A 67,990-nucleotide genomic window follows, 5' to 3' on the forward strand; every position below is an offset into this window, starting at 1 on the left:
AGAAATGGATGCATTCCTAGAAAACTGTAAAATCCCAAAATCAAACCAGCAAGAAATGTACAACCTGAATAGACCGTTATTTAGTAACAAGATTAAAGCAGTAATTTTAAAAACCTCCCAAAAGACAAGACTCCAGGACCTGAAGGATGCCCTATCGAATTCTACCAAACTTTAAGAAAAGAACTAACACCTCTTCTCCTGAAGCTCTTTCCAAAATATGAAGCAGAAAATCATGGTACAGAAATCAGTGGCTTTCTTCTACATTATCAATGAAAAATCCTGAAAGGGAAATTAGATAATCAATTCCATTTACTACGGCACCCAAACCATAAGATACCTGGGAATAAACCAAACCAAAGAGTTCAAGGATTTGTACTCGAGGAACTAGAGAACACTCATGAAAGAAAAGCAAGAAAACCAAAAAGACGGAAAGCCATTGCATTCTCATGGATCAGAAGAATAAACATTGTGGAAATGTCTATACTGCTTAGAGCAATTGATCCATTTAATGCCATTCCAATCGAAATTCCACCGGTATCTTTCAAAAAGCTGGAACAAACACACGCCTAAAATTTGTGTGGAATCAGAAGCGACCCCGTATTGCAAAGAATTGCTGAAAAGAGAAACAAAATTGGGAGCACCACGTTGCCTATCAAGGGTTACTATGAAGCTTTGATCACCAAGACAGCATGTTCGGGCATAAAAACAGACCTATAGACCAGTGGAACACAGTAGAGAGCTCAGATATGGATGATCCACTCTATGGTCAAATAATCTTCAAGAAAGCAAGAAAAAATATACAGTGGGAAAAAGGCAGTCTCTTCAATAACTGGTGCAAGGAAAACTGGGCAGCTCTATGTAGAGGAATGAAACTCAAGCATCCTCTTACACCATACACAAAGATAAACTCATAATGGATAAAAGACTCAAAGGACTCCGATCACCCATGAAATCAGCCTGAGATCAGAATTATACATGTCTGGATCTCTACAGGGGCAGAAGAGGCCAGTGGGCAGGTAAAGAGGAGTGGGAAGGTGGACTGATATCAGAAGATAAACAAAAGTCTAGGGAGCCACCAGAGGCGACCAGTTGGAAAGTAATACCCCAATACGAGCGACAATGCCCTGTGTCTGGGGACCAGCATTAACTTAGAGACTGGTTGAAAGAACTCCAAAAGAGCAAATGATTGCGGGGGGCGGGGGGGATAGTGGGATTCTGGGTGGCTAGGGACAGGGGCTTAAGTCCCGGGTCCCAGGACAGCCTCCCCAGCGCTGAGGCAGAGAGAGTGCGACGGAGAAACCAGTTCTTGGTCCCTAAGCCGCTAGTGCGGCCGGGAATGCATGGGTTCTAGTTCCTGTAAGGTGATGGGAGCCAGCCGGTCAGCAGAACGCATGAACCCTAACACAAAGCTTGAGATACCCGCGCATGTCCCTCATACTCTCCTGAGTAAAAAGGCCTGGCCAGAGCTCTTTGACCCGCGCCCATTGTTTCAAAGCCTAAGCTGCGTGCCCCAAACTCTCCTCTAACCCCTAACCCCTAACCCTAACCCTAATCCCTAACCCTAACCCTAACCCCTAACCCCTAACCCTAACCCTAAACCCTAACCCTAACCCTAACCCCTAATCCCTAACCCTAACCCTAACTGAAAGAGGTCCTCTAAGCAAAGAGAGAGCCTAAAAGTAGTAGACCAGAAAGGAACAGAGACAATATACAGTAACAGTGATCCTACAGGCAATACAATGGCACTAAATTCATATCTTTCAATAGTTACCCTGAATGTAAATGGCTAAATGCCGCAATCAAAAGACACAGGGTATCAGAATGGATTAAAAAACAAACAAACAAACACCAAGACCCATCGATATGCTTTCTACAAGAAACTCATTTTAGACCCAAAGACACCTCCAGATTTAAAGTGAGGGGGTGGAAAACAATTTACCATGCTAATGAACATCAAAAGAACGTTGGGGTAGCAATCCTTATATCAACCAAATTATATTTTAAACCAAAGATTATAATAGGAGATGAGGAAGGACACTATATCATACTTAAAGGTATAGTTGACTCTATGGTCAACTAAACTTTGACAAAGCAGGAAAAAATGTCCAAAGGAAAAAAGACAATTTCTTCAACAAATGTTGTTGGGAAAATTGGACAGTCACATGTGGAAGAATGAAACTGGACCATTTCCTTACACCACACACAAAAATTGACTCAAAATGGACTGAAGACCTAAATGCAAAACAGGAATCCATCAAAACCCTTGAGGAGAACACAGGCCCCAAACTCTTCTGTCGGGGACCGCCTCCGGCCGGGAACGTCCCCGCCATTACGAGATGGCGCTTGGCTCACTGCCAGCAAAATCCGCTGCAAGTAAACAACCTCGTTCTGGTGAAGCCCGCCTAAAGGAGGACATAGTCATTGGCTGTTTCGAATTTAATCAGCATAGTAACAGGACTCTCATCGGCTCTCCCCATTGCTTGGTCCCTTATTGGTCACCCTGCTGCATATAAGCTAAGGAAGTTGACGAAATAAACGGAATGAAGCATTAACACCGAACCAGGCTGACTGTCTCCTTGCGGGCCGAGGGCGACACTCTTCAACGTCAGCCACAGCAACTTCTTAGAAACATGGTGAAAGGCAAGGGAAGCAAGGGCAAAAATGAACTATTGGGACTTCCTCAAGAAAGCAAGCTTTGAACAGCAAAGGAAATAGTCAACAAAACCGAAAGGTGATGAATAGAACTGGAGAAGATATTTGCAAATGACATATCAGATAAAGGGCTAGTATCCAACACCCAAAGAACAAATAATCCGGTCAAAAAATGGGCAGAAGACATGAACAGACATTTCTGCAGAGAAGACATCCAAATGGCCAACAGACACGTGAAAAAATGCCCCACATCACTTGCCATCAGGGAGATACAAATCAAAACCACAATGACATAACTCCTTACACCAGTTAAAATGGCTAAAATTAACAAGAAAAGGAACAACAAATGTTGGCAAGGATGTGGAGAAGGGGAACCCTCTTACACTGTTGGTGGGAATGCCTGCTGTACAGTCACTTTGGACAACAGTATGGAGGTTCCTCAATAAGTTAAAAATAGGGCTACCCTAGACCCACCAATTGCACTGTTGGATATTTACACCAAAGATACAGATGTAGTGAAAAAGAGGGGCACATGCACCCCAATGTCATAGCAGCAATGTCCACAATAGTTGAACTATGAAAGAGCCGAGATGTCCTTCAACAGAGGAATGGATAAAGATGTGGTTCATATAGTGGGTGCCTGGGTGGCTCAGTGGGTTAAAGCCTCTGCCTTCAGCTCAGGTCATGATCCCAGGGTCCTGGGATGGAGCCCCGCATCGGGCTCTCTGCTCGGCGGGGAGCCTGCTTCCCCCTCTGTCTCCGCCTGCCTCTGCCTGCTTGTGATCTCTGTCGAATAAATAAAATCCTTAAAAAAAAAAAAAGAGCAATGTGGATCATATATATGATGGACTATTTATTACTCAACCATCAGAAAGGATGAATATCCAACCTCTGCATCAACGTGGATGGAACTCTAGGGGACTGCGCTAAGTGAAGTCAGTCAGAGAGAGAAAACTATCATGATTTCACTCATACGTGGGACATAAGCAGCGTAGCCCAGAGGACCCCAGAGGGAGGGAGGGAAATCCGAAGGCAGAGAAATCAGAGAGGGAGACAAACCATGAAAGACTCTGGACTCCCGGAAGCAAATGGAGGGTCACAGAAGGGAAGGATGGGGCATGGGGTAACCCCATGATGGGCACGTGCGGTGCTGAGCACTGAGTGTTACACACAACTGATGAGTCGTTGAACGCTACGTGGACAACTGATGAAGTATGTATGTGGCTAATTGAATTTAAATAAAAAGAATAAACTCAGACATTTATCAACGTCCTTCTTAGGACGGCTTTTGCCGCATCTCATATCTTTTGCTATGTTGTGTTGTCACGTTTGTTGGTCTCGGGATGTTTCTTAATTTCACTTTTTTAAAAAGGTTTATTCATTTATTTATTTATTTCAGAGAGACAGAGAGAGTGGGGAGCGGGGTCAGAGGGAGGCAAAAGAATCTCAAGCAGATTCTGCACAGCGCAGAGCCTGACATGGGGCTTGATCCCCTGACCCTAGCTGAAATGAAGAATCGGAGCCCTCACCCACTGAGCCCCCAGGTACCCCTCACTCTCACTCTCGATTTCCACTTTGACCAGCTGGCGTTTCGACAGTGTGTCAGATCCATCTCTGCAAAATTTCCAGTGTTCCTTCTGTGTTGATCTCTAGCTCTAGTCCACTGTGGTCAGGAAAGGTCTTCGGTAGGACTTCAATCTCCTTCAAGTGGTCGAACCATGTCACCCCCTCCCCTGAGGGACTCAGCGGGAGAAGGCTGTGCGCTCTGGCTGAGGGCAGAGACCTCTGTGTGCACGGCCCATCTGGCACCTCCCCCACAGCACCGTGGCCCAGTTCTCCCTTCAGTTTACTCTTCTTTATGCAGGAAAATTTCAAGTAATTGATGGAGACATTGTGGACCTGAGTCCTCATTCCCGTAGAATGACCTTGACCCTGGCCCATCCTGGCCTCAGCACTAACCTTAATCCTAACTGAACAGCCTTACTGTTGATCGAAGTTCTCAGTAGACTCCCTGCAACAACAGAACTTCCCTTCATCTAACCCTCCATTTATTTTACGCTTCAAATAGGACCCCCGTGGCTGATAAACCAGATCTTTAATTCATAAATTAACTTAAAGGGACATGTCACTAGTGCCCTCTGTACTTGGACAAAGCACCAAACGGTGCCTTACAAGTGGCCCAGGAGAGAATCACCACATGCACAGATCAGTTTGCCCCCGAGTACTCCCCCTGCAGCACAGACACGACGTGCATGTCCCAGCCTTGGAGTTGCACAAAGGAGACCAAGAGAAACATCCATCTGCCCAATGTGTCCCTAGGGAGTCAGGTCTACGTGGCCTATAGCAGTGACTGGAAAGGCCTGGAGAGCTCCCTGATGGGGCTGTCAGGCCCCGGCCAGACCAACCCCAGCCTCAAGCCCCAGGTGTCCCTGCAGGGACCTCTCCACCCGCTTCTTCCTAGATGGGGACCCTGACAAACTGCAAACCCCACAAGTGGAGATGAGGTGAGACGGGGCAGAGCTGGAAGTCTGTCCTCTCCAGAGGTGGGGGAGTGTGTCTTTAGACCTCTGTCACCAAGGAAACCCAGAAGGCATGGGACTCCGGGAGTGGAGAGCTCCTCGTGCCACAGGCTGCAGGAAGCCTCGGCAGCTCCTATCAATAGCTCCTCAGCGGTCTTGTCCAGGTAGACCTCACCGTGGTGTTGTGCACGGAACACACCGTGAACAAATTCCTCGTGGCCTGGCTTCGTCCAGAGAATAGAACTGTCTAATACACAGAGCACCTTTCACGGAGGGAAAGGAAGGTGTATTTTTCAAGTGGGTGTCCCAGAAATACCCTCACCGGCTCAAAGAGGAAACGGAACGTGCTTTTTTGTTGTGGTTTCTTCCTGTTTAGGTCACCCAAGCTCCCTCTGGTCTCCTGCCGTGTGCCCAGGGTCCGTTTCTAGGCCTGAGCCAGGTGGCAGGGAGGCCGCTCTGGCCTCAGACACACTGCCGCCGCCGCGACATTGCGGCTACTTGTCCCTGACACCGAAGAGGTGAGCAGCTCCTCTGGGAGAAGAGGAGATTCTGCACAGCGCAGAGCAGCTCCCCACAGTGGGCAGCTCCAGCCTTTCACCAACTGGAGAGTCTCATCCAAAGTCCCGGATTCACCCAAAACTGGGCTATCAAATGTATGAAGTGGGCTGCTTCTCCCCACGAATCACAACTGCTAAAAACAAAGCTGGTGGAAATACTGCCATGTTTGTGTCCGATGTGGCTGGGGTCCAGACTGGTAGAGGAGCCCAGGAGCTGTCCGGCTGCTGAAACTGTGTCGAGAGGATTAAGAAAAAGCAGAGGTTTTTAAATTCTACAGCACGATGTCTCTCTCTCTCTCCATTTACAGCTCACGGTACCGAGGGCGCGAGGCCGTCACCACCACGGCCCATGGCTAATGAATGGCGAAAAATCCCTTCTTACATCAGCCGGTAACCAACGTTAATTTTCCATTACGCTTAATTTTATTTAATTTATATTAAAGATTAATATAATCTTGTTTTTCTTTCAGGATTTTATGTTGTAACTTAAATAAGAGATCATTTGGAAAATAAGAAATGCATGGATACTGTTTAGCTTAAGAAAATTCACTTGGGTAGAATTTTCCTTTTTTGGACGTAAAAGTACTCAAGATACAGCACAGAGTGACTCACTCATCGCCCCCTTCACGGACAGACACCCCCCCCTCCCCCCGCCTGAGCCTGGGCACACCCTCCCCACATGCAGCCAGGGCGAGGTCACTGCCTTCTCCTGAGTCCTGGGATGCCCAGGCTCCCCAGCCAGGGGCGGCCTCCTGGCACGGAGGCCGAGTTGCTGGTGCGCAGCCTGCTGGCCGCGTCCCGGCTCCCTCCTTCCCAGCAAGAGCAAGCTCACAGCGGCCCCCGGGCCGTCTCCCTCCAGTGCCCAGCACGGGGCTGCGGGGCTGCGTCCTTGCCTCCAGGCTACGCCACCTCTCCGAGGCCTGGCCGGAACACCATGCAAGGGATATGGAATTAAACAGCTTTGGGGGACAAATGAAACATTAACACTTAAAAATAAGTAACCTGTTTGACACATATTTAGTCCAAAAATCAAACCCCCCACTTACACTGTCCTTGCAAAGGGGAGCTCTGTCCGTTCTGACATCGTCTCAAGGTGCCAGCCCAACCACGACCACTCCAGAGGCCAACACCTCACACGCATCCTGCCTGCACAAGGGACCCACCACTCACAGCGCCTTCTGTTTCTTGAGTTGCTGCTCTGGCCCGGACCGCAGATTTTCCTCAAGTCCACGTTCTCTGTTTTCCCCGATTACAAGAGGCTTCCCTATACTAAGGTGTTTTTTTTTTTTTTTTTTTTTTTTTTTTTTTCTATTAAATTTGCTAATTTTTATAGTAATAACAATCTAGAATTCTATAAACATATATTTTTATCCCCAGGGGTACAGGTCTGTGAATCACCAGGTTTACACACTTCACAGCACTCACCAAAGCACATACCCTCCCCAATGTCCATAATCCCACCCCCTTCTCCCAAATCCCCTCCCCCCGGCAACCCTCAGTTTGTTTTGTGAGATTAAGAGTCACTTATGGTTTGTCTCCCTCCCAATCCCATCTTGTTTCATTTATTCTTCTTCTACCCACTTAAGCCTCCATGTTGCATCACCACTTCCTCATATCAGGGAGATCATATGATAGTTGTCTTTCTCTGCTTGACTTTATACTAAGGTTTTGAACACAGCTCTCTCATTTTTTTCAAAAGATCTTATTTATTTATTTGAGAGAGAGCAGAAGCTTAGGGGAAGGGCCGAAGCAGCAGACTCTCCCCCAAGCAGGGAGCCCAACTCAGGGCTCGATCCCAGGACCCTGAGATCATGGCCTGAGCCGAAGGCAGACACCTAACTGACTGAGCCACCCAGGGACCCCCACAGCTCCTTTTGTAAAAAGTACAGATCCCAGCAGTTCGTCTGTTTTACTGCCCTGCTGTTCACTTCCTCCGCGGTGGGGAGTTGTCCATCAGGGACAGAGGGAGACGAGCTACTCCTGGACCCCATCTGCATGACCAGAGGGGAAAAGTCGGGACAAGTCCTCCAGGAAGAGGACGCGGACAGAATTAAGGCCCCAGGAGCCCAGGCATGGCTGTTAAAGGTGAGCACTGCGAGACAGGAGGATCCGCGGGCAGGGTCCCCGTCCGTCGGAGGGAGAGAGTATATAGATCGCTGAGCAGAGACAGGACAAGGAGCCCAGCCTCAGGCCCACACCCCAAATGGGAGCTTTCCGGCCCCGTGGCCGCATACCCTGGCCGCAGCCCTGCAGGACCCTTGAGGAGGCCCGAGGAGGCTCTGAGCTCCATCTCCATTTCTGCCCCACTGCTTCCATGGAGGAGGGGGGTCCGTACTGGGAGGGGGCTTTCAGCAGAGGCCTCCCTACTGCGAGGGGGTGGCCACGGAGACAAATTCTGTACCCTGCCTCGAACTCTGCGGCCTCGGACCAGGACTACAGCAGGGGCCTCACCTCGCTGCTTGGGACCCTTGCCTCAGGCGCTGGGCGGAGCTGTATCTGCTTCCTCCCGCCTCCCCGCTCCCTGATGGGATCAGAGGAGGCCCTCAAGGGTTAGGCTCGGCTATTACTTTCATTCCCTTGTCCACCAACAGTTCTTTCAGTTTCCAGACCCAGTTTCGACTTGGGGACAATCTGGGCAGTCCGCCCCCAGACAGCACCAGGGTGCGCAGGTTAAGACCTCCATCCCACGGGACCGCGCCCACCTGAGGCCCTCCGCGGCGCCAGGCTGGGAGGGAGCTTCTGACCCCCCGACTAGACACCTGCTCTCTTAGGGTTCCCCCGGCCCCAGGAACACTGAGGTTGACCAGCTTATTAAAGGGTGTGATCCCCACGAGTCCGCAGCCAGCTGAAGACAGGCAGGGGGAGGCCAGGGAGGGCACAGGCTGCTCTGCCGCAGGAACCACGCTCAGAGCGGCGGGAAGGAACGGAGGCTGACAGCACGCGTCCATCCAACACTCTGCTTTACTGAAGTCCACAGATACGTTACACTTACAGCACCAGCATCTATCTGGGGCTCTCGGTTCCCCTCTCCTCCAAGAAAAGGGGGTTCGGAGGGAGCTGAGGCACAGGGTCCCCCTTTCCGACGCTGGGGCCACCCTGTGCACCCCCAGACCGTGGGTCCAGCGCACAGGAGGTGGGGTTGGTGGGTGGCCCCTGGAGCTGGTCCAGAGCCCCCCTCCCCACCTCAGGGGAGAGCCCGGCCAGGACCCCGAACACAGCCTGATACCCCGCTGGACCCACAGCCGGGGGCCCCGCCTCAGGAAGAGGAGACCGGGTACCCACAGTGGTTGTGGCCAGCTTCACCCAGGGTCAGCGTCAGGGACAGGCTGGGCTTCCGCCGCAGGTCCTCTTCCTCCAGGCAGCGCCGTGGGGGCCGGGACTTGAAGAAGTCGGAGACGTAGCGGACCTGGGGGAGGAAGACAAGAGCTGCTGGAGCGGAGGGCTCCGAGGTGGGGGGGCTCCGAGGTGGGGGGCTGGAGCAGACGGACAAGAGGGTACGGGCAGCGGGGTCCAGCCCAGGGGCTCACAGTGAGGCCGGCCACCAGCGCCCCCTGCAGGAGGCCAGCGAGGACATCACTCCAGTGGTGCTTGTGGTCAGACACGCGCGTGTAGCCGACGTAGAGAGCGAAGGCCAGCAGGAAGAACTGCACCGTGGGCCGCAGCAGCCGCGCCCACTTCCAGCAGAGCCGGGCCTGCACGTAGAGCTGGGGGCCAGAGGGCGGCCGTCAGCCCGGGTGCTGGCTGGGCTCCCCCCACACCGGGGCCCAGGTGGGAGCTCTGAGGCCAGGAACACAAAGCCTCCGCACCCGTCAGCCCGCCCCTTCCACGGAAAGAGAAACCGAGGCCCAGGGAAGGCAGGGACAGGGCCGGTCCCACAAGCCAGTCCTGGGAAAGGACTCACCGCCAGGAACAACATGCAGTACATCCCGAAGGAGGAGTGTCCGGAATAGAAAGACAGCCTGAGGAAGGGGAGGGCGGCATCAGGGGGGCACCGAGAACACAGCCCGCGGCCAGGCTCGGCGGAGGGGGCGTTCCCTCCCATCAGCCTTCAGAACCCCCGGGCCTGCATCCCACTGGGTTTCCCGTTGTCCGGGTTAGGGATCCGGGGGGAAACGTGGCCCCTCTTCTCTGACCAACAAAGTCTCCAGCTGCAGCTCATGGTCTCTGACAAGGACGTCTTGGGCCACAGACTCGGAACCAAGACAGACAGACAACTGCGTCCAGCACACAGTTAACCCCACACTTACCTCTCCTCTGTGGTACTTGACGCCAGAATTCAATACAAGTTTTAGCCAAAAGGACATCAGTGGACAAAAGAAAGTGGCAGATAAAGAAACTCTAAATGTCTCACCACCCATAAGAGAAATGAGAAACACCTATAGGAACAGAATCGCATGGACAGCGGCCACGTGTACCAAGGAGCAGAGCAGACCTCTCCATGCAGACCGTGACGGTCTGCATGGGCCCCGTCTGGTGCATCCGAGGGGCTGTCCCCCTCCCAGCGCTGAGGCAGCTCCCTGGGGCACTGCTCGGAGACCTCTGCAGCGAGTGCTCATCACTACGGTCCAGGGAGCACAAAGACCCCCGGGAAGCTCAGGAAAGCAGCCCTCGGCCCCCACCTCAGGCTGACCTTCAGGAGCAGCACAGCCCCCAGGAGGCCTGGCTGAGCACGGGCCTTTCTGTGGAAGGGGCGGGCTGAGCACAGAGGGCCCATCGGTAAACTCTGGGAGACTCAGCGGTGTCTAAGGAAAGCTCCGAGTCACTAGCTGAGCACTCGGCGAACAGAAAGAACTTCATGACCACACGTGACAAAGAATACAGAATTTGCAAACCAAGTTCAGAAAGGTCACTGAGCAGCCAACCAACAACAGGGACCAGCACCAGCAACAATCCCGGGGACAGGGAGTTCAACGCGATTTCCAGAGTCGCTACATTACAATACAAAACACTCAGCTCCCAACCAAATAAGTACAAAGCATGCAGGGGAAAAAGGGTGCCCTACACAGGGAAAAACATCTATTAACCAAAGCCGTCCCTGAGGAAGCCCAGGCTAGACTAGACTTCTGGGACAAAGACGTTTCAACCGCCACTTAAAATCTGTTCAAAGAGCTACACAACGTCTCACTAAATAGAGAATACTATCAAAGACAGAGGTTACCTAAAGGAACCAAACAGAAATTCTGGAGCTGAAAACAGTACTATCCAAAACAAAAAGATCCATAGCAGATCCGAGTGGGCAGAAGAGTGACCACAGACACCAGTCGACAGGGACAATTCAGCCAGACGCGTGGAGAGTAAAAAAACGGAGAAACGGAAGTGGCCCCAGGGACACCACCCACACAGTGAGAGCCCAAAGAGCGCAAGGCACATGGGGTCAGAACGGGTCTTGGAAGAATTAACGGCTGAACACTTCCCTAACTGGGTCCAAAACATTAACTGACACACCCAAGAAGCTTGATGAACCCCAAAAGGAGAAACTCACAGAGACACAAGCAGCAAGACAAGAGACTCCTCCTGAATGAGGGAGTTATGGCTGGTTTCTCGTCCGAAGCCACGGAAGCCAGAGGCAGCGAGATGACATGGTCAGAGCAACAAGAGCTCTACACCTGGCCAAGTTATCCCCTAACAGGAGGAATGAAGACATTCCTAGATAAACGAAAACTGAGAGTTCTATGCTCCAATCCTGCCCTGTGAGAAATACCAAAAGAGAGTGTTTCCAGGAGGAACGAAGAAAAGGCAGTAATGAAGAAATTCAAAAGTCAGCAAAACAACAACCTGTAGAAAGCAAGACACCAGAAGCCCTTCCTGCTCAGTAGTCACAATGAATGTAAACGTATTAACGTCTCCAGATAAAAGGCAGAGATTACACAATAGATTTACAAAACAACCTAACTTTACCTGGGTACCAGAAACTCACTTTAGGTTCAAAGACACAAATAGGATGAAAAGTACAAAAAAGGGAGAACTGTTCCGTGCAAACAGCATTCAGAAGACGTTGGGCACGGCTACACCACTGGGAGACAAAACAGCCCCGGGAAACAGCTACTAGGAGAGACACAGGGTGTTACACAGGAGAAAGGGCTCATCTGTCAGGATGACAAAACAATCACAGAGATACAGCCCCTGAACAAGACCCCCAAAATGGGGGCAGCAAAAACACACGGACGCTGCAACAGGTAAGCTCCAAAGCATTCAGGAAGCCAGACACGAGAGGCCACGTGGTGTGGGACTCCACACTTATGACTAGTCAGGAGAGGTAGAGACAGCCACACAGGAGGGGACTCATGGGTACCCAGGGCTGGGGACAGGGACAAAGGTGGGCATGGACCAACCGGGTGCTGGTTAACAACAGACATGGGGCTTCTTTTCGGGGTCATGAAAATATTCTGGACTAAGAGAGTGGGGACGCACAACACTGGGAATAACTAAAACCCAGAGAACTGTACACATTAAAACAGTTAAACTAGTGAATTTTAGCTATGTGAATATTTTTAAAAGATTTTATTTATTTATTTATTTATTTGAGCAGAAAGAGAGAGAGGGAGAGGGCGTGCACGCACAAGCAAAGGGGAAGCAGCAGAGGCAGAGGGAGAAGCAGGCTTCCTGCCGACCAAGGAGCCGAGCACGGGACTCGATCCCAGGACCCCGAGATCATGACCTGAGCCAGAGGCAAAGGCTTCACCAACTGAGCCCTCCAGGTGTCCCAAGCCACATGAATTTTATTTCAATCTTTTAAAAAGGAAAATAAGGGGGCGCCTGGGTGGCTCAGACGGTTAAGCCTCTGCCTTTGGCTCAGGTCATGATCTTGGGGTCCTGGGATCGAGTCCTACCGTGGGGCTCCTTCCTGCAGGGAGCCTGCTTCCCGCTCTGCCCCTCCCCCTCACCGCTGGTGCCCACTCTCTCTCTCTCGATGAATGCAATCTTTTTAAAAAACTTGATGTGTTGCAGAACTCATTAAAAAATAAAACAGGGCGCCTGGGTGGCTCAGTTGATTAAGCAACTGCCTCTCGCTCGGCACGCTGATCCCAGGTGGATCGGCTCAGGATTCCGGAGTCCCAGGATCGAGTCCCACATGGGCTCCGGGCCCCACGGGGAGTCTGCTTCTCCCTCTGACCTTCTCCCCTCTCACGCGCTCTCGCTCTGTCTCTCTCTAAAATAAATAAATAAAATCTTTTAAAATAATAATAATAATAATAATAATAAAGAAAATAAGAATGGCAATTAATTGAAGAGCTGATCAGAGACCATAAGAGCACAGAGCAGAGAAGCAGGACAGAGGGCCGCCACCCGCCCAGCCTCACGCCCCCACACCCGCCCGTCCAGAGGGCCCAGCCCCAGCAGCCTCACCCCCGACCCTCTGCTCAGGGAGTCGCCTCCTAACCTCCCGTTCGCCCACACCCAGCTCCGAGGCCCCTCCCCCAGGGGTGGGGGTGTCTGTGACCGGGGGCCCCCAGGAGGGCTGACCCGACACCCACCTGGACTCGGTGATGTTGGCGGGGCTCCCCCTGCACACCTTCTCCGCCTGCACATACACGGAGCAGTTCACGCGGCTCCAGTCAGGGTCACACACCGCCAGGAAGTTGGGCCGCAGCCGGCCGACTGTGTACTTGGCCAGGTCCGTCAGCGACTGACTCACGGCGGCCCCGAACAGGAAGGTGCCCAGCACCTTGTAGATGGCCGCCACGTAGGTGTTGAAGTCGGAGTGGGAATGCAGACGGTCCGTGTACACCAGGTAGGCCTCCCCGGCTGACACCTGCATGGCAAGCGACTGAGGGGCCTCGTGGCCGGGCTGGGACGCCAGCTGTGGGCGCCTCCACCGGCCCTGGCTCCCTGGGCCTCAGGCCTCCCCACGGAGAGGGGCTCCGGCTTGCCAGCCCCCCTGAGTCGGCTGGGGTTCTGGGAGCGCCCAAGGGGGGCCTCTTCCCCGAAGACCAGCCCGCCCCCCCAGCCTCCAAGCCTCTCCTGCCTTACAAGGATGACGGTGGCCGTGATGGTGACCCCAGCCATGAGCCCGTGTGTGATGGTGTCTGGACGGTAGGGGTACTGGATGGAGTCATCTCCACAGTAGAACCCTCGCTTATACGGGGCGCTCACAAGCGTCAGGATGGCAAAAGGCAGAGAGGCTGGGGGCAGGGGAGAGAAGCCAGTGGCCACGCGGTTCCCCCCAGCTACGTGCCCCAGCATCCCTCGCGTGGCCCTGGCCACTGCCTGGGACCCCTGGTTTCTCACCTCCGCACCAACCTGACACTTGGGAGGCCGCTGCCCCCTTAAGAGCCCATCGCGATTCCCCATCATCCTCAGATAAACACCCGGGTCCTCCCAGACCCATCGCGCAGCCCCCACCCCACATCGCCCACCACCTCCCCTTCTTCACTTCTCTCCAGCCTCCTGTCTCCTCCCCGGCACCGGGAACCCGGCACACGTCCTCACCCGAGACCTCTCTGACCGCCATCCCCCCAACCTGAGCTCCATCGGCCTTCCTGAGCATCCGCCCTGGCCCCACTCTCCCAGAATGAAACGTCCGTTCTGTGTGTCTCTTGGCACCGTTCATGCGCACGCACCGCAGGACACCTGAGTTCCCTGAGCACTGAGCAGGCTCCACCATGCTCAAGGCTGTCCCCGGAGCCTTCCCGGGGCTCAGCCTGTGCAGGTGTCTCACAAGCACCTTTTAGAGACCTCCCTCCCTTCGCTCTAAGGCCGGCCGCAGAGCCCAGGAACACACCACAGTTAAGGCCCTGAGCGGAGATGCCTGAAGACCCCTGGGCGGACCAAGGGACTCCGCATCTCGATCCAAAGACACTTTCAGGAGCCCCAAGTGTGGCAAAATGATGACAGGCATCATTGTGGCTCTGGGGTCCCAGGGCCCTGCTGAGCTGAGGGCGACAAGCACACGCAGAGCGCCCTTTGCCCCCAGCACGGCAGGTGGACAAGTAGGAGAGTGCTGGACTCTTCCGTGGCCTGAATACCACAGGAGGCGGGGGCAAGGCCAACTCCTCCTCCCCAAAGACCAAACTTAGTGCTGAGTGTTGAGAAACGCAGAGGTCTGCCCATGGCGCCGTGACAGTTAGGGATGACTACTGGGATCGGGGGCTGCGGGCTCGTCAGGGGGCCCCACACAGACGGCGGCTTGAAGGAGCTAAGACGGTCAGGGCAGATCTGGGGAAGAAAGCCAGGCAGCAGCACCAGCCTGTACAAAGGTCCAGAGGTGGGCCCACGCCTGGAGAGCTGGAGGGCGGGAAGGGGGGTGGCAGGGGGCGGGGAGGGTATTCTAAGATTGCGAATCTTGTGTTAGTGAGCGGGACACACAGTTTGGAGCAAAGGAGCAGAGCAGGTCTTCGTAGGGTCCCTCTGGCCGCAGTGAGTGAGGGCAAGGGTGGAGGCAGAAAAGCCAGAGAGGAGAACCCCCAAAGCTGGGGGCTGGGGGGAGGCCAGAGCCAGAATACGCTGAGCCAGCAAGTCAAGCTTCATCCCTGCAGCCGGAGCAGGGCAGCGGTCGGCACAAGGCGCCTGAGCAGCGAGGTCAGCCTCCCAGCTCGGCCACCCCCACCCCAGCCACTGGAGACTGTCACCCTGGACTGGACCCGGAGCTGTGGGTTCAGGAAGTACAGCTCCCAGCACTGGATTGGGGGCCTCTCTCTGCCTGGGACACCCGCTCACGCCCTCATCGAAGACCCCTGCAGAACCTCCCTGCCTCTACACCCCCCACCCCGACACACACCCCGTATCTTCATCAGGGCCCTGTTGTCACCCTATGGAACTCAACTTTTTATGTGTGGAAGCTTCAAGAATGGGACCAGGTCTGCCTGGGCCTCTAGCACCTGGCAGCAAGAAGCAGCCGATGCACAACCTACACTGGCAGCTGCTGTGTGACCTCCCACAGGCACCGGAACCTCTCTGGACAAGGGGAGCCTCCCTGACCAAGCGTTTGGTGGAAAACAGTTTCATTGTGCGCCTGTCACTTCTGCTCTAGCACACAGTAGGTGCCACGCAGACGTTTAAATATAATAACAGGCATTCATTAATGACGGCGAGGGCCGGCAGACGCCCCCAGGCACTTCTTCCTGCTGCCAACCGGCCCACTCCAAAGGGGTCAAGTATAGGGGCCTGGCGCTCAGGAGGAGGGCCTGGCCTTTGCAACCCGCCCAGGATCACCGCTCCGACCCCGCCGGAAAGCAAGAACCCCATTTGGGGGCGGGGAGGGCGCGGGGCGGGGTGCGATTGAGGCCCGAGGTGCCTCTCCCTGCGCCAGGGGTAGAATTCTGAGCAAACACTCGGCCTTTGTTCCCGGGACCCTGGGGGAGGGGCGGGGAGGGGGCCTCGGGCCGCCCCCTCCCCCAGTCTGGCCCGCAAACCCGCCGGACAGGTTTGGCGCTCGCCGCCCAAGGCGCCAGGTGCGCGGGTAGCCGGGGGCCCAGACTTTCTCTCCTTCTCTCCCCCGCCCGAGAAGGGGGTCCGCCTCCCACCAACCAGCTGTGTGCCCGCTGGGGACGTCGATCCCGGGACAGGGGGTGGAGGTCCTCCCGGGCGATCCGCGCCGCGCCCCAAACCCGAGCCGCCGCCCTCGTGAATCACCGGCCCGGCCGGGCGCGGCCGGAGGCGCGTGCAACCCCTCGTTGGGGGCTTCCTGATGCCGCGGGCGGGGGGTCCCGGCAAGGCCGGGAGAAACCGAGGCCCGGGAGGGCGCACGCAAGGCACCCGGGCGCGCGGGCCGTCCGAGGGGGTCCCCCGCCCCCAGGGGGCCTCCCCGACCCGCCCCCACAAACCAACCCTCGGGGGCCCGCGGCGCGGAACCGCCGGGGGCGAGGTCCTCCCCCAACACACGGGTCCCCGCGGCTCTTACCGACCAGCACGCACAGCACGTCGAGCAGCACGAAGACCCACCTCCGCTCCATGCCGCCCCCGCCCCCGCCCCGGGCCGCGCCCGCGACCCCCGACGCCGGTCCCAACGCGTCCCGTCGCGCCCGGGCCCGGCCGCGGGGTCACATGGCCGCGGAGCCAGGCTCTGCCAGGGCGGGGCGGGGCGTGGAGGGGAAGGCAGGGGAGCGGCGGGGCGGAGGCGGAGCAGCGGGAGGGCAGGGGGCGGACTCTGCCCCGGCCGCGGCGAGCCGGGAGGAGCGGGGTGAAGGGTGCGTGCGCGGGACGGCAGGAGACCCCACGCGGGTCTGGAGGCGGGAGGGTTCGTCTGCGCCCGGCGCTCCCCCACCGCGGGCGGGAGGCGGAGGCCGAGGGACAGCGGTCCAGGGCGCCCCCGCAGAGCGGGCCGGCTGGGTCCGGGAGGGGCGGGTGGCGAGGAGGGAGGAAGGGCCCCAAGCACACTCGGGGGGAGCGCGCGGGAGGGCCGACCCGGCAGGACGCGTCCCCAGGTCTCGTCGTACCCAGGGGCTGGATACATCTGATACCTCTGGGTTTGGAAGGCCCCCAAACCTGCTGTGTCCCGGCTTCAGTGCCAGGGATTTCTCCACGCCGAGTGCTGCAAACCCCGGCGTTCCTGGGAAGCGCGGCATTTCGGAAGGTCGGGTCCCTCGACACCCACCCCGGCCCCGCTCCCGTGGAGCACACGCACTGTCCCAGCTTCACAACGAGAGAGTGAAGCGTGCGCGCCCTCACCCTCGCTAGGTCCTAGGGAGCCCTGAGCTGGGAGGTGCCCAACAGTCAGGAGCTCCCAGCCAGGGCAAGGAGGCCCAAGGGGCCATGACTAGACCCTTTAGGCCGAATCCGTCTGAGAATCCTTGGAGAGCCCTGCTCGGACCCAGCAAGAAACCGGGCAGGTGAGGTTCTGTCCCTCTTCCAAGGTCTCACAGTGGGAAGAAGTAGAGCTGGGCCTTGAACCCAGGGGTGCCGCAGGGTCTGTTCTCTTGACCTTGAACACACATTCACCAGCCCAGTTCCTCCAGCAATCATGAAACAGGATGTTTCTCAGCCCTTTCTAGAGATGAAGGGAGTCAGGCCCAGAGACAGGAAGCCCCTGACCCAGGGTCAGGCAGCTGGGGCCTCCACGCAGAGCCCCACTGACCCTGCTCCCTGGGAGGGTGACTGGAATCGGCATTTGTGGGGTGCAGGGGGTTCAGGAGGGAGCAAAGCTGTTGGAAGTTGGGGGACAGTGCACAGCAGATCTCAGGCTCTTTGGCCATTATGGTTGGGGGGGTGGGATGTCTGAGGGCCAGCTCCTCTGTGTCCCAGACAATTACAATTTTCCCAGCTCTGAGGAGCAGGCGGAGGCCCTCCCCTGGGGCCTGACAACGGCCTGCACGGAAAGTCCTGGACTCGGATTTTCCGTCTGCGGTGTGGAGGGGAGACGCTGTGTGGGAGGCACATTCCCAGTACCCACCCCCTTTCCAACCGCCTGCAGAAAGGGGAGGGAGGGAGGCCGCACACACCCTAAAAATACGCAGCTTCCTCCGGGTCCCCAGACCTCCTCCAAGGAGGGTTTTCCGGGGGCGGGGTCTGCTGCAGGGTCCACTTTCAGGCTCAGCTGGATCCAGCACTTCTGGGGCTCCAGCTCTGCTCCCTGGCTCTCCCGCTGCCTCTCCGGGAGCACGACGCCCGGCAAAACGTTCCAGAAATGTTACCGGACCTCATTACTGAGCTTTGCTCACGGTCCCCTGGGGGGGACTGCTCATCTCAGGGCAGAGAAAGTGGAGTGGAGAGGAGGAGGGGTTCTTTACGGAGCACCTGCTGGGTGCTGGGTGGGGACCTGGCTGGGAGGAGCCTGCCAGAGGAGGTGTGGTGCTGGGGATGGCGGAGTCGCGCAGGTGGGACCCAGGAGGTCTCTAGCGGAGGTTCGGAGGGCACAGAGACCGTGGGCAGGAAGGAGCGTGGCCTGTTCCCATGGCTCAAGGGCCCGCGTGGTCTGGAGTAAAAACCCTCCCTGCTGAGCCATCACACTGTCCTTCAAAACACCTGGGCAGAGTCAGGATTAAAATCTAATGAGGGCAGCAAGGATTAGGATTAAGGTTAGGATCGGGGTCAGGGCTCCCACCCCTGCTAGCTGGGGGCCTCCCCATGCAGGGAGTCCTCATACTTGGAATCTGCTTTAACCCTTTACAGAAAACCCGAGGCCAGTGAGGCCTGCTCGAGGGACAGAACCCGGGCTGGGAGCCGGACGTGGACGGCTCCTCCCCGACCTGCTGGATCCCAGGGACTCATCTGTGTCCCGGAGCCAAGTCCTGGGTGCCTGGTGACCCCCCAGGGAGTGGAGCTCAGGGCTCAGAAGGTGGTCAGTTCTCACCAACGTGATGGGCCCCCGGGTGTCTTGAAGTGCCGTGGAGGTAAGGGAGAGATGCCCAGAAGGGGGCAGAAGGGCGCCTGGCACAGAGCAGGTGCCCCGAGCGCACCACTCCCAGCCTCTCTGTGCTTCTCCGGGGGCTAAGTTCGAGCCCTGCGTTGGGTGCAGAGGTTACTTGAAAGCATGCTCTCGTGGCTCAGAGAGGCCGCCATGGGAGCTCTCCCAGCCTTGGGGCTTTGCCCCTGGAGTTGAGCCTGCGCCCCTGGGGGGCTTGGACATCTGTGTGGACACCGTCTCAGCCTGGCTGTGTGCGTCACAGGCACAGAACGCACCTAAGCCCTGAGATGGGACTGACCTGCCCAACCAGGAGCCCAACTCCCTGGGAAGCATCTGGAGGGTTAACAGAACAGGAGACGGTGCAGCAGGCACCTGGGGTCACCTTGGAGTCAGAAGCCAGCATCGGCAAATTTGGATCTCGGGCTGAGCTGCCACCTCGGACACAGTCCTCTCCCTGCCTCACACCCCCGTGTCCACCACCTCCTCTGAGCTCCAGCTCCATTTCTGTGTCTGCTTACCATCCCCTCCCCGGCCCTGAGCTCCAGGGGCAGGGCCGGCACCCGGCAGGCGCCAGGCCGTGACACGGCCCAGTGACTGAGGAATGGCTGAGCACCCACAGCCTGCGCCGGGGACCCTCCAGGTCAGCGGCCCCGGAGTCACAGCCAGAGAACATGAGCCGCTTACTCCTTTACAGGCCGGTCCTCACAGTGAGGGTCCCCCCTGCACCGTGGCGCCCCCACCCCGCCATGTCCAGCCCCAGCCAGTCTCCCTCAAGCACAACTCTGCTCCTTCTTCCTCCCAAACACACCTCCCAGCATCCGCCCTACACAGCCCCAGGCCTCCACGCTCTCATCCCCACGCCGCCCTGGCCGCGGTCCCCTCCTAGGGAGGCAGGTTCTGCACCTGCAGATGGGCAGCCTACCCAGGCCTGGCCGGTCACTCATTCAGTCCCAGGCACGAGTCTCACTCCAGGGCTCCCACTGGAGCTGCTGGGAACAGACCATGCTTCCTGGGGAGGGCCCAGGCGAGCTGCAGCTTCCGGTGCCACAGCTGCCACCTTAGCACGAGGAAGCTAGAAGCCAACCGTCACAGCAGCCACAGTCACGGGACAGCCCGGCCAGGGCCTTCGCGTGTGCGCATCAACATGAGGGAAATGACTCCTTTACGACAACCAGCAAAACCAGAGAAAGGGGGACCCCCGTCCAGAAGAAACAGGACAAGTATCCAGAAATGACCCCCCAGGCAAGAAGAGCAAAGACTCAGGTAAAGTGTCTATAGGAAAAGGTGGAAAATGCAGAATTTCAGTAGAGAAATGAAAAAAGCCAAGTCCACGTCCTAGAACCAAAATATACCCAGAGTGAGTAAGAGAAGGTGGGGGGCAGGCGCGCGTCAGCCGGCATCCCCTTGGGCAGCCGGACACTGGGGGCAGCAGAGACGCTGGGACAGTGGCGGCCGGGGTGCCCCAGGCTCAGGAAAGGCACAAGGGGCCCCACACCAACCTGCCTCCCCTGGGACAGACCCACCCTACCCCCCGCAAACACGACACATGGGACCCAACATCAACCAGGAGTCCTCAATCCAGCAACCCTAAGACACACACCACGTGCAGCAACGGGGCCTTCTCCGGCCAGCAGAGCAGGAACACCGCGGCCGTGGAGCCACCCAGGGACAGACCAGCTCGGCCGTGGCCCCACAGCCCCAGGGAGGAGCAAGCACCAGGCGCACAGCTGTCTTCAAAAGCCACGGCCACGGAAGAGCTCCCGCCATGCTTGTGGCAGAGTGGCCAAAATCCGGACCACGGATGCTGGCGAGAGCTGGCGGGGCCGCAGGCAGTGGGAGCCTCTACCCTGGGCCGCCTCCACAGGACCCAAGGCTCTCCCCGCCCCTGCACTGGCTGTGGCTTGGACGGCCTCACGTCGAAGCAGCATCATGACCAGCCCCCTACAGCCCTGTGCCACCTCCGCCACGACAGCCCAGTTCACAGGGTCCACCGAGTGACCGGCCCCCAGCTCCTCCTCACAGCCCGTCCTCCCCAGCTACCACGAGGCACCCGTGGGTTTCAAATCAAGTTTAATAAATAAAACAGCAAGGGATTCAAGGCAGTTCTCACTTCACAGTGTGGTCCTTGGTGGGGTGAGGGAAGGTCGAGGCCAACTCTGCAGACGGGCTCGATCCGAAACCCTCTCCTGGCGACACCGGGGTTGGGGAGTGCTGCCCTGGCCCCGTGGAGGACCCCACTCCAATTTGTAAACAGAAACATAAATAAAACGGGGGAAGCTGGGAAAAAGGAGGACCAGGACCCCAAACCGTCGTGCTGGGGAGCTTCAACAGAAGAACGACCCACAGGGTCCGGGGAACGGGCTGGAGCCAGCCCCTCGGGGCTGCAGGCAACAGTGCCTTGGTACCAAGGGGGGTGCAGGTCACCTGTCTCCCCGACCCCACACCCGGGGCTGCTGGGGGCTGGAGAGGGAGGGGGGGGCGTAAAGTGCGGCATTTCCTGAAGTGGAGAGCAGGGTGGAGGTTAAGGGCGGGCGCGGCCGACATCGAGGTATATGGCTCTGTGCCCCACCGGGTTTGGCACCGAGTAGCAGCTGCCCGCGACCCCGGGGCTGGGGCAGCCCACGACCCCACCAGGGGCAGGGAGATGGAGCCAAGCGGAGTGCTGAGGGCGCCCGGGTGGAGGCTGCTGGTGGGGGCAGCACCCTGCCCCATCTCCCCACCTCCCTGAGGGAGCAGGGACACCGTCCTCGCCTCTGCTGGCTACACGGGGCCGGGCCCTCCACCTCTGGCCACCCACCGGGTACTGCGCCGGGGGCAGCAGCCTGGACAGCACGGACAGTGGGGCCGGGCACCGAGGGCGCCAGGCTGTGTGTGAGGGCAGGGCAGGCCCGGCCGCAGTGCGCCGTGTCCTTGCTGCGTTCTGGAGCAGAGGCGGCGCTACCCGAGGCCCACGAGGAGGGGAAGGGTCAGGAAGACTGGCGGAGGCAGGCCCCGCGGCGGCCCCACGTCCAGTCCGGGCCACGCACGCCCGCCTGCGGCCAGGGATCAACAGGTCATCACGTTACAGCTGCAGGGGAGAGACCGAGAAAGGGTCAGTGCGGTCCCACGGGCGGCACAGCCTGGGGGCCGGAGGCTGAAACCGCGGCTCCCGGCCTCGCCTCCCCAGCAGACCGTGTTTTCACTAGTGCTGGTGGACAAGCTCCCCGGAGGCAGCAGTGTCCTGGGCGCCTGGGGAGGGCTGGTGGTGGGGACAGGGGTGGGAGGAGCCTGGCACTGGCCCCATGTGTACCTTTTTGGATTTTGAACCATATGAATGTATTACCTAGTCAAAAAAATAAATAAGCCAAATTAAAAGTAGAAAATAAAAGTAAGAAACCAACCGAGGCTGCTGCATGTGGCCAAGCCGTCCTCGGGGCACAGCCCTCCCCTCTCCACAGAGCAGCCCGAGGCTGAGGGGGACCTGGGGCAGGGGGACCCAGGGCAGGGGCCGCACTCACTGTGACAGGGGATCCGAGTGCAGCCCAGGGCCTGGGCACGCTGGGTGGGCGGCCAGGAAGGGATTCACGTCCCCAATGCCGATGAGTCCAAACTCGGTGACAGACAAGGCCACCTGGGCGGGAGCGACGACCTCCTCGGCCTCTCCGTTCACATCCACGCGGCTGGCGAGGAGGGGCAGCTCCTCAGGGAGGGCCCCAGGCAGGGCCAAGTCCACAGCCAGTCTCGGGCTGCTGCCGGCCTCCGGAGGCGCTGTGGCCGGGGGGCAGAAGGCCGGCTCCACCAGGCCGGGGGGCCGCCTGGGCAGGGGCACGGCTGGGGGCGCATCCAGCTGCTGCTGCTGGAACGGACAAGGCCCCGGATCCGAGGGCGGAAGGCTGTCGGAACTCTCCCCAGGTTCACCGACGCTGCTGGCCACGCTGTCCACACCGAGCAGCTCTGCGAGGAGAACACAGCTGAGGCCGGACCCCCGGAGACCCAGCCGTCCCAACGGAAGCGTGCCCGGCTAAAACCACACTCGTGCCTTCAGGCTGCCACCGGCACCGGGCTCCGACCCAACCTCTACAGGTCCGGCCCAGCCTGCAGACCCTCCACACGGAGGTGCCGCCACCAGGCATCACACACACACAGAAGAAACCCGTCATACAGACGCAGTGCGCCGAGGCTAACGACCCCGGACTGGGGGGGGGGGGGGTATTGTGACCAGAACACAGCAAGTTCAAAGAAATTCAAACAAACGAAACAGAGTAAGAGAAGCTTGAAGGCAAAATGCACGTGAATGCGAGCCGTCAGGCGCTTCTGCACGCACGTGCGATAAGCAAAGCCAGAAGTAGGCGGCTGCGGCCCCCTTTAAGCAAACCACTGAACTGACCAGGTTCCAGCACAAACTAAACCCCAGCGTGTGGCAGACTCAGAGCTGCGGTCCTCAGGCTTACCTCCGTGCTCATGGGCACGAACTCCAGTGCAGAGCCGGCCCTGTCTTGCTCTCGTGTGGCCCTGAACCCAGATGCCAGGGAGCCTCTGACACCCCCATGCCCTCCCACATGGCACCCAGAGCCACAGGTCACGTGTAGTACCCCGCCACGCAACAAGCCAGCAAGTCCCCGTGGCCACTCGTGTACGACACCGCATGGACCACTCTCTGGGGTAGAGCCCAGGGGCCCAGAGGAGGGTACCAAGGAGAAGAGAACACCCCCACGGGCAGGGACCTGCCCCACATTCTCACCTGTGTGCATCCGTGCCAAGGGGTCCTGCTCGGAGCCCAGGCCGTCAGCTGCAGGGGGCAGGGGTGGCGAGGAGCGGGGGCGGCCAGTGCCATCAGGGTCACTGCTGTCCAGGTCCTGCTCTGCGTCCCTGTGGGGAGAGCGCGATGTGAAGGGGAGACACCTGCCCGGGACGCCCACCCTCCCCACCCCGGGGCCCTGGGAGCCCGCTGCACGCACGTGGCTCCCGACGGGCCGTATTTCCTCCGGCCCAGCCGCGTCTGCTGCGAGAAGTAGTCGTAGCGCTCCGACTTCTTCCACAGGTAGTAGTACTCCACACACTCCCCCACGGACCGTGTGCGCACCTGCGGGACGGGAGCCGCGTCACCTCCCGACAAGCAAAGAGGGTCCCAGCACCAGCACGCTTGGCCAAATCAAGACTCCGCCTTCAGCCCCCCGCCACTGGCTTCCAACCCGCCCGAGGCACATCCCCTCGCCTAAAGCAGGACAGCACCCATCTCAAGAGACCCGCCCACTGGCGTGGACCTGGCACCCTGCCCTTCACTTCAGGCCCGCGTGTCCGGTGCCACCTTCCTTGCTCCTGACCACAAGGTCCCGGAGACAGCGGCACCACCCCGCCCCTCACAGGCAGCCAACGAGGAGAGACAACCCCTGGTGCAGACCCCGGGACGGCCCCCTGCCCAGAGAGGACAGCATGTGAGCCCACGCTTCGCACCAACAGTCTGCGGGAGAGCTGCTCACGAGGGCAAACCGGCCGTCAGAGGACACACTATGCTTTTGGGAACCCAACCCGAGATCGTATTTACACGACACAGAAAACCAAAAAAAACTCCTCATGTGTAAAGTACCCTGGAAAGGGCCACAAACACGTGCCCGGCCGGACCCCACATGTCAAACCTCCTAGGGCAGAAGATAAATCACAGAGACCCAATGACCACCACAGGGAACACGCTCAGTGACTCGGTGACAGTGTGGCACGCCACAGAGGGTGACCACACCCATGGTGCATCCAGCCGATCCCGGACACCTGGTGCAGGTCTGACGCAACGGAACCTGTGTGCCGACCCCACTTCCATCAGAAGAAACTCGGAGAACCCTAATGATTCGGAGCATCTTCCCACTTCGCAGGTTCTCCCCACACCCAGCCAGCAACGGCACGGGAGTCCCCGCACTGTTCGCCAGAATGGGGGAAGGGACACTGGGGCCCAGGGAGGGCCCGCAGCGCAGCAGGAACAAGGCCCACATGTGATCTGTCTGCTCAGTGAGCCCCCTCAGCACACATGTCCTGCCGGGAGTCCAGTCCTCGGTGGTCTCCCCGGGGCTGGCTCCAGCGGAGCCTGAAACGCATGGACAGGTAGCCCACGGCTGTCACCAGGGTGGGCGGGCATGAAGGGAACAAAGGCATCGTGCCAATGACACAGAAGTGGCCAGGCCCGTGGTGGAAACAGCGCACAGGGAACCACGTCAGGCCTCGAGGCACGGAGCCAACGCCGTGCTGGGCCCAGGCTGCTGAGCATGGTCCGTCCCCACAGCAGCCCCAAGCAGGCCCCTCCATCACCTCCAAGCTCCTGGGAGAAGCCACGGAGGCCCACACGTGAGCCCGCTTTCTGCCAGGAACTTCCCGACAGACCCCAGAGGAACACGATGACAGGATGAGAGGTCTGGTGGGGACGCCCCAGGGAGACGGACAGCGAGAAACTGAGACAGAGCCACAGGGACACGCCAGGCACATGTCCCATACCGCACAGCGGAGGGGCAGGGCTCTGGGCATCATGCACAGCGCCACAGGCGAACGGCCTCACCATGGAACGTGCAGATGCCAACGGTGACCCAGGTCTAGGGTAAGGCAGGAGAACCTGCGGTCAGCAGCGCCCCTGTCATCAGTCTGCAGCAGATGGCAGAAGGACCACGTCCTTTGAGGAAATCAGGAGATGGGGGCTGCGAGTAGGGCCCTAGGCCCTGTGCTGAGGAGATGGCAAAGCCAGGCCAAAGGACCTCAAACAGAAAAGACTACTGACGTTCACCCCAGAGCAGTGTCTGGAGCCTTCGTTTTGGGGACGGGAAGATGGCCCAGCAGGCATCAGCAGAGACACCCAGGGGCGTGGGGAGAGTAGGGGTGGGCACTGGGGCTCAGCCACGGCTCCGGGGAGCCTGCCCTGAGGCCGGCAAGGTGAGCTGCACCCACTGTGGGGGGTGACGGGGGCCTGGTCTCCTGAAGCCTTCCCAGCCCCAAAGTGCCCCTAGGAGACCTGGCGGGAGGAGGGCAGGCCATGTCCTCACCTTGTTGGCCTGGATCAGGTGGAAGTTCTTCCCGTGCACTCGGAAGCCGTGCTCGAAGTTCCTGCACTCCTCTTCGCCCCACGCACAGAGCCCATCTGCAAGCAGAGGGAGCGCCGTGGCACCCGCGGCGGCCCGGACACGGCGACGGCGAAGGGCAGGGAGGGCCGCGGCCACACGCTCACCTCGGAACACCTTCACGTTGAACCGCAGCCTCCGCAGGGCCTCCTCTGCGTTGAAATTGCATTTCACCAGCTCATAGAGCGCCTGAGGAGAAGCCACAGACTTCCCGCCTGTTCACCTCACCCCACCCACCCACCCCCCCCAGAGAAAGAGGCAGAGGTGTTCACAGCACCCTGTGGAGCAGGGACACCAGGGGGCAGTCACAGCGCCCGCCAGAGACGGGGATGTCACAGGGTGGTCACTCCACAGGGCAGGGATGGGGGCGTCCCAGCCAATCTTAGGGACGGGGACTTTGGAAAGGTTCACACCACTCAGGCAGGAAAGTCGAGAGGGTTCACACCGCTGTCCGGCTGACGTTGGGAGGGTTCACACCACTCTCAAGGTGAGGACATCAGGAGGCTTCACAGCAGCGTCCGGGTAAGGACATCGGGAGGGTTTCACACAAGTCCCAGAGTGGGGGTGTCAGGGTAGGGTTCACACCACTCTCGGGGGGGAAACGTCAGGAGGGTTCACGGCAGTCTCGGGGGCGGGGACACGGGGACGTCGGAGGAGACGCGGGGACGTCGGCGGGGACACGGGGCAGGGACACGGGGACGTCGGCGGGGACAAGGGGCGGTCCCACCGCCATTTCTCCCACAATGAGGGTTTCTCCGTTGCATTTGCCACCGTCACATGACCACACAGGGCAGGACCCTCGTGGCAGTCCTCCCCTACCGCCCTCCTGGGGTGGCCCTGCCATTCCCCGTGCCCCTTCATGCCTGACCCCCTCCCCTCCTGCCCCTGCACGGTCCCCGCAGACACCTGAGCCGTTGCCCTGCAGCCCGGGACGCTCTGGCACTGGGCCCGCAGGTGACAGCCCACCTGCTCGCTGTCCTTCACAGCCTCTCCCTCCGGGCGCTGCGACCCCGCCATCTCGTGCCACCTCCGCTTCACGGCCCGGTACAGGAACTCCTCCACCTCCCTCTCGGGAAGGACGTTGGGGTCCCAGAGAAGCTGGTCATCATTCTCATAGACTGTGGACAGGGAGGGCTGGGTCACGTCACGGGCGCGCGTGGGGCCCTCCCACTCCCTCACCCCCGGGGCCTGCCCGGTTCCCGCGCGGCAGAGAAGGACGACACCCGGACCACCCATGGCGGCACTTTGTGCCCAGGTGGCGTCGTCCACTCCAGAACCCAGGGCTGGTTTAGGATCCGGAAGCCCTTCGACACAAGGGTGAAGGAGAAACGGCCGGCCCAGGGCACAGAGCAGCACTGCAACTGTCCACTGCCGACGGAAGGAAACCGCCTCGTCCAATCACGGGCGCCCAGAGCAGCCCACAGCCAAGGACATACGACACGGGACACAGACCCGTCCCCCAAGTCTGGGAACAAGACAGTCTCTCCGCTCTCCTCAATCGGTCCGGGAGGGGTCACCGGCGCGACGCAGCCAGGAAAGGGGCTCAAAGCCGGGAGGACGGCGGGGCAACCGCGTGCAGCACCGTTCACGCGCCACACGAGCACACAACCGCGTGCAGCGCCGTTCACGCGCCACACGAGCACACACACGAGAATGCAGAAGAACCACGGAGAACCGACGTGGAACAGCGAGTTAGCAAACTCACTGTGCGCAAGACCGACTGAAACTACAAACCGCATCTCTACAGAGAGAAACCAACCGACGTGACATTTTTCCGAAGATGGTTCGCACCAGCACAGACGGGCCATGAGGTGCGACCAGGCCTGCAGCAGAAACACCACCGCCGGTTTCAGGAGGGGAACGGCACGCGGGGTCTGCAGGGGTTGACGGCGTCCCCGGAAGGACGACCCACGAGTAACCTCGGGGTTCGGCACAGCCCTCATCGAAATCGAGCTGCCAACAAGCTCACGAGCGGCTTATACAGACGCACGACGACCAGGCCCAAGGCTGGAGGACAGACATCGTCTCCAGCGCCACTCACGATGACGAAGACAGCGCGGGGACAGCCAGGTCCCACAAGAGACCAGCGGGCAGAAACCCAACATACGCACGTGCAACGGGCCACTCGGCGCGGGCCGGAGCAAAGCACAGGCTGGAGGCCTCCGGACCCCCGCCCCAACCACACACTCGACGAGCAAGCGAGGCTGCTGCTTCCCGCGTGGCGGGGAAGGTGGCGGCACTGGCCTTTGCAAGGACGCCTTCACGGCCCCCGCACGGCACGGCCGGAGCTAACGCTAACGACCAGACGGCGGTGCCCACAGCCCATGGCGGCCTCGTGTCCGGAACGCCAGAGGGACACACGGATCGGGAAGGGAAAGGCGATTCCACGGAAACCGCAGAAAGAGCCTCGAGCAGGGGCCTGGACAGACATCTGCAGCGGCTGCTCAACCTAGTCCCAGAGACTCGCCAGTTAAAGCCACAACGAGACTCCCTTCCTCAGCTAGAGACCCCGCAGCGTGTGTGGGACGTGCACCGACAGGGCCACGACTCCCATCACCCATCCCAGAAGCAGCGTGGACCCGCTCGGAGCCGCACGGACACACCCGTACTCCACCAGCACAACGGACACTCCAGGACACAGCACGCCACAGCCACGAGGCCCATGTGCCACACGCACAGATTTAACCTCTGCTGGGGGGCAGAGGGACACCTCGGGACCAAGGACCGGCCATTCCCTGGAAAAGGCAGAGGCCCCAAGGCTGGGGCCCCAGACGGAGGTTTGCACGTGCTCAGGACTCTTGGAGGAAGGGGCTAGGAAGTGTGCATGGCTGCCCTTGTCTGGGGGAGGGTGTCACGCGTCCTCAATTCACAGAGACTCACCGCATGGTTCCACAACCCAGCTGACCGGCGCCGTCCTGCCTCCCCCCACCACTGCTTACGGCCCAGCAAGCACATGCCGCCACGACCACGTCCCGGCTTCCAGCCCGGGGCCTCCGTGTCTCTGCTGAGAGGCCTTGTCTCCTCCATCTGCCCCCCTCACTGCCAGTCTCAGGGGCTGAATCATCCTGGGAGACTCCTGAGCCCGGGGTGCCAGCCCCAAACCGCAGGGCCCGTGGGGCCGGGAAAACAAGACTCGGCTCGACAGCCAGCTGACTTCACTCCCCTTTTCTTCCCCTGTAAGCAAACACGGCAGCACCTATCTCCAAGGACGACAGGCCTCGCTCCACGTTCCAGTGGGGACATCGGGTTGGGGATGCAGAGCACCCTAAGGACAGCACACGGCAGGGGACACCTGTCTCTGAAGGACACCTGGGACAAGGCCCAGACACGGCAAGACCCGAGCGGGGAAAGGTGAGCACGCCCGCAGAGCCGAGGACGGCCCGGGCAGGACGGGGTGGGCGGAGCCGGGGGCAGGGGGAGCCGAGGGCGGCGGCCTGGGGTGCGGCAGGACCACACAGCTGAGCTGAGGGACAGGGAGCAGGGAGGGGACGCCGCCAGGTCCTCCAGCCCCTCAGATTCCCTCCAAGGATTGGGGCGTGCTCCAGGAGGCAGGCAGCCAGGCCCTTCCCGGCTAATGGGGCTCTCGGGTCTCCTCCCCCCCTCCCCCCCCCCCCGTCTCCCACAACCACCAGCCCCACTTACATTTCTCACCATGGCGGTCCAACTGCAGGCCGCTGAGGTCGGCTTGGAACTGAGGCCCAACCATGATCTCCTGTGAAGGCAAAGACCCGAGACAGTCTGGGCTGACGGGGCCCCAGGGTGGCCACCAGAGCCCAGGGCTCCCCTGTGCCATCTGGCCACAGACCAGTCCTGGGGTCCTGAGCATGAGAGGCAGAGGAAAGCATGGGTGGGTGTGACAGTGTCTATCTGGTACGGCCAGTCTCGGGGCAAGGGAGGGCGAGGCCGCAGGACCCCAGTTTGCTAAGGTCCAGCCCAAAGGCCGCAAGACGGGAGCTCGGGGCGCAGCACAGGGCCACAGCTGCTGCGCAAGTCCCCGGTCCCCAGCGCAGCTCAGGGGTCAGGGCCACTCACCTTCTTACATTTGTTGGCAGGAAGGGCGTCCTCCTCCGTGTCGGACGACGTGGGCGAGCCACGCTCTTCGTCTGCATTGCCCAGGAAGCAGGCTTCCAGGAGAGGAGAGAGGCTGAGCTGCGCCGTGGCCCTGGGTGGCCCACCCAGGCTAGCGGGCCCTGGGGCATCTCCCTACCTCCCCCCCAACTCTCCGTCCACCAACCCCTGCACTTGTGCCCTTCCTGAGACGGAACACGGCCCACCCCTGGCCAGACAGGACTGTGCAACGGGCACGGACTGGGGACCCAGGAGGCCTGCCCCGTGGCGGTGACCACCATGCCGGGTCCCGAGCCATGGCACCTTCCGCGGCCAGCCGCGCAGGCGGTCCCGGCGGCCAGGGCCAGGGGGAGGATGGTCTCCAGGCGCTGCCCCGGATCCACAGACTTGCAGTTTCAGGAACCAACCTGCTCCCTCCTCAGATCAGCGACCGCAGGTCATGGGGAAGGCAGGCAGCAAGCCCCAGGCAGCTCCGAGTGAGGTCAGGGCGCCCTCAGGGTCCAAAGCGTCTGGGCACACGTGCCCAGCTCAGGGCCCCTCCCGCCTGCAGCCCCGGAGCCCCGCCTGGCCAAGGGCAGGGCAGAGAGACACCTACATCCACTCTGGCTGGGAAAAAGGTCGGACGCCTCATGGGAGGTCACAGACGGGGTCAGGTCATCGGCTAACGACTGTGTCTCTTCCTCTTCTTCCCCCGAAAGCAAATCCTTCGCTATCTGTTCCTTTTAACAAGAAAGCAGAAAACCTGTTTGTGGTTTGTTTCCACCGTCTCCAGAGAACAGTCACAGTAACGGCGCAAACACGGTGACTGACACCGCAGGCCCACTCCGGACACCCGCGCGCCTGGGCCAGCCCTCCCTCTCGCCGACGGAGAGGCCGGGCACCGGGCACCGGGCGCCAGCGAGGGGCCCCTGCGAGCCTTGCGGGCTGGGAACGAGAGTCCCAGCTCTCCCCACGGAGCAGGTGGTCTTCCCCTGCGGTGACGAAGCCCGCCCCACTGTCCCCTGCCCTGTTGGGACCCAGAGAGCGGAGCCGCCCCCTCCTCCTCCTCCTGGCTGGTCTCCACTCCGCCCTCCCCCAGCCCCGGCCCGAGGCTGCTCTGACCTACCCTCCCAGCCCTGCCCCCGTCCGCTCACCTTGTCCAGGGTCATGTCTGGGAGACGGGCGGTGGTGTCGCTACCCTCGCTCTCCTGCTCGGAGACGGGGTCTGAGGCCTCGTAGCCGTAGAGGGCGAGCAGCTCATCCAGGGGCATGTCACTGCTCTGCGGGGGTCAGGGCTGTGTCAGGAGGGGCTGCTCAAGGTCACAGCAGCCACCCCCAGCCAGACCCCCGGTCCTGCATCCAGAGACCCCCAGCCCCGTGGAGAGGCAGGGACCAGACACCTGATCCCCAAGAACCCTGCTCTGTGGCCCCGGTCCCCAGCCTCAAAGGGCGGGTCCAGGGCAGGCCTCCCCACTCCACAGGGTCCGGCCCAGGCTTAACCCCAGTACGGAGGAGGCCTCACGTCTGCAAAGCCAGCATGACGCGGGACGTCACTCCATCAGAAGGGAAACATGACCGACATCCGGACCAACGGCAAAGGGCCAGCCAGTAAAACCCAACAGCCACGTCGGGTTAAAAGCAGCCCTCAGTACAAGCAGGGAGTGGTCCGGCCACACAGACACAACAGAGACACGGCAGGCCTGCCCCCCCCCAGCACCCCCAGCCCAGCTGAACAGGGAGGGAGGCTGCGGCCCACCACAGGGCACGGACACGGTGAGGCTCCGGGGCCCCAGGAAGCCCACTGGGAGGACGACGGGCATGAGCGTCGCCTTCCTCTCCTGAGCTGGCGCCGTCCGGCCGCACTGTGTCCTCCCCCGGGGACCCCATCAGTCCCCCGACATCCTCGCCCCCCCCACCTTCCCAGGACCCCACTGACAGGGACGTTCCTGACGCCTCCTGCTCTCTGTGCTTCTGCTGGGGAGAACAGGGGGCCCAGGGATCCCGGCGGGTGCCCGGGACCCCTCCGCAGCAACGCTCCGGGGAATGGACAGCATTATTCCAGTTCCCCGACTCGCGCACGGGCTGACGAAGCGAGTCCCAGGGGCACAGCACCCCACAGTCCCGGTGGGCGTCCTCTCCTCCCAGGGGCCCTGGGCCTCGCTCCGGATCTCACTCATGTGCTCCACGAACACCATTCGCCTTTCCCACGTGAGCAAAGGGGGCACTTGGGAGTGCCAGCCACAGCCCAGAGTGTCCCAGGGTTCCGGGGGCAGCGGCCCCGCTCTCGCAGGACACACAGGCTGGAAGGGGGCGATGCGGGGGCAACGGGCCTCCTGTCTGGCCCCACACAGGCGTCTCCTCCAGACGACCCCCTTTGCCTGCTGTAACAGCAGAACTCAGGCTTTTGAGCAAAAAACTTTAATTTTGGAAAATCTGGATCTGACACCAGGAACTTGGTAAACTTGCAGTATTGTTTAAGCTGATACAGAACGGCAGTGTCTCTGCCTTTATCTTGGAAATTATATTCTTTCTTAATCAGGTTTGGTTTTTTTAAATTTATTTTCAACTTAGTTAACACACAGCGTAGCCTTGGTTTCGGGGTAGAATTCAGAGATCCATCAGCGGCACGGGACAGCCAGTGCTCACCCCCACCCGCCCTGTCCCTCCCCCGCAGCCCAGCTCATTCCCTGGGGTCGGGCGTCTCTGTGGTTTGTCTCCTGTTTTCATGGGACTTTCTCTTTCCTTCCCTTCCCCTATGTTCATCTGTTTTGCTTCTTAAATTCCCCATATGAGTAATGCAGCATTTATCTTTCTCTGATTTTAATCAGTTTTTTATTTTTTTTTTTTTAAAGATTTTATTTATTTATTTATTTGACAGAGAGAGATTACAGGTAGGTAGAGAGGTTGGCAGAGAGATAGAGAGAGAGAGAGAGAGAAGGAAGCAGGCTCCCCGCCGAGCAGAGAGCCCGATGTGGGACTCGATCCCAGGACCCTGAGATCATGACCTGAGCCGAAGGCAGCGGCTTAACCCACTGAGCCACCCAGGTGCCCCTTAATCAGTTTTTTAAAATTCTATCTGAAGAAAACCTAGGAGATGTACTTAATACATAGCTGGTTTTAGTTTTTGGTTAATTTTGAAACATTTTAAATTCATTTTAAACTTTTTAAATTGTTTTTTTTTCCCTAAGAGAAGACTTCTGTCCTTGGTTATAGGACCAGAGTGGCACCAAGCGACACGTGGCACCAGACTAGGAAGACGCAGTATTATTACTGCTAATAAAAAGCTCCCAGCGCTTGGGGCCCGTTTGGTGAAATCAGTGCTGACATCGCCATGAACTGAGAAGTCACGTGCTAAGCCACTAACCCCAACGTGACTGTATCTGGAGACAGACCTTCGCAGGAAGAATTAGTGCCATCGGACGTGAGGATGTGCCTCTGATCCAGCAGGGTCGGGTCCTTGAAGAGACCCCGGACAGCGTGCTGTGTTCGCTCTCGGCCACGTGAGGACACAGAGAGAAGGCAGCCACGTGTAAGCCAAGAAGAGGGCCCTCACCAGAAGCGGCCCTGCCAGACATGAACGCGGACTGCTGGCCTCCACAGCCACGTGGCTTAAAGCCCCCCCCATCCACGGTACTAACGAGTGGTTTCCTAGATTTTGTAGCGTGAGCTTACGTTTGCAAGAAGGGCAGGCTGGAGAGCCCGTATGGGGCAGACCTCTCACCATGCAGGAGGGAACAGGATCCCACGGGGGAAGAGCCACCCCAAGTTCACCACCACTGGGTTCCAACGCAACCACACCCAGAAAGTTCACAGAACACGGTTGCAAAAAGCACTCTGCAACCACCGCACCACTTACTGGACGTGGACCCACCTTGTCTTAGAAGGTGGGTGACTACCTCCCCTCATCTAGGAAGGGCCGGATTCACACTTCAACCAAAAGGATCACAGATGAACGGGTCTGCCTTAAAGACAGCCGCTGGGGTCTCCTGTCTGCTTCTGCATTTACACAAAGAGGAAGTTTTCCACTCCTCTCCCCAACCTGTTGTGGTTTTTTTTTTTTTAAGATTTATTTATTTATTCCATTTTCAGTACTTGTTTTATTTAAATTCACTTTAGTTAACAGACAGTGCATTTTAGTTTCAGAGGCCGAGTTTAACGACTCAACTGCATGTGACTCCACTCCACCTCCACTGCCCACCACATCATGGGCCCCCTTGGTGCCGGTCACTGGGCTAACCCATCCTCCACCCCTCGGTGCATTTCCTAGAGTTAGAGTCGCTCACGGTTTGCCTCCCTCTCTGATTTTTATTTTATCCTCTCTTCCCCTATGATACTGTTTTGTTTCTTAAACTCCACACAAGTGAGATCATATGATAAGCATCTTTCTCCGATTGACTTATTTCACCTGCATAATACCCTCTAGTTCCATCCACGTCGCAAATGGCAAGATTGGGGGGGTGTGACGGCTGCATAGTATTCCACTGTATCTGTGGACCACATCTCCTTTATCTGTTCATCTGCTGAACAGCATCTCAGCTCCTTCCATAGTCTGGCTATTGTGGATGTTGCTGCTAGGAACACTCAGGTGCACGTGCCCCTTCGGATCACTACATTTGAATCTCGGATAAATACCCCCTAGTGCGATTGCCAGGTCCTCTATTTTTAACTTCTTGAGGAAACTCCACACGGTTTTCCAGAGGGGCCGCACCAGCTTGCATTCACAACAGTGTAGGAGGTTCCCCTTTCTCCGCATCCTCGCCAGCATCTGTCATTTCCTGACTGGTTAATTTTAGCCATTCTGACCGGTGTGAGGTGGCATCTCATCGTGGTTTTGATCTGTATTTCCCTGATGCCGAGTGATGTGGAGCACTTTTTCATGTGTCCGTTGGCCATCTGGATGTCTTCTTTGCAGAAATGTCTGTTCATGTCCTCTGCCCATTTCTTGATTGAATTACTTGTTCTTTGGGTGTTGAGTTTGATAAGTTCTTTATAGATTCTGAATACTAGCCCTTTATGTGATAAAACATTTGCAAATATCCTCTTGCATTCTGTTGGGTTTTTGTTTTGTTTTGTTTTGTCCACTGTTTCCTTTGCTGTGCAAAAGCTTTTGATCTTGATGAAGTTCCAATGGTTCATTTACTCCAGAGAGAGATAACAGAGAGTGAGAACACGGGGGAGAGGGAGAGAGGGAGAGAGAGAATCCCAAGCAGACTCCCCGTTGATCCCACCACGAGATCAGGACCTGAGCTGACACCAAGAGTCAGACGCTCAAAACCGACCACACCACCCAGGCATCCCCAGCCTGTTTTTATTTTAGAAAAGTTATTTTTTATTTTTTAAACATTTATTTATTTGAGAGAGAGAGAGAAAGAGAAAGCAGGGGAGTGGCAGAAGCAGAGGGAGAAGCTGGACGCGGGGCTTGATCCCAGGACCCTGAGATCAGGACCCGAGCCGAAACCGAGACTCAGACACGTCACCAACCACACCGCCCAAGCATCCCGATTTCTTTTTTCATGTTCATAAGCATCTGGTATTTCTATTAACAAGACATTTACTGTATAACCTTTACGAAGCTCTTTGAAATCCTCAAGAATTTTTAAGAACATAAAGAGGATTCTGAGACCAAAAAAGAGCAGTGAGTTTAATGCCTAGAGCCCTAAAGCCCCAGGAGCACGACCGGGTCTGGCCTGACCCCCCCATGACCTCAGCTCCTAGCACAGCGCCTCCTGCTGCCCAGACAGACACACAGACACTGAACAGCCGGGGGTCTGGTTCCACCAAAGGCAGCAACGGGGTCTGGCCCAGGAGGCCCCACCCACACAAGGGCAGAGGGACCCGCTCAGCCGAGTACCTGGGCTATGAAGTCCTTCTCCAGCTCCCCTTCAGGCTTCTCGGGGTCTCCTGCGGCCGGCTCGCACGGCTCCTGGAGGCCGTAGTTCTGGGACAGGATCTCCACGAGGTTGAACTGATGGTCCGCAGAGCCCATGGACACCACTGAGAGGAGACGGCACCGGTGTGAGCTGCTCGAAACCGCACCCCAACCATCACACGGGCCAGGGGACGGCCAGGGAGGACACGCCAGCGGCCAGGCTGGCACCAGGGTCAAGCCCCACAGCCTGTGGCCAAGTGCACTCATGTGCTCACGCACACACAGGGGAAGGGCTGTGTGTGCGTGAGGTGCGTGTGCACGGCTGCCCGTGAGCGTGCGGCGCTCTGGTCAGCACCACGCGGTCATGAGGGAGGGACAGCAGGGCCGCGGAGGGAAGAGCACAGCCAGCTGACCGCACACACACATGCGGGACGTGCGGGGAGCCTCTCGGTCTCGGTCACCGCAGACCCCTATGGCGGAACGGGGAGGAGACCACAGACCAGGCAGAGACGAGCACCCGGGCGGCCCAAACTGCAGAAGGACCCGGCTCCCCGTCGGGCGGGGCCTCCAGCTCTGGGAACACGGACCCACCGGCACACCACCGCAGGGCCAGCAGGGTGCGGGGGACACGCAGAAGGCCCGACAAGCGCCCATCCGCCCTCCTGCTCAGCAGAGCCACAGCCACAAGCCCCGGCACGGGCCAACGGCTGGCAGACGCGACCAGATGATTGGTTTTCCCGAAAGAACCAGGATGTGTTCGTCTCTCTCCATTCTGGTCTTCAGTGAGTCACAGTCAAGGACAACAAAGACTAAAGGGAGTGGCGAGGGCTCTGTCCACCCAGGCCAGGGAGACGGGAAGGCCAAGGCTAGCCTCCTCCCTCTGCCTGGGGCCACACACAGGAGGAGGGGGAGCTGCCAGGGGCCAGCGTGGGGGGCGGGGGGTGCAGAGCACCCGGGAAGAGTGCCCCCCCAGCACCAAAACCCCATCTTCCTGCCTTGGCTAAGGTAAGTGCCCACCAGGCCAGCAGGCCACCCCAGGACCCTCTGGTCCTCTCCTCGGCTGTCCTGCCGCCACCAGAGGACGAGGGGGCGTCCCAGCCGCTCGGCTCACACCCGTCCTTGGACTCTGGGAGCCTGCACAGGGTGTCCGGCTCTGCCCAGCTGGGCGAGATGCAGTCTGTCACACCCACAGAGGCCCTGGTGGCCCTGGGCGGGGCAGGGGAAGGGCGAGGAAGGTACCTGCCGCTGTCTGCAGGCTGGGCTCCCCGGGGCACAGGCTGTGAGCGAGGCAGGACGCCACACCAGGGCTCTGCCTTTCCAGTGAGGAGGCCTACGGAGGAAGAGAAGCAAAGTTGGCTTGGCAGGTCCCTGTAGGACACCTGGGAGCACGTACAGCGCAGAGCCCCACTGCCCGGGCAGCCCCAGGAAGAGGCCTCAGCGGGGAGAGCCCCCCTTGGCTTCCAGGCAGAAGCTGATGAACAGATCCCAAACTTCACAGGAAAAGTCAAGGGACCCAGATAAGCCCAAACAATCTTGAGATAGAAGAGTTCCTGGTTTGAAAGTACAACAGAGCCACAGGAATCAGAGCAGTGTGGCGCTACACGAAGCTGGACAGATGAATCAAAAGGACAGACTGGAGAACCCAGAAACAAACCGACCGGGTCACTTCCGACTGAATCTCGACAAGGGGACAGAACGGCTCCGTGGGGAACGTCTGTGACACACGGTGCCGGGACGACAGGAGGGCCACGTGCTTGCTGGCACTGCACACAAGGGAGCCCACGATGGACCCAAGACCTTCAGGGTGAGAGCGAAAACCAGGGAGCTCTTAGAGGAAAACACAGGAATCACCTGTTTCCCTGGACACACACCACGGTTCCTCAGAGCGCCAAAAGCACAGGCAACGAGAGGAAAAGTACATCGACAGACGTCTCCACCGGGAAGGACATCAGGAGGAAGTGAGAAGACAGTCCTCAGAGGCAACCGGGGGCCACACATCACGAAAAGGGACCCGCTACGGCTCACTAATGGAAAAGCAAAATGGGAAAGGGATCCAAACCCCCAGAGACACACTCGGTGGCCCGTGAGCACACGGAGAAGGGCTCCTCGGAAGGAAGCCAAGCGGAGGAGGGAGCGCAAGGAGGGCAGGCGCTCGGCGGCCCCGCAGGCCGGCACGGTGACAGACCACCCAGCACATCCTCCACTCGCCAGACACGAGGGGTCGGCCCAGCACACGGGTCACTCCGAGACGAAGCCAACCAAGCAAAGACAGACCCAGGATGGGGTCTGTGTCGGCCTGGGCTGCTTCAAGGCAGGCGTAGGTCCCTGAGTGGGTGCCTCCCCCACCCCCAAACCAGGTAGGGGGCAGCTCAGCACCGAGCTCACCTGCACAGACACACCCGACTGCCCAGCCTGGCCTTCCACCGGCTCCCGCCTATCCGGCTTCCCATGACCTGGGGCCCAGACACACTCCGAGTCCTTCTGCGTCATGACACTCAGTCCACGGGGGCTGCGCTTCTGTAGAGATGCCACAGGAGCCCGAGCTCTGCCCACCCCGGGGTGACGCCCTGTGCTGCTCCTGCAGGGCGTGTGCTACGTGCGTCCCCCGACTGCGCTTACTTCTCTCTCGATCACCTGCCCCTTGTCAGTCTAACTCCCCGGGCACCCACCCCGAAACCGAGGAGGGGAGGGAGGTCCACGGGAGAAGGGACACACGGGTCCACTACAGCGCGCATGTGGACGTCCACAGTGGGACCTTCACAAGGGCCGGAGATGGGAAGGACACAAACGTCCACCAGCGGAGGAAGACGAGCAGAAGCATGGGCGTCCCCAGCCGCCACCAGGAGCGAGGCCCCCACGCACTACTCCAGGGACGGCCCCGAGCCCGCGACGCGCAGGGAGGGAACCAGACACAGGAGGCCACATGGAGTGTGAGTCCACGTGTGCGACACGTCCAGACCAAGCTCCTCCACGGACAGGAAGGGGGCTCTCGGGGGCCGGGGGTGGGGGAGGGGAGGGCTGAAGGGACAGGACCACTCTGGGGACGCGGCAGGTTCCAAAGGTGACCGCTGATGGTCACACAGCTCCAGATGTGCTGAAAACCACTGAACTCCGCACACGAGGACGAGAGAACCGTACAAATAAACCTCAGCTAAGCTACCTGTGCGCACGCATGTGCGCACGCACACGGGAACACACACGCACGCGCACACGCGCACGAGATCTGAATAATGAAATCAAGTTACGGACACGGAGAAAGCTTTCTCAGGATGCCCTCGCTGGATCCTCGAGAGATCCTCCAGCCCTCGTGGGATCCTTCTCCTCCCAGGAGAATCGAGGAGCCACAGCTCAGGGAGATCAGGTCGCTCACCCGGCTCACACGGCACAGAAGCCGCGTCCCTCAGGCGCGGACTCAGAGACCCTCTGCGGACGTGCCGCTGCACAGACAACGCTGCAAAGGTGAGGACCACGAAGCCGGGAGGGAATGAGCCCCCGCTTCTCTGGGGTGAGGAGTGTGTGCGTGTATGCGCGTGTGCGCAGCCTCTGCCAGCAGGGATGCTCTGTCCCTACGGGGGTCCGTCCCAGGGGCGGGGGTGGGGGGCTGCTCGGAGCTCCCCATGGCCTCAGATCTGCAGGTTCATTCCCAGATGACTCGGGGTTCCTCGACACTCACCAAGGAACGCTGACTTCATGATTCTCTTCCCTCCCCTGCCCCAACATCTGACCTGGAGACGTAAGCCCACCCTCAACAGTGGGATTCCCAGGCCCTCTACAACCTTTGTTGAGAACACTGGGGATGTTTCCAGCAGAGCCAAAGCCCACTTTGCTAAAGCGGAAGAAAAAACAGGACGGGGAGCGAGCTCAAGGAATTTCAGGTTAGAAAAAAAAAGTACGGGAGGAAGGAGCAAAGGAACGTGCAGATGGGGTCCCAGAGGAGTGGGGAAGCCAGGTCTCGGCAAGGGGAAGCCAGCTCTTCAGCCCTGTCTCGTGGGAACCCGACGGCTCCAACGCAGAGGCCAGTCACCAGGAGACTGGAATGCAGGGCCTTTCTCCCCCGGCCAGCTCCTCCCACTGCCCTTCCCAGCATAACCCATGGCGACACCATGGCGGCCCCCACGTGCTCTCCTCCCCCTGGGACCCGGGCATGGCTCCCCCTTCCAGAAGCAGAGTTCTGGGCCCCCTCCCTGGAGACCCAGATGGGCCTGGGACTTAGGGCAGGCGGCTCCCTGGGACTTAAAATGCAGCTCAGTCTCCGTCTGGGACAGTCACCAGCCGCCACGCTGGGAGGAAGCCCAAGCCACAGAGAGAGGCCATGGGGAGGGGTCCCAGCCACATGTGAGCAGGGACGCTTCCTTCCCCCAGGCCGGCTCCAGCCCCAGCCAGCAACCGAGGGTCAGGGCGGCCAGTGAGGAGCCTGAGTGGGGCCAACCATTGTTCTGACACCATGAGTCTGACAGCGATACACAATGACAGCGAAGAGGAAGAGCCCCACGGACCACAGAACACCTACGCCGGGCCAGGTGAGGAGAAAGGCCCTGGGTGCGCCGCGGTCCATGGGGAAACAGGTTCTGCCTGTCCCCACCCACGCGAGTCACCAGTCTCACCAGAACACAGAGAACAAACCAGCGGGAGCAGGCAGACACAGCACGGAGGCGAGACAGAGGAGTCCCCCGCCCCCAGGTGGAGACGGAAGGGCACCCAAGAGCGGCGGCGGGGGAGGTGGCAGCGACTGCGTCACTGAGCCGAGGGTCCCAGGGAGGACGAAACAAAGCCCTGCAGGATTTTAAGTCCAAGACCAAGACAGTGCCGGTGGGCCTTTCCAACACCCAACTGGTGCCGCGAGGCAGACAACGCACAGCTCTCCCGCCTTCCCGCGAGGTGCTGGCCGCGACCCAGGCAACGAGAAAACGTGGCACGTGCTGGCAGCTTACAAACCATCGTCCTCACTGGGAGACCTTACCAGGGACTGCCTAAGGATCAGACACTCGGCCAAGATACCAGGAGAACGCGTGCCTCCAGGGCACTCCCATTTCAGAGATGGGGGCACTAGCGCTGTGGACACTGAGTCACCCGCCCAAGATCACAAAACCTTGGAGGCTCCGGCACCGCCACAGGCGTCCCGGGCAGAGGCTGACTGTGGCTCATCACGTCGGACATCTCCACGCCTGCCAGCCCTTTAGTGACCAGTCCCTTTAGGACAGGCACGCTGGGACCTGCGCTCACAGCCAGAGCCCCGGGCCGCGCAGAGCCGGGCACACGTGGAGCTCACACACGGAGCTCACACACGGACCTTCTCCTGGGAAACCAACACAAATTCACTCTTCAGGGCACCGGCACACACACTCAACAGGTGGGAGAGGGACACCCTGGGCAGCGGGCTGGCTCTGCAGGCTTCAGGGGCTCTGCCCCCTGCAAGGCAGAGTCAAGACCCACAACCCCGGCTCAGCCAGGCAGGCGAGCTGCCCACACGCCCCGCGCCCCTGAGCCAGGAGCCCACACACCCTCCCGGCCTGGCCTCTGCCTCTGGTCTCCCAGGTCAGCCACCACCCCCAGGAGGCCTCCGTTTCCCTAAACGCCCCCTAAGGAAGGAGAACTGTCTACGGGCCCTTTGCAACCAGCCACCCAGCACAACTGGCTGCTGAGATCTCGCCCTGCACCCAGACACCCACACCCTCTTCGGCGCACACGCAGGACCTGCTGCTGCCCCTCGCTCGTGCGGGAGGACGGCCATTCCCACCGCGCTGGGCTACACCCGAACCCCACACACAGCTCCGGAACCGTGCGGCGCACGCCCGCGCCCGCGGTGCCCGTCTGGGGGGCCCCCTGTCCTCTCGGCCTCAGGGGCCCGGCCTGTTTCGGCAGGAGCCCGCGCGGGGTCTGCGGGCCCTAACTTGCGAGCCCAGACGGCAACGCCACGTCCTAAGAGTCCCGGGGCCTGGGCCCTGGCAGGTGCACCGTCCCCAGTCCCCGCGGGGCCCTGCGAGGGGAGAGCGGTCCGCCCTGTCTCACCCAACGAAGTCGGGAGAGAAAACCGGGGACAGCAAGCCCACCCCGGAGTGAAACTTTTCCGTCCGGCTCTGACGGGGCGCGCAGCCGCCCGGACGGTCCCGGCGAGCCCGACGGCGCGCCCGCAGTCCAGGCCCCCTCCGGCCCCCCGGGTCTCGGGGGAGGGGTCTCGGGCCTGCTCCTCGGGCCCAGAGGGGCTCCGAGCAGTAAGGCCGGCGGCCGCCCCGAGGACGCCCCCACGCCCCGGCCGCTGCGCTCAGGGCTCCGTCCGCCCGGAGTCGGCACCGCGGGGGCTCGCGAGCGGGGTCCCGGCGGGGTAGCGCGGCGCCCCCACCCCGCGCCCCGGAAGCAACACTCCGCGAAGTTGGCGGGAGCGCGGGGACGGCCGCGCCGGGGCGGGGGCGGGGGTCCAGGGCCGGGGCCCCCCGGGAGCCGCCGGGCGGCGGGGCGCGCGCCCCCGCCCGCGCCCGCCCCGCCCCGCCCCGCCCCTCCGCACCCCGCCCCGCGCTCCCGCCCCCCGCCCGCACATGCGCACTGCACCCCGCGATGTGGCAGCCGGCGGGGGGGGGGGTGCCCGGGGGCGGCCGCCGACGGAGCTCCGCGCCCCTCGGGCCCCGACGTGCGCGGCGCCCCGGGCCCAACCTCCGCGCCCCGGGGCGGGGGTCTCTGCGCCCGGAGCCGCGACGCGGCCGGGCCCTGCGGTTGGGGCCGCGGGCGCGCGGGGGCGGGGGGCCGGCTCCCCCGGCCCGCTCACTCACCTCCGCCATGGCCGTGTGTGCGCGGGAGGCGGTGGCCGCGCCGGGATCCCCGGATGCGGGGCCGCGCGCTCATTGGCCGCCGCGCCCGGGAAGGCGGGGCCTCCGGGCGGGGCCTGGGCGGGGCCGGGGCGGGGCCGGAGGGCGCGTAGTAGGTGCGCGGAGCTGGCGGTGCGGGGCGCGCGGAGCGGGCGCGCGGCCGGGGCTGCCCGGGGGCGCGGGCGGCGGGCGCGGGTCGAGGCGGCGGCGGCGGCGGCGGCGGGCGCGGGCCCCGGACGGCCACACCTGCGCGGGGAGCCCCGGCTTGGGGACGCAGGGCCGCGGGCGCCAGGGCCGGAGCCGGGGTGGCCGGCGGGGAGCTTCTGGAACTTTCCGCACTTCTGTCCCCGCGAGGCCCCGTCTCGTGGGCGGCTGGCGGACATGCGCCTGCGGCCGGGCTTGGAGGCGCGGCCGCCGGGGGCTCGGGGCTCGGGGCCGGTCCCGCGGCCGGGGAGCATCGGAGCCCGGGCCCTCGGGCTCGGGGGTCCCTCGTCTCGTGTGTCGGCGAAAGTCGGACCGCGAGTGACCGCGCGCCTGACCGCGCGCACGGCCTCGGTGTCGCGCGTCGCAGACTTCAGGCTGACAAGGCCTTGAGCGTCGGGGCACAAGGTGTCCCGAGAGGGTCGCAAGGGTGGCAAAGGAAGCGAGCGCGGACGCGGGGAGGCCAGTGGGGAGGCCGGCGCCGCGGAGAGGTCAGCTGCTGACGAGGGTGGAGGGGCGCGGGCGGGAGGCGGGCCCCGGTGCCGCGGAGGTGGCCGGGCTGTGAGCCCAGGTCCCGAGGGTCTGGCTCGCGCAAATGAGTGGATTGGGGCAGGGGGAGCTCTGGAGCCTGGTCCTTCTCCCCCACAACGCCCGCGGCCGGCCGCGGGGCACAGATGCTGGGCCTGACGCAGGGTGCGAGCGTCGCCCCAGCCCCAGGGAGGGAGACCCGCGCTTGAAAGTTCTGCCCTTCGCGGTAGCTCCCCGCTGCTGCTGCCAGAGCGTCCTCGCTGGTCACACAGCCGCGGGGCCGCTCATCCAGTCAATCAGTGAACAAAGCATCTGTCCCCTCCAGTCCTCGACGAGGTGCGGGCTTGCTGGGGCCCAGCGAGGCAGGGAGATGACCAAAAGACACAAGGAGGGCGTCGAAACACGCGGCAGAAACTCGGGAAAAGGGTTTGGCTCCGCCTGGGCTAACCAGAGACGACTTCGCGGAGGGGCTCTGGGGAGACTCATCGGAGAGATGGGCAGGTGCCCTGATGAAGAGAGGACCGATTTAAGGCCTGAAAGTCTCGCTCCACAGACTGTTACAGGATGGAAATGAGACGCTGACCCAGTGAGCAAAGACGAGCTTCGTAGTGAGGGGCAGATGGACACCCTGTCCCTCCCAACAAGATGCCCGGAGAAGGACACTGCACCACTTAATCTGGCCAGGAATGCACAGCCTGTATCTGTATTTGAGAAAACTGCAGACAAACCCCCAATCAGGAACAAAGAAGAACTGTATTCTTCAGAAATATTAATGCTGTTAAAAGTCAGCCTTTGAGACAAAACAGCTCCCGGATCTAGCAGTGCGGAGGGAGAGGCTATAAGGACCATTATGGGGTCAGCTGACAAAACTGGAATCCCCGGCCGCCTAGGGGCTCCGTTGGTTGAGCCTCTGCCTTCAGCTCAGGGTCCTAGGGTGGAGCCCCTCATCGGGCTCTTTGCTTGGTGGGGAGCCTGCTTCTCCCTCTCCCTCCGCTTGTCTCTCCCCCTGCTTGGGTGCTCTCTCTCTCCGGCAAATAAATAAATAACATCTTTAAAAAGTTAAATTTAAAAAACTGGGATTCAGATGTGGATTAGATAAATGTATTACATCCATGTCAAGTTTACTGAAATTGATGACTGGCCTGTGGTTCTGTCAAAGACTTACACTGATATATTTAGGGGTTGATACAGACTGGATGTGTCCCCCCAGAATTTGTGTACTGAAACCTCGTCCCCTATATGACCATATTTGGCAGTGGGACCTTCAGGAGGTCATGAGGTGAAACCCACAGGAGTGGGACACGCAACCTTGGAACAGAGACCGCAGGCAGCGCGCGTGCCCCTCTGCCCACGAGCCGGCCGTGGAAAGACAGCCAAGTTCTCGCCAGACACCAAGTGTGCAAGCACTTTGATCTGGGGCTTCCCAGCCTCTGGAACCATGAAAAATGCATTTCCTGTTGTTTATAAGCCACCTGGCCCGGGGCACTTTCCACAGTGCATCCCAAAGAAAAGTGTAATCTGTAGGTACAAAACACACGTGTGGGAAGCGAAGGGTAAAGCCAATGGGCGAAATGTTCAGTCCGAGTCTGGGAAAGGGCGCGGGAGGTTTCTTTCTCCTGTAAACCGGAATGGGCTTCAAAATAAAAAGTAAAAGAAACAGGGGCGCCTGGGTGGCTCAGTTGGTTAAGCGGCTGCCTTCGGCTCAGGTCATGATCCCAGCGTCCTGGGATCGGGTCCCACATCGGGCTCCGTGCTCGGTGGGGAGCCTGCTTCTCCCTCTGCCTCTGCTGCCACTCTGCCTGCCTGTGCTCGCTCGCTCGCTCTCTCTCTGGCAAATAAATAAAATCTTTTTTAAAAATAAATAAATAAAAAGTAAAAGAAATAAAGCTAAGAACATAAAAAGCAGTGTCCTCAGCCGAGTCTTAAAGGAGGAGAGGGAGACCGGGAGGGGACCCCGGGCAGCAGGGACAGCCAAGGAAGGGGCCTGCGGGCCTGAGGGGTGTGGGCGCCTGGGCCCGGGCAGCCTCTCTTGGGTCTCATCTGCCCAAGTCTGATGGGGAGTGTGCGGCGCCCCAGATCCGACAGGGGCCCCTGAGGGCCTGGGTTCTGGGCCACCCTGCCAGCGCAGCCTCCGACACCAGCCAGCCTTCCCGCGCTGGGGTTTTAAGACTTCCGAGCCCAGAACTGTGAGAGAATCGGTGTGAGGGGTCCTCTGCACCAGCAGCCGTGGGAGGCGCGGATGACGCTCTCTCCCCAGCTCTTTGAGCTTCAGTGTCCCCCTCCGTAAAGTGGGCGCAGCTACGGACGCCTCGCCGGCTCACTGTAAAGACCAAGAACTCATGAAATAGGCATCAGCTGGTTTTATTACAGAGGTCACTCGGTCTGAGGTGCAGAGGACACCCAGGATGTCGTCGGAGAAGCAAGTATGGACACAGGAGACTCAGAAGGAAAGTTCTGGAGTCAAGGGAGGCGGAAGTCGGGCATCTGAGGGGTGGGAGAGACCCGGAAACAGTGATCTGGGAAATAACAGGCCCATGCACACCACAGGTCGGATGCAAACATCATTATTATTTTCCTCCTCTTCCTCCACTTGGGCCTCCCACCTTCAGGCCAAAACACTCAGAGCCGACCACACACAGGGTTACGATGCACTTGGGTGTTTACTGCGAATGGGGTCTCAGAGGCCAGGCCTGGGTCGCTCACGCTTTCTTGGTGACGCTCTTGGGGGTGGCAAGCTCATACAGGCGAGGGGACGCCCGAGCCACCAGGCACGCCGGGGAAATATGATAGGGGTCGTAGCCCTGGTTGAGGTCCTTGCGCACTTTGGGCTTGGCCAGGGAGATGATCCGGGGACTGGCCACTGCCTTCTTGGTGACGTCCAGCACCTCCCAGCGCGGATCTCGGTCAGGAACACACTGGTTGGACTGGGCCTTGGGTGCTGGAGAGGGCAGGAGAGTGGGGGACCGCATCAGTCGCTGGGGCCTCAGACGTGTGGCTGCCCAGGCCTATGGAGGTCAAAGCTCCCAGGTCCAGTGGGGTGCCCACTCGCGGGAGGATGGAGACCCACACATGGTCCCCCACGCGCGGGAGCGTCCCCGGCTGCGGACAAGAGCGAGGCCCCCACATGTGGCCCTGGGGACGGACCCCCAGCCCACGACACTCAGGGAGGGAACCAGACACAGGAGGCCACACAGGGTGTGAGTCCACTCGTGTGACACGCCCAGACCTCCTCCACGGTCGGGAAGGGGGCTCGTGGGGGTGGGGCTGGGGAGGGGGAGCCGAGGAGGGATGACCTATGGAGAACGGGGGTGGGGTTTCTTTTCAGGGAGATGAAAGCTCTAAAACTGCTTGTGGTGACAGGAGCACACATTCACTCCGGTGAATGGAGTGAGAACCACCACACTGTGGACGCCATTCTCTTACTGTACCGTACACCTTAAAGGGGCGAATTGTAAACAAAAGGCTCTTTCCAGTGGCCGCAGGTCCCAGACAGGGGGACACAGAGGGTTCAGTCCGTGGCCGAGGGCCTGATCCGCCCCATCGCTCCTCCCTTCCCTGTTCAAAAGCTACAGCGGGGAGGGGCGAGCAGATGGGTGTGGGAGGCACGTCCTCTCCTGGGCTGGGACTACGGGGCAGCGCCCAGGCCGGGGCCCCTCCAGGACTCGGTGCCCACTTCTTGGTTGAGGCTGTCCTGGCTCCTCTGGGCCCAGCTTTCTGTACCGGGTGGCATGTCTCCCCCCAGCCACGTGGGATGAGAGAACCTGATATGGGCTGGAGTTTTATTTGATTCAATTTTAATGAAATTGATTAACTCATTCAGATCTACCGATGGATTGGTTTTAATGTCATTGAAATAGCCGCACGGGCCCAGTGGCTACTGTTGGGGACTGACCGCTCTCGGGAACAGAGGCCTGTGGCTCAGCCAGGCTCCCTCTTCTCACTGCTGGCACCCCCAGGCCGCTTATGCTGGTCTGCCCCTCCTCTGCTACCCCCACAACCTCCTGGCAGCACGTGGCCTGTCTGGGGACTGAAGACGGTTAGACAGCAGTGGTCACTGCCTTGGCCTTCAGGCTCTGGGAGCTTCCGGACCCTGGGGATGGAGGGAAGCTACAGTCTTCTTTCCAAGCCCCCTTTGTCCGGAGCTTCTGTGCAGACAGAAAAGGCTGCTCCCCTTCTCAGCAGTAAGCCCTCAGTGGAGAGACCCCAGAGTGAGGGAGACAGGGTCCCTCTCACCAGGCAGGCACCCATCTACGCAGGGCCTGGGGAAGGAAGCCATCAGGGATGGACAGAGATGTGAGGTGACATGCCCAAAGAGAAGTGGCCAAGCGGGAGGGTGGCCCCTTGGGGCAGGAGGACCACGCCCTGACTCCCGACTTCTTTGACTTGCTCCAAGAATTCAGCAGCACTCCCACCATCGTGACATCTGGCTTTAAACCTCTGCCAAGGACAGGACGCCTGTGGGCACAGTCCATTAAGCACTGACTCTCGGTTTAGGTTTGGGCCGTGATCTCAGGGTCCCGAGACCGAGCCCGGTGTCGGGCTCCATGCTCAGAGTGGAGTCTGTCTGCGATTCTCTCTTTCTCAACTAGATTAATTAAAAAAAAAAAAAAAAAAAAAAACACCGTGCCAATAACGACTTAACAGCGGGGTGGTGACAGTCCCCCACCCCCAGCACACTGTGGATACACGCCGCGCGGCGAGCACCGTGGACTGGACCCTTCCCACGCCTGCACAGCCTCCCGTGGGCTGTCTCTCCTGAAAGCGGTGGCCACGGCCACAGGGCACAAGCCTCCTGTGTGAAGGAGAGCACCTCACAGCGCCCTGACAAGCACGGTCTAGGCATGTCTAGGTTCGTGTACATCTGGGGCACGAGACACGCATGCGTGTGTGTCCGATGTGTGAGTGTGAGAGGGACATGACGGCCCGATGCAGACGCACACGTGTGCTCCGTGCTTCCTTCCACTCAACGCTTCGTCGGGGAAGGTTAGGGAGACAGGTAAGTGAGCAAACAAACCAAGGATCCCATAAGCACAGTTTAAAGAAGAGACACCGGGAAGAGGTTATTGTGCCCTGTGCCCGACGAAGGGCCTCCGACACTTGGGGCCTGGCACATCTCTCTCTCTCTCTCTCTCTCTCTCACACACACACACACACACACACACACAAGAAGCAGACCCAGAAATGCATCCCCGTAGGGCATGTTAGCAGGGGCAGGTGCTCTGAGGAAGGAGCAAGAACAGTAATGCGGCTCACAGGTGCCCGGAGGTGGGCAAAGGCTGCAGAGTGAAATAGGGCACGGAGGGGCCTCGCCAAGGGGGCAGAGGACGGAGCTGGTGTCTGGGGAGTGCATTCCAGGCCATGGGAAGGGCTGGTGGGGAGGCCCAAACAGAAGGGAGGCAGGTCAAGGTGGCCAGGGCACAAACCACCTGGTCCCATGGGCCACGTGAGAGGCAGGAGCCCGGGGGGGTGGGTCATGAGCAGAGGAGGGGGAATCTGGGCTGTGCGCAGCAGGACGCCTCTGATGGCTCCACGGGGACAGGTGAAGGTGGTGCCGGGATCAGGGCAGAGGTCACAGCTCTGGTCCAGGGACAGATGATGGGCCCCAGGGGACTGCGGGGGAGGGGGGCAGCGGCAGATGCACTCCAAAGGCACAGGCCATAGGGGTCCCTCATACGTGAAGGGCGCGACAGGAATGCCGGACTGGGGAGCGTCGGGAAGGGTGAGCCCCGGCACACAGACCCAGGGCCCCAGGACTTGGCAGATCTGTGTACACACGGTGTGTGCCTGCCCAGAAGGGAGCACACCTCGCTGCATGGTCTCTGGGCCAGACCCCCCTTCCCGTGCCCTTCCCTGCTGCCCAAGTCTCTACCATCGGTGCGTCACTTTCATCACAGTCGTTTTAAAGGAAGGGGAAGCAGGTCAATGCCGCGTTCAGGCTGCCCTCTTAGGTCCCTCAGGACCTCTTGGCTCGGCCCCCGGGGCTGCAGCCTGGCCCCCACCCCACCTTGCTCTCCAGCACTCACATGCCCTAGCCAGGAGATGCACTCACACCACTCCCCTGTCGGCTCTGCTCGCCAGGAACGGCCCCCTTGGCTCCAGGTCTTTCAGCTGTATCCCAGCCTGTGACCCGTGGCCAGTGGGGGAGGACACAAGAGCCTACTGAGTACCCACACCCCAAAGGAACTACTCACTGGCTAAGTGAAGGAGACGATTGTAATCGGACACGTGCGGCTTGGGTTTGGGCATGGGGTCCCACTCTTCCAACAGGGTGGCTGGGGACCTGGGCTCTGCCAGCTGTAGGATCCTCGGGCTGGGGATGGCCATCTGGGCTGCCCTGGAGACCTGGGACACCTGGAAACAATTGCAGGGAAAGAGTACTACCGTCCATGATTCCTCATAGGCGCCTGGATCAGAAAGACCCCATAAGCAACAGTAAGAGACACAGGACTCACTGCGAAGAAGTTAGTTTGCTATGGGTTCAGCAAAGGATTAATAGCTGTCATATATAAAGAGTTCTTCTAAATCAATAACCCAAAAGCCATAGGAAAGTAAACCTAAAGGATCAATAATCCTCTGTTGACCAGGGAAATATATATTAAAATGACAAAATATCACTCCATGCCAACAAATCTGGCAAAAATGGAAAAGTTTGAAAAAAGATCAAGCCCTGGCAAGAACATGGGAAGAGAGACAAGCCTCCTGCATGACAGGCAGGAGAGTAAATTAGCACAAACACATTGGAAAGCACTTGTCCTCAAGCTGGATAGGTGGACACTTGAAGACCACCATATAGAGAAGCCCCCGGCCCTGAAGCAGAAGGAAATGACAGCACTGACAGTCACTGTCACTTGACTATCATGGCAAAGGCTTGGACACAGCCAGGCTGTCTGTCCGGCAGGGACTGGGGAGACCAGTCCCAGCATATTCGTCTGGTGGGATGCAGTCCAGTCGGGAAAATACTGCTTCTCTAGGTATCACATGCAGTGCTCGAGAACTCAGATGCTGAGAGAATTCATGCCACGTGTGCGTAGTAAAGACACAAAATGCTATGATTATAGTTGGTGGCTCTAGATACTAATAAAGCTTAAAGTGATGGCAATGAGGCCAAGCTACTCAAGACGGGGAGGGGAGCCCTCGTGACATCTCACTGAGCAATGTGACCCACTTGCTCCATGGATAACTGCTTCGTGCTTTCTGGAGAACGCAGGCACTGCCGAAATTGTCTGCTCCGATGCCTGCACCAAAGGCAACACCTGGACAGAGCTCTGTCAGCGGCCTGCTGATCATCGTGGCCCCACCCTAGAAAAGTGCAGCCAAGACCCACTCTTCCCTGGCTGCGCCCTCTGTGCCCTGTGTCCTGTCCACCTTCTTTCCCTGGCCCGCCCGCCCTCCGCGTGTGCCAGCAGGCCTCCTGGAGATGAATCGCCGCGGGCAGAGTCACATTCTCAACGTCTGGGACTGTGACGAGGAGAGGAGGAGCTGGCCGTTCCGATGCTTCTGGAGAGGGAAGGAGGGAGCCAGGCTAGATGTTGAAATGCTTTATTCCTTCAAGAGGAGGAGCCCGTCTGCAGCCCGTGGAGATGCTGGGGGAGGTCCAGGGCCATGACGGGTGCCGGTGTGTTTGCAACGTTTCCAGTCGGAAGAACTCTGCACAGCAGTTTTAGCGGGAGGCTTCTTGGAAGCAGGGCTTGGCTGAAATGACCTCCAGGCGTCAGTCTGAACTGTGAGTCCCTTTCCTCTAAAATCGTCTTCCCTAAAAACCACAGGTGCTTCTCTTATCCGAGACGTCCTGGTGTCTATAAGGTCCCGCGCCGCTCAGCCCTGCATTTCCACCTTCCTTCTCCTCGCTCCTTCTTTCCCTCCCGCCGCTGACGGGCTCGGCCTCGACCCCTGGGGTGGACGTGAGCCTGAAGGGCTGGGCGGGCAGGTAAGCATTCACCTGTCCATGCTTTCGGCTAATACTGACGGCCGCCCTGTGCTTCGCACAGGGTAGGACAAGCTCAAGAATATTGCCACAGAGCAAGAAAGACGCGGTCCCCGTCCTCGGGCTGCGCCCAGTCTCGGGGAGAATGGACTGTCCGTCCAGAAACGGTGCTGCGGCTGGGAAAGGGAAAGGAGCATGCAGGGTTGGGAGGCTGCGGACGGGACCCCCACCGGCCTGGCTGGCAGAGGAGGGTCGGGCAAGGGGAGGAGGGCGCTCGAGTGCAAGGGGGCTGGACGGAGCGGGGAGAGGCGTTCCAGGGAGCGGGCCCTGCGTGGGCAAAGGCCTGGAGGCTCTTCGAGGGACCCACGTGTAGCCCAGCGAAGCAGGTCGGCGGAGGAGGAGAGGTCAGAGTCTTCAGTTCTTGGCTTGGGAATCTGGACCTTCCCAGGGACTGGGAACCACGGAAGGTTTTCGTGCACAGAAGGGAGGAAGCCCAGGGGCTTGAACTGGCAAAGGCAAGGCGGAGAGCCCGGCAGACAGCAGACGCCTCTCCAGGAAGGGGAGGGACAAGCCGAGGACAGCGCCCCCCCTTTGGATCCCGATTCACCTAAACTGGCCATGAAAGGCTTCTGGAGGGACAGCTGGGGAAAGGGAGCACAGGCTGGGTATTTGGTATTCAAGTGTTCGTGTCACAGGCTTTAGTGTGGTTGCTGATATTATGGATGTCAGTTAAAAATGCGTCCTGAGTGGTTAGAAGAGAAGTGGTGTGAGGTCTGGATTGACTTTTAAAAACTTTTGAAGCGGGGGTTCTAGGAAACAGCCATGTGAAAAACCCCGTCAACGTATTTAGTGCAGATTAAAACCACAACGAGATGCCGGCTTCGCAGCAGCCTTATTCGTAAGACCCAAAACCTGGAAACAACTCCAGCGTCCTTCAGGGGCTGAGCGGTCCCCCCCGTGACCCAGCAGTGCCCCAAAGGCATGGCTGCTGAGATGCTCGAGAATCTGACCCTTCTCAGGCACCCAGGAAACGGGAACACGTGGGAACGGGGACCCGACACGGTCGTCCGGAGCCTGGGCGGGGAGCTCTGAAACGGGCAGGGAAGGGGGGTTCTCTGAGCGGCTTCAAGGCGGTGTGGAGAGGAAATCCAGCTCCATCCCCAGCAGACAGACCCCCTGACTCCTCACTCGAAGAGCTGCAATGCGTCCACAGCCCCGGAGTCTGTACCCTCCGAAGCCACCCCCAGGGGAGCAGAGGCCAGCAAGGCACCTACCTCAGACATGTTTATGCTCCAAATGTTATTCCGGATCCTCGGGGCGGCCAGTTCCCTCAGGCGACTAGAAGCGTGGTGCTCCAGGGAAGACCGGGGAATAGGCCAGATGGGGGTGATCCTAGGGGACAGCCACAGTTGACATGGCAGCTCAGCTGGGGTGTGGCTGTCTCCTGCCTATGTCGTGTTCTCTCAGCCCATCTCGGAGTCCAGGGCCTGGGACGGTGGAGTGTTTTGAAAACACCTCCAGGAAGGGGTTCAGGTAAGAGTCCCTGAAAGAGAGCCCCTCGAGGACAGAGCTACCCTCTCCCAAGGTTGTCCCAGCTCAGGGTGCAAAGGCTATCTTCCTGTTCGGTGCTTCCCTGTCCCCCTCTGTGGTGACAGTGGCTCCCAGGGCCTCTCGTCCACACCCCTTTGGGACCGGGGTCAGGATTGGACGTAAGGGTTAAGAGGGTGCGTGCCAGCGTCTCCTGAAAGCAGATGCCATGTCTCCCTCTGCCCATGAAAGAGAGCCACGTTTCACTGATCTGAGGTAGAAGTTCCTATTTTCACAACTCTGAGGTTGGAATGCAGCTTGTAAGTGCTGTCAGCCGAATGTCAGAGGTCTCATGGCCACCCTCGCCTGCGCGCACTCTGGGGTGTGTGTTGGCACTGAAATGGCCTCAGCTGAATCTGATGCATTCTTGGATCTATAGATGTCAGTCTGACAGCAGTTCCTGGACCTACAGACGTCAGTCTGACGGCAGTTACTGTCTACAGATACCAGTCTGATGGCAGTTCCTGGACCTACGGACGTCCGTCTGGTGGAGGTTCCTGGATCTACGGACGTAAGTCTGACTGTAGTTCTCAGGCCTACAGATGGACGTCAGTCTGACGGCAGTTCCTATCTACAGACGTCAGTCTGAATGCAGTCACTGGACCTACAGACATCACTTTGACGGCAGCTACCGGACCTACGGACATCAGTCTGACGGCAGCTCCCAGATCTATGGATATCAGTCTGACAGCAGTCCCCGGACCTGGGGACGTCAGTCTGACAGCAGTCCCCAGACCTGGGGACGTCAGTCTGACAGTAGCTCCCAGATCTGGGGACATCAGCCTGACGGCAGCTCCCAGACCTGGGGACGTCAGTCTGACAGCAGTCCCTGGATCTTCGGATGTCAGTCTGACGGCAGTCCCCAGACCTACAGACGTCAGTCTGAGAGCAGCTCCCAGACCTATGGATGTCAGTCTGACAGCAGCTCCCGGATCTGTGGATGTCAGTCTGACAGCAGTTCCTGGACATACGGACACAAGTCTGAATGCAGTTGCTGGACCTACGGACGTCAGTCTGACAGCAGTCCCCAGACCTACGGACGTCAGTCTGACGGCAGTCGCAGACCTACAGACATTAGTCTGATGGCAGCTCCCGGGTCTGCGGATGTCAGTCTGACAGCAGTTCCTGGATGTACAGACGTTAAGTCTGAGTGCAGTTCCTGGACCTACGGACACAGTCTAACTGCAGTTTAAGTCATCTTCAGATTGCACAATGACTCAAGAATGAAAGGAAAAGTTCCCGTCCCAAAGACAGGCAAGGAAAACAGTGTGAGGGGACTCGCCAGCGTCTGAGTCAAGACATGATTCGAAACACTCAGACACAGTTTAGCTACGTATCCGGCTATTATTATTATGGGCAATTAAAATCTGTGTCTAAATAACTCTATGGATCGCTATTTACAAGCAGGAAAGTTCAAAGTGATAAGAAGGTATTGTGTTAAAAGTTGTATATAAAGTAAGGTCTTAGGATTGCTGGCTTTTTAGGGCCAACAAAATCCAGAATGGTGGTCAGTAACATTTACTGAGCACCTGCTAGGTCCGGCACTGTGCTAAGTTCCTTCTGAGTGTGATCTCCACCTCCACGCACCCCACAGTGGGAGCTGGAGCTCACAGGGCCGAGGGCCTGCCCACAGGCATCCGGTCGGGGAGTAGCCCAGCCCAGCTGGAGGTCAGCTCATCTACTCCCAGGGCCTGGACTCTCCCCAGGCCACCCTCTGTCAAGGGATGGCAGGTGAGGTTTTCTGCCAGCTCCGCCTTCGGAGTGCCTGCCCAGGACTCCTTCCTTTACCTGTTGTTGTTGTAATACTCCGAGTAGAACCTTTTAGGTCGAGCCAGTTCCTCCACTCGACGGGACACCTCTACACGAAACAGGAAACAGCCCCGGCTGAAAAACCTGCTCACCAAAGGGGTTTCCTTCTGTCTAAATTCAGGGCTCCACTAACTACAGTGAGAGCCCCGGTGTGAGGCACTGAGGGCCTAGAGTGCTGAGCACCTGTCACCTTACAGAGGAGTGACTTTCGCTATCCCCACTCTGGGGACACTGGTCTCAGGGGGCCTGAAGTCCCTGACTCAGGGCGCACAGGGCAGGAGCGGCCGGGCTGGAATAGGATCTCAGGCCCATCAGATCCTCAAGAGAACTCAGTGTGGCTCCAAGAACCCACTGGTTGGGAGAGCAGATTTTGGCCTGCAGTTAGTACACGCCTAGGGTTTACAGGGGCTTAGAGTCCACTCTGAGGAAGGTCTAAAACCCCCACAAGAAAACCTGCCCTATTACTTCTCTCCAGGAAGAGATTTCTTGAAACGTTTTATTTGAAGGAATCCACTGCTCTCAAAAAGTGTAGAAACCATCGCAGAAGGGAAGACAAAGAGTCATTTAATCAACGATAAATAATAGCATACTAACCCCCACCTTGGCTGTAGTGCTGATCGGATTTCCCCAGGAGAGTGTGTCCCACAACCCTCACCCCAGGACAAGCATCTGGCGTTTCTGGCTCCTCGGGAGACAGAGGCCAGAGATAAGAGATCTGGGAGATGGGGGTTGGGGGAGCAGCAGCAGGGAATCCTGGTGAGGCTAGAGCTAGGGGAGACCCCAGCTTGATCTCCTCGGTTGGATCTGGGGCACCGATCGGAGTGGAACGGGGTCACCCAGCACCAGGGCCACCTCCCACCCACCCCGGAGCTAGGCAACCCCTTGATAGAGAAGTGGGGCTGGTGGGTGGGCGCCACCTACCCGGCACTGTGATGGTGAGGGTGGTGTCTTCGAGAAACCTCTCCGTCCAGTACACAGAAGGCCTGGAACACACCAAGCAGTGGCTCAGGGTCAAGGCAGCTGGGGCACAGGAAGCCTGTGCCCTGCTCTGAAACAGAGCTCAGGGCACCTTACAAACACAGACATACTCCGGAGGGAGACAGTGAGGCAGGGGCAGGGCAGCTGCGGAAGGAGGAAGGAGAGCCCTGGAGAGTACGCGGAGGGCTGGGTCAGAGGGGCGTGTGAGGAAAGGCGGACGGTTTTGAGCAGGGCTGAGGTTCAGAGAGGGGGGAGCTGGGGGAAAAGGCACAGCTAAGAGCAGGACCCGAGGTCCTAGCACGGGAGCAGACCCACTTCTCAGCTGGGTGGGCCGACGGCCAGAGCACCAGGGTCCACCCTGGGAAAGCGCCACAAGGCCAGGAGGTCCCTTGTCAGAGGGCAGCTCTTTCTCCCAGTCCTTGGCCCTGGCGAGGGGGAGGGATCCCCTGGGGTGTGCCCCCACCGTGGCAGGAGATGGAGGGGCCCCCTGGGACTTACCAGTAGACACAGAACTGCAAGTTCCTCTTGCACGGGGACACCCAGGCATAGCCCTTACAGCAGCACCCCATCCTGCGATGAGACAGGCCCGAGCCTCTGACTTTGCTCTGTGGCCCCGTTTGCTCAAAGGCCTCACTGTCTTTCACCGGCACCCAGAAGCCACCCCAGGGCCGCCTCTGGAACCCTGACTTCTCACCTCCCTCTGTAGCTGCCCCCAGCTCACAGTGTGGGTGACAGATGGGACAAGGGAGCCGAACAGTGGGGAGTGGGAGACACGGACAGACCCCCAGGGGCCGCCCTCCTCCCCAGGGGCCCCACCCCAGCCTCCAGCGACGCCACCCACAGGCCTCACCTGTCTTTCAAGACTTGCCAGTTGGTCTTGGGCTTTGCCAGCTCCAAGAGCCTCCTCCTCTTCCTGCCTCCGATGGAGGAGATGCTGGGGAACTTCTGGGAGGTGGACAGCCGGCTTTGGGAGAGGTGAGTGGGTCAGGGCCCTGCCCAGTGAAAAGGGGCCTCTCGGGGGCGCCGTCTGGCATGGCGGGCCCCTGAGTGGAAGTCCCAGCTCCGAAGCAGATGGTCACCACTGTGTGGCCTCTGCAAAGATGGGGAGACCTGCTCCCCACACACCAGCTACCGCAGATGGCTAAAGCAGACTCAATCTCACAAGCAGGTGTTAAGTGCCAGCTGTGTGCCAGAGCCTGGGGTTGAGACACCTGCCGGCCACCTCGCAGGTTCCCTCCGCCGCCACTGCCCAGGCCCCTCTCGCTGGCCAGTGCTTTTTCCCCCACAGCGGAGGGTGCTGGCCACCACCCGCCACACTGATCATGCGTGTGTGTGAGACACAGGCTCTGTGTGTGTGTGTGGGGGGGGGGTTCCTCTGCAGTGTGGGGGGAGGGGCCAACGGGGAAAGGCTCTTCTGCCGAAACTGACCAAGTGAACCCCGAGGGTGGACCCAGTGTGGGGTGGGCAGGACAGACACGGTTCCAGTGGAGGAACCCAGCTCAGGGGCCCGCAGGGGAGTGAGAGCACCTGCTTCCCCAGGACTGCCCGGTTACCCCCAGGTCCATCGACCATCACCGGTTCCCTCCAGGCCCAGGGCCTGTCGGCCAGGCCGCCTCAGACGCCTGGGGGAATCTGAGGGACTTGGGACGGTTTGGGCTTTGAGTTGGAAGCTTCTCCCGTTTGTCTTTCTCTCCAAGGGCCTCCCGTCCTGACTTCCCGGCTCTGGCATCTGAACCCTGCCTGCCCAGCTCCCCAAATCGGTGCCTCTGGAAGGTTTCCAGTCCTGACCCCCACGCCCTGGACAGAGCTGTATTTGCCCACTTCTGCCTTAGAGGCCAGCGAGGGGCTGCCCTCTCCTCCTGCACATCCCACACTCGGGGCACCCCAGTCCCTCACAAGGACACACGGGGCCACGCACACCACCGGGGCCATGCTGGGATCGCTGCTCTCCCCCCACAGCCCCCGCCCCAGCTGGGCAGACCCACCTCATCTCAGAGATGCCCTCGTCCAAGTCCTTCTCCGGACCCCCGTCCAGGGGCACGAGGGCCACATCTTGCTTCTGGGGGCTAGGGACTTCTCCCCCAGTCGCCTCCTCTGGAAGAGCCTCCTCCTCCTGGTCTTCAAATCTCAGCTTCCCGGCATCTGTGGCCCGTCGGCTCCCAGACACCATGTCCTGGGCGCCCGTGCCCAGGACACCATTGTACTGTCCCCTGTGGGGGCCACCTTCGGCCTCCGAGCTGTGGTGGTGGTTAAGTGAACTCTGCCTCAGGTCCCCCATGCACTGGGCCCTCTGCCGCCCTACAGCCTTGCTCCCCAAACACCCAAGTGTGTCAGTGGTCACCCGGCGACAGGAGAATGGCCGCCGCATTCCGGCCGTCCACATTCCACTCCCAGCGTGGCCACACGTGCCACCACTCGGACAATACGGCAGGACCTCGCAGGGGCCGCTCACCCACCAGACCTGAGCCCCTAGCACTGGCTTTTCCTGGCTAATCCAGGACCACTGCCCAGTGCCATCCCACACTTGTTCTTAGTAAGACCCCGTTAGTGCCCAGGTCAGGGAGCCAGTGCTGGCAACCGGACCTGCCCAGCTGGGTTAGGAGTGAGACCTGAGGGGGAAGCTGCAGGGGCCTTCTAGCAATGGCTTCCTCGCCCCCAAACGACCCCTGAGGAAGAGCGCCCACCTCTTCTTCCTGGCTGTCCTGGGGACTGTCTGTAACGTCTAGAGCACAGGCAGCCTCCCTCTGACCATGAGACCACCTGGGAGCCTGAGGACAGTGAGCTGCAGGGTTTGGTGGTGTGGCTGAGCCCCCGACCTTGCCAGCTGGGGAGCCTGCTCTGTGTCTGGGCTCCCTGTCACTGGACAGTGGATCCTCTCAGCTCCGAGCTGTAGCTGGGCTTCCTGGGCCTCCCAGCCAAAAGCACCCAAACAGATGCACAGTCTTCTAGCTCCAGCCTTTCGAGAAACTACTTCACCGACAGCTGGTGTTCAAAACAGGCTTTCCTACCTTGTCAGAGCAAAGCAGTCGTTACCATAATCGAAGTGTTCTCATGGGCCCCAACCCACAGCCTAGGCTCCAGCTTTGGAAAAGTCCCCATAGGCCATCAGAGCGGCTGCCTCATGGTCTCTGCCAGGCCACAGTCCTGCCTATCGTGACTTTCCCTTTCTCTGCTTGGCTGTTTCCTGCTCATTGTTGAAGACGCACCCTGGCCCAGCTCTGCGCCCCAGGTCCTGCTCTGTTCCCACAGCCCAGGCTGGTCATCCCCAGGGCCCGGGGGAACCCTCCCTGTGCAAAGTCCTATCCAGTTCTCCGTCCGGCCTCCCTAATGCCTTGCTCCACCATCACCACGGTCAGGAAAGGGAGGGAAGGAAGGAGTCTCTTGGATGAACCCAAGAGAAAAGCTTTTGATGGCATCTGGTTCAACCTGGGAGACCCTTGCCAAATCTCCTTTAGTGGCCTGAAGTGCCCCACACCCATCCCCTTGCACTCGGCGATTAATTTTTCCCTCTTAGTTAAATCCAGCCAAGATCCACGGGCCCCTCTCACAAAAGATAAAGCCCACCCTGCTGAAGCCAAGGCACCTGCCGTCGTGGCCGCGTCCTACAGGAGGTCTCTGTCCCAACATGAGTCCCTTTGAGGGAGGCGGCTGTGGGACGGGCTAACTAGGCGAAGGGGATTCAAGGTGCAAACGCCCAGTTATAAGGAAGTCACAGAGATGAAAAGGGCAGCGTGGGGAATATGATGATATCGCCCACCATTGTCCCGGTGACGTATGGACGGTGGGATCACTGTGCTGTACACCTGAAGCCAACACAACACTGAGCGTCGACGACACTGCAGTAAGAAAAATTATTTTGGGGGGTGCACTTCCTGCTAGAGACAGTGCATCAAACCTGCTTGGCATGAGGTCAAGCCTGAGTCTGCCACATCTGGCATCCACGAGCCCCATGAAGGGCAGGCGTTGCCTTGAGCTCGTGGGAGGAGTGGGGGCCCCAGAGCCAGGCTTACACGGGCCCAGAGCTCCATGCGCCTGGAAGGGAGGGCTGGAAGGTCCATTTCTGCAAGTTCGCAGGTGAGGAGCTGGAACTAGAGGGGGATCACCATTCGGAATGGGAAACAGGGAACCAGAACTGGCTGCGTGTGTGCGGAGTCCGATGGGGAAGACAGTAGGTGGCGGGGAAGCAGGGACATCTCCCTGCCAGGGCCAGGACCCGGGATACACACAGAGCAGAAAGCAGACTGGATCCCTCCTAGATGCCTTTCCTCGTGCCGCAGAGCAAACGTCAGAAAACTTCGGGGCTTGGCGACAGTAACTCGTTATCTGTCAGTTCTGGAAGTCCGGAGTCCACAAGGGGTTCCACAGGGCTCGGATCAAGACGTCGGCCCCGCTAGGTCCCTCTGGACGTGGCAAGGGAGGCTCCGTGCCCTGCTCACGAGGGTGCTGGCAGAACGCAGCTCCTTGCGGGGACCCGGGGCCCCCCACCTCCCGTGGCTGTCGGCTGAGGGCTGCGCCAGCTTCCGAGGCCTTCGCCCTGCCCTTCCTCCGTCTCCAGCCGCGGTGAGGTCTGTCCCGTCCTGCCTCTTCTCGCGTCTCTGGTCTCCGCCGAGAAAGGGCCCCAGTCTCTAGGACCCACATGCTGAAGCGAGGCCCGCCGGGATGGCCCAGGCCAGCGTGCCCACCGCGGGGGCTGTCCCCTTAACCACTAAGCATGGGCCTTTGGGCTGCGTGCGGTCCCGCGTCCCCAGGTCCCCGCGACGCGCCCGTGACCCTTCTTCCCCCCTCGCCCAGCTCACGCGCAGTCGCCCTGAGGACCGCGGGCTCCGACGTCCGTCGACGTGGAAGAGGGTCCTCCGAAGAGGCCATTCTCCGAAGCCGCGGCAGGCGCTGCCCCGAGCCCGACCGAGCCGCGGAGCGGGGCGCGGGGTCATCTCCAGGCCACGCGGAGGGGCTCGGCCGCGGGTGGAGGACAACTTGCCGGCGTCTCACGGACTGTGAGCGCCCGGGCAGCCGGACCCGCCGCGAGGCTTCGGAGAGGGTCGCCCGCGCCGGCCCCGGGGAAGGACGCGGGGGCGCCCCGGGCCGCGCACACCTGCCGCGGGACGAAGGGGGAGCGCGGGAGCGGAGGAGGGAGAGACGGGGAGGGCGTCCGCAGGGGCGGCGGTGCGGGAAGGCGACCTCCACCCGCCGACCTCCGAGTCGGTCCGCGCCGGCGGGGCCGCGCCCACAACCCGCCGCTTTCAGGACCGGGAGGCGGGGCTGCGGGGAGCCGGATCCCGCCGGCGCGCGGCGGCCGCAGTGACGCGCGGCGGCCACCAGAGGGCGCCCCGCCCCCGGCGCTCGAGGCCCCGCCCCCGGCATCGTCGCCCCGCCCCCTGCCTTCCCCGGGGGCCGGTGCTCCGGGAGCCGAAGTCGCGGCCCCAGCCGCGCTCTTCCCTCACCCCTGCTGCGAGGAACAGACCGGGTCTGTAAGGGCCCGGGGAGCGGGACACGGCCCAGGGCTACCGACACCAAGTCAGGTGACGAGAAGGCCCTCCCCTGTCCTGGGCACCCCGAGAGGGACAGCGCAGCCTCCGGGGTCCTCCCGCGTCTCAACCAAGAGCCGGCAGGTCCCCGCCTGGGACGGGCTGAGACCCCTGGACTCTAAGAAACTTGTTTTGTTCTTTTTTTGTAGATTTTGTTTATTTATTTGACAGAGAGAGATCACAAGTAGGCAGAGAGGCAGAGAGAGAGGAGGAAGCAGGCTCCCCGGCGAGCAGAGAGCCCGATGCGGGGCTCGATCCCAGGACCCTGAGACCACGACCTGAGCAGAAGGCAGCGGCTTTAACCCCCGAGCCCCCAGGCGCCCCAAAACTTGTTTTGTTCTTACCGCAGTCGATGTATACACCTTATCTCTGATTTGGTTTCGTGATTGTTTCAAAATAATTGCAAACAGCCATGACCCTTTACCCCAGAATGTTCAGGAGGTTTCTAATGTCCCCTTACATGAGCTCAGCATGGTTGTCAAAATCAGGGTAAAAATAGCATCGATAAAATACTGTTATCTAGTCAAGAATTCTTTTTTTCGATTTTATTTATTCGACAGAGAGACAGAGAGGGAGAGAGCACAAGCAGGGGGAGCAGCAGAGGCAGAGGGAGAAGCAGGCTCCCCACGGGAGCAGGGAGCCCAACACAGGGCTCCATCCCAGGACCCCGGGATCACGACCGGAGCCAGAGGCATACACTCAGCTGACAGATCCCCAGGCATCCCTGGTCAAACACTCTTACTCATGATCACACATTGTCCCAATCACACCCTTCCCGCTGCCCCCGCCGCCCCCGCTGTCCAAGGTCCGTCCAAGTGATGGGTCACACTTACGAGCCTCTTCAGTACCCTCGGCTCTGGGTCAGTTCCTCACCCTCTAGTTCTCCAACTACAGAATTTTGAAGCGTTTTCTCACAGAGGCTCGTTCAGTCTGGGTTTCTCCAGTTTTCTCAGGATCAGCGAAAGGATGTGAATAAATGAGGAGACACAATGCGTGTCAGTGCATTCTGAAAGGGGCCCTCAGCGGGCGCTGCCCAGAGACTACAGTGTCCACACACATCATCACCGCTGGGGCTCGGCCCCATCCTCCGACCCCGGGGGTCTGTCCAGTTTTCTCCAAAGGCAAGTGCCCTGTCTTTCCCTTGAAATTACAGACCCTCTTCAGAGAGATACTTCAAGACGATGCAAATCCTGTTTCCTCTCTGCAGGCTTGCCTCCACGACTCATCACTTCTTTCTTTTTAGGGAAAGCTGAGCTGGTTTCCCATTCCCAGGCATGAGACACCCTTTTTCTGTACAAGTTTACTAGGTAACTAGTAACTAGTAACTAGGTAACATAAATGGATCCCTGCCTGACTTAAGCATATCATGACATAAGAGTGCAAATGAGTGGGCCCAGATGGTGGCTGGGGCTCGAGACGGATGGGGACACATGGGTGGTGTGGTCGGGTCCAGCTGTCACGCCAGGCCCCACCCCCGTTGCTCAGTGGCAATGGTGCTCCTGACTGCGGGCTCCGCCATGGACTGGGTTTGCAGATCTGTGAGTCAGCGAACACGAGCTCTAGAAGGAGAGTGATGTGTGGCCCCTGGGGTCGTCCTCCCCATAATCCCGTCGCCTGGTCGTGTGGGATGAGTCCCCAAGAGCGGCGACAAGTTGCCGCAGAGAGAGTGCTTCAAAACAACACACATCTATTCTCTTACAGTTCTGGGGTCAGAAGTTAACTGGGTCTCACTGGGCTAACGCAAGGTGTGGGAAGGCTCCAGGGGAGAACCTGTTCCCACAGCTCCAAGACACCAGGCAGGGGATGGATGGCCACTTAAAGATTAGCCACTTCAGGGAGCTATCACGACCATGCCCCTGCCAGGGGCTGGGGAAGAAGCCACCGCACAGCTCCCGCTGGGGGAAGTGAGAGGGCGCGGCTTCTGAGGGGCTAGACTGTTCCCTCCAGCACTGAGCCGGGGCACCAATGATCCCCACTGGTCAGCGCCCAGATCACCAGCTCTGGGCTGGGCAAGGGAACCTCAGCACCACTAAGATCCTCAGTCCTTCTGTGCGTGGCAAGATTGTATTTTGTTATAATAATTAAACTTGCCCCCGCCAAGCCATGTTTTGCAAAACTGTGCGACTATGGAAAAACAATGACCAGAGGCCCCGGTTCCCCAGCCGCCCTCTACCCATGGCCTTCGTCACCTAACTTGGGGGTTCTGCCACCGGAGCAGAACACGACTCTCTGCCCCACACCTGGCCCTGACAAAGAGACCATGGAGATGCGGCTGCCCCTGCTCCAAGCCTCGCGCGCCTCCTCTAGCCGCGGCCACAAACGCACGCCTGGGCGAGCCTGCCGGAGGGTGAGGGACATGGGGGCACAGTGGGGCGGGGTGGCTGGGGGACCTCGGGCAATGCGTGGGGAGCCCAGACAGCACCCATCCCTCCAGCCGCTGGTACCCCTGCTGACTGCAGCTTCCCAGCTGTGCGGCTTTTGTCCTCATAGTGGTTGGAGGGCAAAAGCTGAGGGATGCAGGGCCCCTCCTTCTTCGGGGCAGTTGGACTACATGGGGCCATCACATCACGGAAAGGGTGCCCCAGGGGAACAGGCAGGCTTCCGAGTACCAGGACTCTTCCCCTTTGAACCTCAGAGCACTGTGCTGTTCCCGTGAAGACGCAAGGGACAGAAATACAGGATGAGCAAAGCTTCCTGACCCCACCCACAGTAAGACTCAACGGAGGCCTCCCAAAATGGGAGGGCTAAGTCCACACGGGGGTCCTGGGACAGCTAGCCCATGAGCCCTCCCCACCTGCCCTCCCAGCCAGGGGTTGCAGGGCACAGAGGGGCCCCACAAGGTCTGCGGTAGACCCAGACTTGCTGGACCCGGCAGCCCTGGAGGAGGGCCTTCTGCTGGATGTGTTATTAAGATGTAACAGGGTTCCCCGTGTCAACCCTGCGGACATCTGGGTCATTCTCTGGGGGGCATTCTGGGCACTGTGGGGGGCGGCTGCCAGGAGCTCCCCAGTCATGACAGACACAGACGCCCCCAGACATGATCCTGTGTCCCTGGGGAAGAACAGCCCCCCAGTGAGGACTGGCCTGCAGGTGAGGCCTGGTGTGGTGTGCGCGGTCGGAGGACAGTGGGGAGACGCTCACGGCCTCTGCTCGCGTCTGACATCGAAAAACACCCTTCACTCGTGTTTAAGAAGTTTTGACCCTGAAGAGGTGCTTGTCCTGGGTTTGATTTCTCTGACACCGGTGAGGACAGTCTCTTTCTGTCACAAAGACAAAGTTGCTCCAGGGCTGCAGCAAAGACCCAGAAGGTCCCTAAGATTCTCTCTTCCTCTCACAAGTCAGGGTCCATGCCCTGAGCGGGGAAGGAGAGGCTGTGCCCCTGCTCTGGGGTCTGTGGTTTACCCTTCAGGGTGGGGCAGCAAGCAGGACAGCAGGTGACCTCGCGTGGGGGAAGGTGGGACAGCAGATGCCCCTCCTGGCCTCCACCCTCTCTCCCTGCCTCCGCCCGACTTCCCTCGGCACTCCTGCACTCTGACGGGCTCTGCAGCGATGGGGTTCCTTTCTCTCTGGGCTGTGAAGCCAAAGCTGTGTGAGATTCCCCTGAGTTCCTTCTTGGAGGTGAGGAGAGTCCCGTTGAGGGGACACTCACTGCCAGGCTCCACTGAAGACAGGAATCGGGTGGCTTCCAGGGCGCAGGCATCCTTACTCACATCCCATTGGTTGGAATGCCATCACATGGCCACACGGGTTCCAAAGGACGCTGCGAAATGCAGTCTTTTTGAGACACAGCCACAGCGATAAACTGGGGTTCTCTTTCAAGGGCATTTAAGGGCATTCTCCTCCGTAAATGCCAGTCAGCAACAGAAAATGCTGCCTCAAATGGGCATAAGCAATGAGGCACATACTGTCTCCCCCGCCCCCCCCACCGAGGGGCTCCTGGATGCTCCCCAGCAGGTCTCCCTACTTAGAACCTGCTAGACTCCGCTCTGCTTTGATGCTCTGTGGTTCTCTTGGTTCTGCTCCGTTCTGCATTGCATGCTTCCTCAGATGGACACCAATATGGCTGTGGCTATTCCAGACATCTCATCACGAAGCTGCCACAGCCAAAGACACAGTCACAAAGGGTTTGAGACCTCTCCGAGGTCAGCAGAACAGCCTCAGAGATGTTCCCATCCAAGTCCCCAGAACCTGGACTATGTTACACTGCATGATGAGGGGATTAAGATTATAAATGGAATTAGGCTTGCTAACCAGCTGCCCTAGAGGTGGGGAGATTATCCTGGATTATCTGGATGGGCTCGATGTAATCAGAAGGGTCTCGGTAAGCAGAAGCAGGAGGCAGAAGAGAGAGCCGGAGAGTGGGCGCAGGAAGACTCAGCCCACACTGCTGGAAGGGTCACAGCGGAGGAAGGCAGCGGCTTCCTCAAGCTGCACGTGTCTGTGGGTACGTGAGTGCGCGCGCTTGCACACACACACACCTGTCACATCTCATTGGCTGGAAGGGGGTTACGTGTCCATTCATAACCCAATCCCCAGCAAACAGGTGAGACACCGGTGGGGCGCTCTGTCAGCACCCGGATGGAGTGGGCTTCCCTGAGTCACACAGTAGGGAGAGGACACCCAAAGTCTGCAGGCTCTGTCCACAAGGAGGAGACTGGCAGGGGGCTGGCAGCCAGCAGGGTCTGCCCCAGGAGCGCGAGAGGCTGGACCAGGAGGAGGCAGCATCGTGTGCATGGAGCAGTAGTGGAAAACCTGGAGGGCAGGGGACAGCCTGGAGGTGCCCTACATGGAATGATCATAACAAGATGATACACCCACCACCTTGCCTGGCAATGCCTCGCTAATATGTACACCCCAACCCTCCAGAGTTTGGACTCTAGTTGTCCTAGGTTCGATTGGGTCTCCCCAGAAAGACATGTTCAAATCCCAACACCCCAATCACACCAGGGAGTTGAGAGTACCAGGAGGAACGTCACTCTGTGGGTTCCTGAAGTCTCCATGAACCCTGACCCTGGGGCAAGGAGCATCTACAGGCCCAGTGAGGCTGCCCTCCTGCCCCCTGTGGGCCCTCCCTGTGGGCCCTCATCTCCCAACCAGGCTGCTCCCCAGGAGGCACAGCCTGGGCTCCTCTGTGCTGCCACCTGTGGACCAGGCTGCCAGCATCTGTTGCCATAGTAACCAGTTCAGCTACCAAGCACCCCCCACACACACACCCCGGCCATGGGACACCTTCGGAGCAGCTGGTGACATTTCAATACGGACAGTATGTCAGATGTGAGCACTGTGTCCGTGTGAACCCTCCCAGCCATCGTAACCACAGTGCATTCTAAAAGCAAATCCTGGTGTTTAGAAAATACACCGAGGTGTGCTATGGGGGAATGGGTGTTGCATCCCCAGACTTAAATGGTTCAGAAAAGTGCATTTAGATATGAGCGTGTGGGGGTGCCCGGGTGGCTCAGTCGGTTGGGCGTCTGTCATGGGGTCAGGTCGTGATCCTGGGGTCCTGGGATCAAGATCTGCGTCAGGCTCCCGGCTCCACCCCCACTTGTTCTCCCTCACTCTCTGTCTCTCAAATAAATAAATAAAATCATTAGAAAAATAAAAATAAATATGAGTGTGTGTATACAGATGACAGATAGGTGTGGACACAGAACATGACAAAACCAACAGGGCAAGACGTAACCCTCTGGTGAGTCTGGGCAGAGTCAGCAGGGGTTTCTGGCATGAACCTTGAAATCTTCTGTGAATTTGAAATTATGTCAAAATTAAAAGTTATGGGGGGGCGCCTGGGTGGCTCAGTGGGTTGGGCCACTGCCTTCAGCTCAGGTCATGATCTCAGGGTCCTGGGATCAAGCCCCGCATTGGCCTCTCTGCTCAGCAGGGAGCTGCTTCCTCCTCTCTCTCTGCCTGCCTCTGCCTGCTTGTCATCTCTCTCTGTCAAATAAATAAATAAAATCTTTTAAAAAAAAATTAAAAGTTATGGGGCGCCTGAGTGGCTCAGTGGGTTAAAGCCTCTGCCTTCAGCTCAGGTCGTGATCTCAGGGTCCTGGGATCGAGCCCCGCATCGGGGGGTCTCTGCTCCGCGGGGAGCCTGATTCCCCCTCCCTCCCTCTCTCTCTGCCTCTCTGCCTACTAGTGATCTCTGTCTGTCAAATAAATAAATAAAATATTTAAAATAAATTAAAAGTTATGAAAATAACATCCAAAGTGCAGAGTTCAGGACCCGTCCAAGAGACTTGGCTCTGCCGGTCTAGGTGGGCCCAGAATCTGAAGAAGCCAGCAGCCGAGGACAAGAAGAGCGTTTTGCGTCGGACTGTGCGGCCCCATGTTCAAGCCCCAACTCCCAGAACCTGTAAGAGAGGCCTTATTTGAAAACAGGGAGTTTGGAAATAAACCCGAACCCCGACGAGGTCATCCGGGAGCAGGGTCCCTAAACCCAATGGCTGGGGTCCTTGTAAGAGGGGGAACGCGAGGAGATTTTGGAGGAGAGAGGTGAAGGTGGGCGTGAGTATCTGCGAGGCAGCGAAGGCCCCGGACGGCACCGCCAGGGTCTGGGAGGGAGGCTTGGAACCCCCATGCACTGGAGGCGTCCATCGCACCTACTCCCGGCAGGGCGGGGACCGCGCTGCGAACGGTCTC

The 67,990-nt window shown here is 59.7% G+C and overlaps 3 protein-coding genes and 1 long non-coding RNA gene across 14 annotated transcripts; 1 reads left to right on the forward strand and 3 right to left on the reverse strand.

The window, feature by feature from the left end:
- Window positions 1-8,671: 8,671 nt before the first annotated feature.
- Window positions 8,672-16,723, reverse strand: PLPP2 (phospholipid phosphatase 2). Its single transcript, XM_059159115.1, has 6 exons — window positions 16,569-16,723; window positions 13,700-13,851; window positions 13,204-13,481; window positions 9,630-9,687; window positions 9,256-9,432; window positions 8,672-9,134 (listed from the first exon to the last, which is right to left on the reverse strand). The coding sequence occupies exons 1-6, from the start codon at window positions 16,618-16,620 to the stop codon at window positions 8,985-8,987; spliced, it is 867 nt and encodes a 288-aa protein (XP_059015098.1). The 5' UTR covers window positions 16,621-16,723; the 3' UTR covers window positions 8,672-8,984.
- An 83-nt stretch (window positions 16,724-16,806) lies between these two features.
- Window positions 16,807-21,112, forward strand: LOC131823141 (uncharacterized). 3 transcript variants are annotated; one of them, XR_009350498.1, is made up of 2 exons: window positions 16,807-16,854; window positions 18,776-21,112. It is a non-coding gene; the product is annotated as an uncharacterized LOC131823141 (long non-coding RNA). The 3 variants fall into 3 exon arrangements; XR_009350497.1 differs by having other exon boundaries at window positions 16,815-16,904; XR_009350496.1 differs by having other exon boundaries at window positions 16,819-17,496.
- Window positions 21,064-42,821, reverse strand: MIER2 (MIER family member 2). Of its 7 annotated transcripts, none has more exons than XM_059159108.1 (15): window positions 38,385-41,973; window positions 37,658-37,796; window positions 37,239-37,329; window positions 35,982-36,124; window positions 31,285-31,410; window positions 30,747-30,870; window positions 30,116-30,207; window positions 29,726-29,795; window positions 27,050-27,201; window positions 26,191-26,272; window positions 26,009-26,103; window positions 23,948-24,072; window positions 23,731-23,858; window positions 22,508-22,943; window positions 21,064-22,077 (listed from the first exon to the last, which is right to left on the reverse strand). In XM_059159108.1, exons 1-15 carry the CDS (start codon window positions 38,447-38,449, stop codon window positions 22,056-22,058), a joined length of 1,890 nt encoding a protein of 629 aa, XP_059015091.1. In that variant the 5' UTR covers window positions 38,450-41,973; the 3' UTR covers window positions 21,064-22,055. The 7 variants fall into 7 exon arrangements, with proteins under 7 accessions (XP_059015091.1, XP_059015090.1, XP_059015097.1 ...); XM_059159107.1 differs by lacking the exon at window positions 38,385-41,973 and adding an exon at window positions 22,300-22,332 and having other exon boundaries at window positions 37,658-37,762; XM_059159114.1 differs by lacking the exons at window positions 37,658-37,796; window positions 38,385-41,973 and adding an exon at window positions 42,764-42,821.
- A 3,060-nt stretch (window positions 42,822-45,881) lies between these two features.
- Window positions 45,882-58,447, reverse strand: SPMAP2 (sperm microtubule associated protein 2). 3 transcript variants are annotated; one of them, XM_059159119.1, is made up of 8 exons: window positions 57,812-58,447; window positions 56,677-56,790; window positions 56,325-56,396; window positions 55,770-55,831; window positions 54,828-54,897; window positions 52,727-52,844; window positions 49,720-49,879; window positions 45,882-46,012 (listed from the first exon to the last, which is right to left on the reverse strand). In XM_059159119.1, the coding sequence occupies exons 1-8, from the start codon at window positions 58,207-58,209 to the stop codon at window positions 45,969-45,971; spliced, it is 1,038 nt and encodes a 345-aa protein (XP_059015102.1). In that variant the 5' UTR covers window positions 58,210-58,447; the 3' UTR covers window positions 45,882-45,968. The 3 variants fall into 3 exon arrangements, with proteins under 3 accessions (XP_059015102.1, XP_059015099.1, XP_059015100.1); XM_059159116.1 differs by having other exon boundaries at window positions 45,922-46,466; window positions 57,812-58,427; XM_059159117.1 differs by lacking the exon at window positions 56,325-56,396 and having other exon boundaries at window positions 45,922-46,466; window positions 57,812-58,420.
- Between the last annotated feature and the right edge of the window lie 9,543 nt (window positions 58,448-67,990).

Source organism: Mustela lutreola, chromosome 2 (genome assembly GCF_030435805.1).
Source record: "Mustela lutreola isolate mMusLut2 chromosome 2, mMusLut2.pri, whole genome shotgun sequence".
Taxonomy (NCBI): domain Eukaryota; kingdom Metazoa; phylum Chordata; class Mammalia; order Carnivora; family Mustelidae; genus Mustela; species Mustela lutreola.

Bases quoted from the DNA above. Each gene is read 5' to 3' on its own strand.
- PLPP2 (XM_059159115.1), bottom strand. From the start codon at position 16,620: ATGGAGCGGAGGTGGGTCTTCGTGCTGCTCGACGTGCTGTGCGTGCTG. The intron at 13,482-13,699 runs GTAAGGCAGGAG...CTTGCCATGCAG, and splicing joins TCACGGCCACCGTCATCCTT to GTGTCAGCCGGGGAGGCCTA. The intron at 9,135-9,255 runs GTGAGCCCCTGG...TTCCTCCCCCAG, and splicing joins CGCTGGTGGCCGGCCTCACT to GTCCGCTACGTCTCCGACTT.
- SPMAP2 (XM_059159116.1), bottom strand. From the start codon at position 58,209: ATGTGGACGGCCGGAATGCGGCGGCCATTCTCCTGTCGCCGGGTGACC. The intron at 56,397-56,676 runs GTGAGGCCTGTG...GTCTCATCGCAG, and splicing joins TGGCAAGTCTTGAAAGACAG to GATGGGGTGCTGCTGTAAGG. The intron at 52,845-54,827 runs GTAAAGGAAGGA...GCTGTCCCCTAG, and splicing joins GAGTATTACAACAACAACAG to GATCACCCCCATCTGGCCTA.
- MIER2 (XM_059159108.1), bottom strand. From the start codon at position 38,449: ATGGGAAGCCGGATAGGCGGGAGCCGGTGGAAGGCCAGGCTGGGCAGT. The intron at 36,125-37,238 runs GTACCTTCCTCG...GTCTCCTCTCAG, and splicing joins CAGCCTGCAGACAGCGGCAG to TGGTGTCCATGGGCTCTGCG. The intron at 23,859-23,947 runs GTGCGTGCAGCG...CTCTCCCCACAG, and splicing joins TACGGCCCGTCGGGAGCCAC to GGACGCAGAGCAGGACCTGG.